We start from the raw sequence: 72,089 nt of genomic DNA on the forward strand, positions 1-72,089 counted from the left end.
GTTTACTTGCAATACACTATTCAGCCACTAATAGAGGTAACATGGGGACGACGATTCCTCCAACGTTTCCATGAAACTGTTATGTCATTTTTTGTTCCACACTGGAATTGTAACATGGCTTATCCCATGGGAGGGAGAGCCTGGGGGTAAACCAGCCTTGATTTCAGGATGGGCTCAGCTGAGAAGAATCCAGTGATTCCTGTATAAAAGAAGCCAGGTGTAAGTGCTGACAAGGCCCAGCTGGGGAAAGTCTGGAAGGAAGACACTGCAGGGAGCAAGAAGACTCCTGCAGAGTGTGAAGGGGCCCGCTCATCACAGGTGAGCCTCCTTGTGGCTGGGTCTGGGAATTATTCTTGCCCTATCTGGCAGCTACTTCTGTTGGTTGCTCACGGTGTGGTCCTTCTCTCTGTCCATGACTTGGGGAGCTGCTTCTTTGTGATTTGGCTCTCTGGGCAGGTCACTATATAGTCCCCCATTCCTCCCTGCCTTCCAAGGTAACAACATACCAATGGACAAGCTGTCCATATGCCATCTAAGTCTTTCTTCCATCTCCAGGTCCTGTGCCACTTTGCTGGAGGGGCCCACGCACTATGCTGGTTTCAGCTATGGGGACCCTATACAACCAGCATCCAGGTCTGCACAGTCCCACTCCTTGCTGCTCTTTGCCTTGCTGCCTTCCCCACAACTTGTTAAACTTTTGAATATCTTATTTTTAATTGTATTTGTAGCCCATTTCATGACTTTGATGTATAATTTGCGAGCATGATTTATCCCTGACACATAAAATGAAAAATTTGCATGCTAGGATCTGTAAATCTGTATTTACTCATGCAATATATAAACAAATAAAAAAAGTTGTTTCCTCTAGCTTATAGAACCTTTTTAATTTTAAGGGTTTTTAATTTTAGGAGGTTAGTGAATAATGAATCCACATACAGAATATCTGAAACGTATTACTTCAAACATTCTATTTTCCCTTTTGTCGCTAACAACAAAAACAGTACCCTGAGCCCGGTCCCCCTCCCAAGCCTGGCACCCCAGGCGGTTGCCTGCCCCTAAATCTGGCCTTAGCAAGGACCAAGTTTATAAAATGGTTAGTACATGATCCTTCTACCCCATATTTCCTACCGCAAAATTCAAACTACTTGTTTTTCAGGCATGTCTCTAGTTTTTAATTAAGATCACCAATATTCTGGCTACAAAAGATTTGGCTTCTGTGCATTGAGGGAGCCAGGAATATTTTTGTCTGAACCTGGTCTTTGGGAAGTAGCCAGAACAATCTAAATACCCCAAATGCAGAGGGATCTGAACTTGTCCAAAGCAGGTTAGATCTCAAAATCTTCTTTCCTACATGATTTATAATATGTCTCATAAACAGCCCATCCATGGCTTCAGGAATAACTCAAAAATTCATTTAAACCTGTAGATTACATATGTTTTAGATTAGTTTCATTTTTGTTTTTGTAAGTTTTATGAGTATTTTCTGAAATAATTTTTCTGTTTTTTTTTCTGAGCAAATTACATGCAACATCTGACTTAAGTTTAATCCATCAGCCTCATGAATGCAAAAGTCAGACTTTTTTATGAGTGATAGTCTAAAAATAGATAATTATCTTGTTTGTTTTAGCAGTTTCTATTCTGGTCTCTGAACAGTATTCTTCCATTAGAAAAATACTATTTTTATATGTTGTTCTAGACTAGTGGAACAGTCAGTAATCACATCAGACATAAATATAATAATGCTCAATTTAATTAGTAATACAGCTTGATTAAAATATGTAGAGTATTTACTATGTAAGCATAAACCTAATTATAAGCCTGTTGCATGCTTGTCTATAATATAACCCTCCGCCCCATAAACTAAAGAATATAATTCATTACCCCTGGATTAGTAATAGTACTTATGAAAGTGCAACCAGAATATATGAAAGTGTGTATAGAGCAATGTATACAAGATGTATTTGTAGTAAAATTCTCCACCACTATCTGCACTGTGTATCTCTGTCTGACAGTCTACTTTCCCTGTATGCACAGCTCTCCCCTTATTGTCAATAGAAGTCCCTTTAAGCAGATGAGAGTATTGGTACTAAGATCCATCAGTGCTTGTTAAGAGCTTAATTTAGTAGAAGAGATCTGTGGCCTAGTTCAGCACTTGAGTCTGCTGAGCCCTTCTGGCACCATGGGGAACAAGGACCATCTGGCCAAAGGCAGGGATTGGTGGGAAAATGGATGTATTGATCCTTACTGAACTTTTGTGCAAGTTACCTACTTTTCCAGGGTCCACCTGCTGCAAGCAGGAAATCCACAACCTCAGTATGGAATCTGGGGCAGTGGATGAGAGTGCTGAAGAAGCCATGCTGTTAGGGAGCCAGAGAGTGCTGGGGGCAGTTAGGAGTCCAAATATATTCCCCAAGATACACTTGTTTTGCAGGCTACGCCCCACCTTCACTGAGTCACTGCCAAATTGAGCCACCATATAATTATTCTAACTAGATAGCAAATATTCTCTAGATTAAAAAAAACCAAACTATTGCTATGTTGTGGAGCTTTAAAAAATATTAAAACAAAAAGGTTTCCTGGGACCTAAACAAGAATCGACCTGGGTATGTAGTAATCACACACCAAACTACAGTCATTAAACAAAAATTTTCCCCTCAGCTCTACTTACTCATATACAAACAACTTATCTTTACTTGTATAGGAAACTCCTTTTATTCATACCTTCTCCTCAAGCTTCCACAGCCCACTTGCTAAGGTAAGGTAAGGTTTCTTTCATTAACTCAGTCATCACTTTTATCATCTCCTCCTGTTGGACCGCCAGTTTTTGGACAGCCTCACTTAAACTTTCCAGAGTTAACTGTGTTTGGGCAGGGCCTTTTCTCCAGCAGCTGTATTCACTAGGCCCCCACTTCATCTTTGTCTTTCAGGATGAAGATGCATTTCCCTGGCAGTGTCTGGCCCATGTAGTCTGTCTGCTGGAAGGCATCCCACCACTGGGATTGCCAGTCCATTAACTGCTGTTAGACGTACAAACTGTGTGCTGTGCCTGGTCAGCTCGTCTTTCAAATATTTTTGAAAATGCGACTCAGTAATGGTGGTGATTTCTGAGCCAGTATCTAACAAACATCTGGTCTTCACCCCTGCTATACATACTTCAGCAGTTAGGCAGTTTTCAAATGCTCGCTTACAGAAGTCACTAGATATGCTGGCATTGCCCACATTCCTTTCAACACTGTATGCAGAGTGATTTTCCACCAAGGAGAGGCCTAGGAATCCTTCTGCCACTGCTTGGCCTTCTACTGCAGATGGACCACTCGCTCCTGGTGCCCCACTGGTTTTCAGTGCCTGGGATTCTGTTCTCCTTCTCAGTGGACATTCCCAGCTAGTATGCCCTGGCTTTTTACAAGTGTAACAGATGTACCTTCCCAGCTCATCCTTTGTGGGGCTCTTTGGGATCCTGGTGCCCTTGGATACTTTTGACATACTAATGGGATTTTTTTCTTTCATTAACGCAGTCATCACTTTTATCATCTCCTCCTCTTGGACCACCAGTTTTTGGACAGCCTCACTTAAACGTTCCAGTGTTAACTGTGTTTGGGGCAAGGCCTTTTCCCCAGCAGCTGTATTCACTAGGCCCCCACTTCGTGTACGGGGGTTAGGCTTGGCTGTGTCTGTCACAGGAACTTCCTCTTCTTCTGACCACATAATGGCAGCCTGCATGAGTTCATGGAACTTCTTACTGGGCTCTTCCTTAAACCTCCTTTTCATTTCACAGCAGAGGGAATCATCCTGAAGCCCCAGCACTAACTGCTCTTTCAGAATTATATGGGTCTGGAACTCGTTGAGGGTCTCGCCGCTCCACTTTGCTCATTCTCTCCTGGAGGTCATATGCATATGCCCGGACAGTTTCACCTGGCTCCTGCTTTCGCTCAAAGAACTCCTTTAGTCGGGTTCCAATATGTACCTTATCTCCGTACACTTCCAGGAGGAGTTCAAACACCTTTTCCACATCTTTCTTGTCTCCCATTGCCATGAACTTTACTGTGGCCTTGGCCTGGCCTTTGAGGTGCTCATCTATGAAGTCCACATGATCTTCTTCAGGTACTCTTAGCACACGCAGAGCTGCCTTCGCAGACTTGATCCACTCCTCTACTGTAATGTCTCCTGGTCTAGTTGGGAAGCCACCAAACTCTGTGACCTTCTGCTCCCATGGGACATAAATAATAGGGGGTTTCTTAGCTTCTGCTGCCTGTTGGTCTATTACCGCCTTAGCCAGTGATAAGGCTTCTCTCTGTTCTGTTCTAGCTTGTTGTAATGCCTCAGCTTGGTCTGACAATCTGCGCTGAAGTTCAGCAAACTGGGCCCGTAGTTCTTCAATTCCAGCCATGGTAGGGTTCTGGACCAGGCCTGGACAGTGCTACCAGAACTCAACCAGTAAACCAGTGGGGTGGACCCTATGGATAGGATCCTGTTCGTGACACCAATTATGTAAGCGGAGGAATAGTCCCGCTCTTGTGGGGAACTTTCCTGGCTTCTGCACTACCCCGATGAAGTGGGCTAGCGAAAGGTTCTGAGTTCTTGCTCCCACTTCCTTTACCCAGTGGCCTCCCTGCCCTTGAGGACTCCCCTTCCACTCTCCTGTCTGGCAGAGTCCTCGTAACCCCAACAAGGCTGGGCCCAGGATTCCTGGGGGGCTCGACCCAAACCCTGCTGTGGTCACCTAGGACAGGGGCTAGGGTGTCCCCACTCCGGGGTGTTCTCTCTGCACTGGGCACTTCTCTGACCCACTGACCATTACATACAAGTTAAAGCAAATGCAAGTTATTTAATCAACAATTACTTTTGAAAAGAATAAGGAAAAATGGGAAAGGTTAAAGGAAACATCACCCCGCTCTGTGGCAGGGAACATCACAAACAGTGTCTCTGGAATGTCAGGGCAGTTCACAGTCTGTTCCTTGTAAGTCCCAGGCCTTCTTCTCAGGCCCTGGTTGTGCTATAGGCTCTAAGTGGTAGGACCCTTCTTCCCAGTGTTGCCCCCGCCCTGTTGGGGTTATGATCCAAGCCTGGCCTGCAGAGCCTCTTGGCTGAGGCATCTCCCTGTGCTGGGCCCGCTGCCCAGGGTCCCCCTCAGTCTCCCCAGCTGCTCACCGCACCCAGCTCTGGACTGCTCCAGCCCCAGCTCCAACACTCTGTCTCCACTGCTCTGCCTCCAGCTCCTTGGGCTGCTTCTTTGGCCCCTCTGCCTCTGGTTGCTGCAGCTCTGCTCCCAGGACAGGTCTGTTCTGCAGGCCGCTTCTGTGACTCTGCTCCCAGCACTGTCCTGCTTCGTGGGCTGCTTTTCTGGCCCCTCTGGCTCTGGTTGCTACAGCTCTGGTCCTAGGGCAAGTCTGCGCTCTCGGGGCTGTGCCTCTGGCTCTGGGGCTGCAGCTCTGCTCCCAGGACAGAGTCTGCTCTCTCTGGGCTGCTTTTCTGGTCCCTCTGGATCTGGCACAGCTCTGCCACCCCAGCTCAGCTTGGGCCCCTGCTTTCTTCTCAGCTCGGCCCCACTCTGTCCCAGGCAAATCCAGCTCACTCAGGACGGGACTCCCTGGCCTCCTGACTCCCTGATTAGCCTGCCCGCCCTGTCATTCAGGCTGACCTGGAGCATTGGCCTCTCCCCATTGTTCCTGGGGACTGTCAGTCTCAGGGTCCTGATTTCCCATAGACCCTTCTCCTTTTAGTACTGGGAGCTAGCCAACCAAAACACCCCCACTGAATGTTAGTAAGGGGGCAACAGTCCCCTTACACATTAACTCTATTGGCAAGGTTTGCTTTGTTTCTCTCCTTAATGCTGCAGTGCAGTGAGGTGTAACGGATTATTTCTTGTCTATGAATCTGATGTGGTTTTGCTTTTATTGTGTAGATAGCATAGTAAATGTAAAATTAGCACCTTGTAATTGTTTGTAATATTAAATAATAAATGCTAGTATTATCTACTATCTGGGAGAGCCAGTAGTTTAACATAGAGACATGGTAAGTGGTCATCCATCGCAATAAAGCTCCAAAAGCAAGAAGTTTCAAGAGTTTTCTTCAAAAGATTGTGTATTAAAAATGTATTTCAAGGGTTCTTTACCTCTGTGTCCTTTTATGGATATCAGAACTAATCTGGTGTTTCAGAGCATATGGAGACTGCAATTTTAGTGCCTGCATAACTTTTTGAGTAACAGCAATGTTTGGATTTACCTGTATTTTAAATATATAACGCACATATTTTCAATGGGCTTCTCTGGGGACTTTGTCATCTGAAAAGGAAAAGGAATGTATTTCTAAGGAAATCTGTATGGTAATGTTTACATGAAATACGATGGGTGGTAGATGGGCCTCTAAGAAAGACTGGATATTTGTTTTGGATAAACATTCAGAAATTTGGATGCAAAGCCATGCTCTTTTAATAGCTTATCGAATGTGACTGAAATCTCACAAGACTAGTGATTTTTATTGTGTTCTGGCATTTCTGGTTCCAGATCTAGACAGAATTTAGAAATGCAGAAGTGTTCAACAAAAAACAAAAAAACAAACCACACCAACCAATCAACCAACCCATAGAAACCTTTGCTGAAAGTCCAGGGAGGGAAATCTTATTTTAGATTAAATGATTTGACCATCTCAACATGATCTGAGAATGAGCATAATATATCAGGAGTTCCTGAGTTCTAATCCCGGTTATGCTACTAACTTGCTATTTGATTTTGGGCAAGTTACTTCACCTTTTTGCATATAATTTACCACCTCTAAAATGGAATATGATTTATGTTCTTCACAGAGGTATTTTGAGGCATACTATATCTACTATGCTTTGAACATATAAAATGTTGTGTTACCTTGGGGATTGAACCAAGAACCACAGGGCTGATACTCTGAGCCTTTTAATGTAAACTAAAGGACTATGGTGTGTTTTAAAAAATGCTTAAATGACTTAAGAGCTGAAATCCAAGTCACATTTTCAAAGGTGACTGAAGATCTTAAATTCCATTTACTTTCAGCTCCCAAGTACTCTGGACTCTTGTGAAAATAGGATTTATGGTCAAATTTCCAAAAACACTTTATTCTGATAGGTGGTAGCCGAGGATTTGGCACAAGGGAAGACACATTATACACACAATGAAGAGCAGATTACATCAGTGCTTGAAGTGTTTTGAATTCAATGGATCTATGACAATATATACCAGCTGAGTATTATAATGCTATATGTTCCTGAATACTATTATATTTCACCTCTCAGTATTATGTGTTACTAAATAGCAAAAGGTGGTAAAAACTAGTAAGGTGAAAGAGAAATATTTCATTGTAATGTGTTTTTGTGAACGTTGTTAACTGCTCATTTAAAGAACAGTGCCTTCTGTTTATTTTAAATCAGCTCCTATTCCTTCCCCATTACAAATGGATGATTGATTGGTGACTATGGGGTTATCACAGCTTGTAGAAGACATCATATTACCTTATAATAATATTTGAATAAACACATTTTCAGTAATACTTCAGTTGGAAATCTTCCATAGCCTCAGATTTCATTAATGTCTTAGATTTAAGCAGAAACCTTTAACTATCACTGATCAAATTACCCAATCAAATCCACTGAAAGTGATCAAAATAAAAATATGATGTTTTCAATACAAACTGGTCTATGAGTTTCTTGATCAGATTAAATGTATAAACAATTTAACAGCAATGCAGTGAAACAGAGGTCCAGGTAGCTGTATGCCATCATTATGGTATGTAAAACCACCAAATTCCTACCCCATAGAGTGTGCAAGTTACCAGCAACATGAATTTAACAGTTTGCAAAGAATGTGGGTCATTTGAAATTAGCTGTAATTAGCAATAAACTTTATTTTTGGAATAATTTTTTACTTTGTCATGATATCTTAGTTCACATTCTCTAATTTTTTTTTTTAACTGTGGTGAGATGATTGAATTTGCATGCAAATGCTACAGGTAAACTGAGTTTTATCAGCTATGTCTGGTCCCTTTGTATGTTACACTAAAGTGTCAATTGAAAGGCATAAATGACTTTGTTTTATGAAGAAAAAAAGCCTAGGATAATTTTGATACTTCTTTATTTATTTTAATTTCAAAATGAAGTTAATAGTTTTCATATTTTAACTAAACTCTGTCGCTTTCTTTCTAGACATAGCTGAGTACCCACATTCAGCTAGACAGTTAAACACATTCTGCATTTCTTTATGCATGGCACTTTCTTCAGGTGGTATAATTGCTGGTACTACCAAGCAATATGGCACAGTACTAAAGTCTAAAAGTGAAAAATCCCAATTGACTATCAGTTCAAAGAAAATTATTCTAGTGAATCATTTTGCTTCCTACTTAAACATGCCCGTGGAAAAATAAGTGTTTCAGAAAAATACTAAAATCTCTAAGGCCCAGTTTATGCCACCCATACTTAAAATGATTAAAATCATACTCCTCAAATATTCCCATTGAAATGACTGGAAGTATGTGAAGAGTAAAATACTATTGTTTAGTGTGAGTAAGATTAGCACAATCTGGCCCTATATCTCCAAATAAATTCTACTGTAGATTTTTTGAAAAAGAGATTTCATTTAATTTAGAATGCCTGATTGTAAAAAAAAAAAAAAAAATCACCCTTACATCATTGTCTATTAAGCTGCTTTAACATCTCAAATGTCCTCTAATCTGTTTTATTTAGAAAAGAGCCTAAAGTGACAGAACCATATGACATTAGACTCAGCAACACATTACTTAGATGAAATTGCACTTCTGAAGTGTAGTGGACTGAACCTCAGTAGTTAGCTGATAAGACCCAAGTTTTCACCTACAGGACAACAGTTCAAGTAATCTTTGAATTTCTTAAGTAAAATTAATTTAGTTATGTCAGCTATGTTGCCATAAAATGATAATCCAAGCTGTAGAGATGCCAAACATACTTTTTCCTTCTTTGGCTAGATTGAAACTGTACCAGAAGCATTGTGGTGTGTAGAATTCATTTCAGGTGCATTCAGTAAAGGTGGTAAATTGGAATTTTATCCAATGTGCGCAACTAACAAAAGAATATAAACAGAACAGGGTTCTAGGATCTGTAAGTGTGTTGCAACTCAATTCTGCAGAGTTACAATGATGTGTACACTTATTCCTCTGTGGATTTCCACTAAATCATTGACATCTTACATTTTAGGAGGAAAAGGTATGGAGTGTAGATACTATAGAATAATATAGCTGCTTCGCGGTAGGTACACCCCATAATGGGGTGTTGGATTATGGGGTTATCAAAATGGCTACTTGGTGGCCCAAATGACCTGGAAGAGGGTGGCAGCCCTGTAGTTCAGGGCAGTGTGCTACAATCACCAGAGTCAGTGGGGCTGTCCTGTGGTTCAGGGCAGCAAGGCCTAGTGGCTCAGTTCTCTATAGTGGCCTCATAATTCAGGACAGTATGGCCCAGTGGCTAGAGTCAGTGGGGCTGTCCTTCTGCTCAGGACAGCATGGCCTAATGGCCCAAGTCTCTATAGCAGCTCTGCAGTTCAGGGCAATATGACCTAATGGCCAGAGTGTGTACGGCTATCCTGCAGTTCAGGGCAGCAAGGCCTAGTGTCCCAAATTCATGTAACAGCTAAATTCACCTCTCTGGGCACTAGCTACCCCAGTGGCAGGGCAGCCAGGCTAGGAGACCCCAAGCCCATCTTTCTCCACCAGGTCCCTGCCCAAGGCCCTAAGGAATCGACGCTTCCATAATCAGACTTGGTCTCCTGATACTATGGTCTCGTTTCCTGGGCCACTTCCTATCCTTCTTTACGGCTCTGGTAGGCTCATGCCTTGGCTGTCTTTTCTCCGTCGGCATCAGTGGTTGGTTTGGGGTCCGCTGGTGTCTCAATCCAGCTGGCTTCTGTGTCCTGGAGCTCCGGAAGACTCTTGGCAGGAGCCTGTAACACGTGTTTGCTCTCATCAGTGGCCAGACCACACTGAGCTGAGCTACTCCATTTTATACTCTGATCCCAGTTGGATCATGCCCAGGATGGGCGAGGAGCCATGGTTTCCTCTGCCTAGAGTGTGGTTAACCCCTGCTGAGCCAGTGTGCGGTAGGTGCAATCCATCACAATAGCATATATGCTTATATATAGAAAACATAAACATTTTTTTTATCAAAAGTGATTCACTGAAAAGATCAGGGATTCATTTTTTTTTAAGTCACCACCAACTGATGTTCATAATTTGAACAAAATACATTTTAGCATTCCTATGACAATTTCTTGTGTATTGAAATACCCTCAAGAGCAGTGGTTCTCAAACTAGGGCTGCCGCTTGTTCAGGGAAAGCCCCCAGTGGGCCGGGCTGGTTTGTTTACCTGCCACGTCTGTAGGTTCGGCCAATCACAGCTCCCACTGGGCGCGGTTTGCCGCTCCAGGCCAATGGGGGCTGCAGGAAAGGCAGCCAGCACATCCCTTGGCTGGGGGCTTTCCCTGAACAAGCAGTGGCCCTAGTTTGAGAACCACTGCTCTAGAGGGTATATATGCAATGTAATAATAGCTAGAAGGTGTGAATATGATTAACAATAATGCAACTAAATATAATAATAATTTATATTACCATAGCACCTAGGAGCCTTATGCTTGGACCAGAATCCCATTGTGCTAGGTACTGTTCAAATAGAACAAAAAGAAGGTCCCTGCTCCAAAATGCTTATAATCTAAGTATAAGACAAGAGACAACAGATGGAGATAGACAGACCAAGGGAGCTTACAAGGAAACAGTGAGACAAAATTGTTCAGCATGAAGCCGTGGTCTATGCACAGCTGCACCCTATATGTTGTAAAGTTTTTTTGTAGACATTATAGCAAAGAAGAGTTTTAAGGAGGCATTTGAAGGTGGATAATGAGGTAACTTTGCAGATATTTATTGGGAGCACATCCCAGGCATGTCAGGAAGAATGGGACAAAGCACAAAAGTGTATGTTTGAAAATGTTAATAAGTGGGCAATGGAGTCTGGAGATGAGCATCGACAGCTCAATACTGAATGAGAGATGATAGGTAGGGTGGGGGAAATAAACTACCTATTTCTGTTTATTTGATTATTTGAATCTGCTAAGGAAGAAAACGAAGAAATAATTTATTACTTTGTTTCTATTGTGCTCATTGAATTCAATCTGTCAGTTCAGTCTTTCACAGGGAAACAGCATAGCTCTGCTAAAAGATGCAAAGTATTAGAAAACTTGCCATTGCACTTTCATCTTTAAGAACCCTGTGACCACAGTAGGAGACAAGTATTGAAATCCTTATTCCCTATTAAAAATAAATGAAACATTAACTTTCTTGAGTAACTTCGGGGCTGGTATTTGGTTGACACAATTCGTATTGCTGGTGGTAGTGCTTCATTTTGGCAATATCCTCAGTGATGATCAAATTTCTCAGGAATGATGGCCAATGGTACTTTAGAGCTTGTAAAGTTTTTATATTTATAATAGAACAAATAATCTGGTGAGCAGCCAAGTCTTCAGTTTCTACTGAAGGATACTAAAAAACAAATATTCAGTTCCTGGAATACAATGTAAATGTGTTTTCTGTGATACAAGCAAAGTTCAGATGAGTACATCAGACAAGTCCTTTGAGTGAAATATTGTGGTTTTTCCCCCTTCGAACTCAACTTAATCTTTCAAGACACATGTGCCCCCTTTAATGACTTGAGATGCTTTTATAATTATTAAACTCAATTTAACTTCAGTATAGACCCTTCCAGACCTTTGAAAGTGAATATAACATATACAGCACTACTGATGATCATCCACAAACATGAGTTTTAGGTCACTGAAAGTACTGCCTGGAAAACTACTTGAGTTGTCCACACCAGCTTTGTTCAACAAATAGTTTGGGTGATAACCACTGCTGAAACTGTATATTAGTAAAGCCATTTGACAGAGTAGTGGTGGGCCATCCAGTACAGCACTCAAATTTTAAAAGTAAAAATTCACCTGTTACACTTCTATAGTATTAAATTCACGTCTGACTTAAGTAAAATATTTTTCTCTGAAATGCAGTATATTACCTATATTACCTGAGATTTTTAAAGTCAGTTCTTTAGTGTTGGAGACGTGAAGGGCTTAGGTAAAAAATACTCTTGAAGGTGTTATATGTAAGGTGAATTCTTCAGTACTATATGGATATATAATTCTATTGCAGATTAAATATATAGACTTCATTGTCTACAAAGGCAGAAAAATTTGTGTGAAGTGTGCTTACTTCTGAAGTATTCAGTAGGTAGCTATGGTTTGCTAATTAGAAAGCAATTACTACAAAGCTTCTGTCAAGAAAATTATTGTTGAGTTTTTGACAAACTTAATGAATACTTGTTTTGTGAATTGTAGCTAAATTAGTAGATAAACAATATCTTGCCAATTATCTGTATCATCTTCTGTGTGAGACAATGAGGTCCATTCATTTGTCCATGCATGCAATTCTTATTAGTAACGGAAGATATACTGTCTAGTGCTGGGTGCTTCTTCAGTTCTCATCCAAGTCATACTCTGTGCCGTATGAAGCAGCAGTTGCTGTTACAACTCTGGGGTGATATCTAATTCTGCAAATCTGACTCTGCGGGCAAGAGAACTCTAGTTGGATTGTAATTACTTAGGAACATAGACCAAATCCTGAGATATTCTTTAGAATATCTAGTAAAGATGGCAAGAACTAAGGAGCTCTCACCCCTGACTCTCAGGCTGTGCAAGCACCAAGAACTTAGCTGCACCCTTGCACCGATATGTGAAGGAGTGGAAAGACCCCTTGTGTACTTATCTCTCTTTCCCCCTTTTTTTCTCACCTACAGAGATACAATTAACTTTTTGCGCACTTTGTAGCTTCTGCAGGCTGAGCGAATAGCTCCTGCCTTTTTCCATTCCATTCCGTGAGCACCCTGTGTGCCATCCTCCTATTCCCCTTTATTTCAGGGAGTTCCTGCAACCCTTCCAGCCCTATCCTCATGTCACAGGTTCTGTGTATCCTCCATACTGCACCCACAATGCCCCATCTGCCACAAGCCAGGGGCTCTGTGTATGTCCCTATTCCCCCATGTTGTTCATCCTTTCCCCTCCATGTCAGGGTGTCCCATTTCTTTCTCCACCACATGCCAGAAACTTGGTGTGCTTTGGGTAACCAGATAGGAAGGGTGAGAAATCAGAACAGAGGGGTAATAGGAGCCTATATAAGACACAGCCCCAAATATCAGGACTGTCCCTCTAAATTCAGGACATCTGATCACTCTAGGTGTGCTCCCTAATTCCTCCCTATGGCAGGATCTCTATATTCCTCCCTATCTCCATTTCACACACCCTGAAGTCCCCATTTTTCCCTTCTCCCCAGAGCCCTGCTTTCTGCTCCCCACCAGGCCCCTACTTTCCTGACCTAGCTCCACTTCCCCTGATTCCCTGCTTCCATGCCTACCTCTACTATAGCTCCTCTCATCACCACCACTTCTCCCCCTTACTCCTTTTGCCCTCTATCCACTTCCTCCACCCCCCATTGCCAAGTCCATTCTCCACACCACTCCCTTCCAGGTCCCTGCTTCCCCCACCCATTCACCCGCAATCCTCTCTTGGTTTCTGCTTCCTCCTGCCCATCTTCCACTCCCCCTCATTTGGGTCCTTGCTTCTGCCACTACTACTGCCTCATCCCTCCAGTCCCTGCTGCGTGCCCCTCTCCATCAGGGTTCCCACTTCTCCCCTTCTCCTCCCAATTTCATTCTTCCTCCCTGCAGGGCTCTTATATATGTTAGGCTCCAGGTAATCTCTCCATGCATCAAATTAAGCTGCTGCCTCTGACATATGTAGGCAGCAGCAGCAAGGAGAAGCAAAGAGATTTTTCTGCCTGCAGCACCAGGCAGTCTGGGCCCCTGACTTTCCTGTAAATCAGACCTTTTCAGTGTGCCCATTGATGCCTAGAATGTTCCCTGAAATTTTGGTATTGATCTGATGCAGTATTCCAAAGTTATTGTGTTACCAGCAGAGAGATGCCATCAAGTCTAGATGAACTCCTGAGGTTTCTTCCAACCCTAATCTTCTATGATGCTAAGTTGAGCGCTTCCCTTAGCCAACTAGAAGCTAGTCCAATGTGATCAGAGATACTGCCTTTGTTGATTAAGTACTACATAAATTCCGTATGGATTGCCTTATGTGGCCAAAAAGAAATATATTTGACATCTATGCTTAAGTATTTGTTTTACCAAACTCTACCCTTATGATGGTGCACCACACTTACTAGTACTTTTGCTGAGTCCTGTTCAGATACATCTTACAGCTTGCACCCAGAAAGAAAAGAACATATGCACTAAAGTACCAAAAAATCAGGACTTAACACTTCATCATAATATTGATAGTACAAGATTTAGTAAATATTGCCTATCATTAAACACTATAGTAACCACCATTACGGGAAGGTACAGCTTTCACTTTGTCATTTTATAGAACTCTGCCAGGTGATCAATGCAGAAGTTTAAACATCCATGTATCTATCCACTGGCTAAAAAAAAGTATTATATTGCAAATGTTATGAGTAAGGTGATTTGAAAGGTGGGAGCGGAGAGGAGGAAGAAAACTACAAGATGTATGGATGGGATTTAGCATATAGGAAACATTACTTGAAAATATCTTGGCTCAAACTGATTGTCCTTTCTTAAGCTGCCTCATTTTAATAGTTTTTGTGAAATTTAACACACTATAGAATGTTATGAGTGGAATGGATACAGATCAGTTGCCAAGGAAACTCATAAAATGGAGATTCTAGCAGGTTTTCTAGAGAGGAAAAAAATCAATTAAGCCACATTGGATCAAAGCTTGGCTGCTGTGGAAGCGAAGTCCAGAACATGTCAGATGTGCAAAGAGAAGTGCATATAGAGCACATAGAACACTTGGCGGCTAAGCTCAGTTGCCCTTTCCAGAAAGCTCAGTTGAGGCCTTGACTGCCATAGCTGCTGAGGGGGAGCATCTCTATTTCTCAGAGATGGGACAAGTGAACTCTAGTAGGACTCTGATAAGAAAAATAGGCCAAATTCTGCAAATTTCTAAGTATCTACAACTCAAGTTGAACTCAACTCCTCAGAAATCTGCACTTCCCATTTATATTTAAAGCTCTTTTCTGTTTGTTTTTCATGTGTACGCAGAACGTTGAATCTTCTAGTAACTTATTGTTCTTTCAGACTAGATTCAGTTCTTTTTCTCCATAACCCATTACTAGTTTTAAACAGCATACATAAATGTAATCTTATTTGTGCACCCCCTTTTTTGTGGAGGCTACCTTGCTTTTTAAATAAAGTAGTAAGGTACTACAAGAAGAATACACTCTCTGTGACTACCTCTGTAGCTACTTAATATCAAAAGTGGATTAAAGGGAACACCCTGAGCTTCAGTTAAACTAAACGTTTAAAATAAGAGTGACAGGAAAACCCCAAGCTATTTTTCCTCTCTAATAAGATCCATCAATTTCCATTGTCTAGCTGGCTGTTTGGTTAGAATTTAAAGAAATCCCTGCTAGGTTCTAAAGTCTAACTTCTAAAAAGAATGAAAGAAGCTTATATCTTTTCCACTTCAGACTGGAGAAAATTGTCTGTAAAATGGGGTAAAAGGGACAAGTGTACATTGATTTAAGGGAAGGCTTTTCAATGGATGGCCATGACTCAGAATTTATTTAGGAAATTTAAATTTTGCAGAAAATAAAGACTGCTGAAGAGCCCTAGAAATGAGATTTGGGAGCTTCTTTGCTCTTAATATTGTCCCTCATTGAAAGAATTTAGCTCAATATGTAAAACTCTGTTCCTTGACCCTTTATGTCTGTTTTGAATAAGAGCAGGTACAGATATAAGATTTGGGTGTCCAACTTAAATAGTTAATTAACTATAGTCTACATCACTAAGCTACTGTGTGTATTTGGTACAAGCTTGAACTAGCTCCAAATATGGATTGGAGAGTGAAGGAGACAGATTTAGATCAATGTTAGAACATGAGAGAAAATCTTTTGTTGCATCTTAATGCAGCAAATCAAATTGGTAGATGCATGGGAAAAGTCATGCATTTTTCTTAACCTGAGAAAATGTATATTTCTCTGTTAGCAGTACATGGGTTTTATAATCACTTTTCTTGATCAGAAAGCCACTGTTTCTTGATCTGACTAATGGTAATAACTTAAAGGACATGTTATGTATTAGGTCAAATTTTCAAAGGTGCTTAAGTCACATTTCAGAAGTGACTTAGGCACTGAAGTCACTTATGCACTTTTGGAAATTTTACATTTTCTCCCAAAGGATTTCAAAACATTTTACAAATTAATTTTTAAATTAAAAACTAAGTATAAGGGATGAATTACTTCACCCACCAATGAACTTCAGTCAGTTCTCCCTCTCAGATGAAATAAAGCAACTATTTTATAGTGTTATCAACATTACATGACCATTCAGGGCAGGAAGGGAAGAGGTGAAGTTGCAGTGTTGCATACCTGATAGAGAGAAAAACAGAGCACTTTCATGTCCTAACTCCACCCTACATGTCCAATTCATCCTTTCTTTGACTTCCCTCATTTTCCAGTGGTCTGCAGGTGCTAAAAAGGATCTTTAATTGTGTTTTTTGGTCCTGTAGGTGATGAGAAAAGTCTGAGAACTACATAGAAGTACATTACAGTGACAGGGTCAGACACGCTCCCAGGTGATAAACAAAGTGCTAAATGCCTGTAACTTCTGGGTAGGGAAAGTCACAGGAACTACATCAGGCCACGTGAAGTGGCTGTCATAAACTGTCAGTGAGGAGTACTTGTGCTAGGGAGGCCTCATGCCTATATTTGTTTTTCATCAGAACACCATCAATTCATTGTATAAGGTTAATAAAAATCAACACATGTTTCAAGGTGTTTCCTTCAAACTTCTTTGGGGTTGTGTTTATAGACCATAATAAGCTGCTCACTGAACATTTCAGACACCCTAGTGTCTGTACTGCATTGAATTTTCACCTAAGCTATCTATCTGAGATGATTATAAAGTAGTTCTGTACTTTTAACTAAGTTTATCTGACCAAAAATGTTGTGTTTATAATATAAATCCCAGGAGTCTATCACAAGAGGAAGATTTGAATCATCTTGGCCATCAGCGCCAACATATTTAATCCATTTTATCATTGCTTGACAAAGACTAACCCCCCAAGTCTGGTTAAAAGGAAAAGGAAGCTCATCTGTCTGATCTTCTTGGCCCAAGATTCATTTTTCTTCAACTTTTTACAAGGATATCTGTGATCCTTGTTCTCATTTTGTCTTCCTGAACATCATTTGGCTGTCTTCAGATTCTAAGACATTTCTCAGCAGTGTGTTTCTGTTGAAAATTCATATTAATAATGAAGTTGAAAGAAGTGAAGACTAATACCTTGGAATTGCAGCAACTATTTATCATGTTTAATTGCCACCAGGTCTACTTAAAAGATAGTTGATTTTACCTACTCTGTATTACACTGTCCAGTAAAGTTACATGGATGGTTTCAGATAAATAAAATTATTATAGTAGGTGCACACTCTAGTTAAGATCGAGCTGAGTTCTGTTATGAACAAATAAATAAGGGGGTTATAACTTTCTGAAGCAAACCTTTTTGGACCAAAGATTTCCATGTTTTTTTATCTCTGAGCAAAGGTTAAAACCGTTGAACATAAGTGGATTGGCTGTTTTAAAATGTATTGAGTTTAAAAATAACCACCTTCTTCTCCATGTGTTCCAATCAAAAATATTATCTATGCATGTCAAAATCAGCCAGACTGATTCTGTTCAAAGTTTGCTTTTTTGGTAGATCCCACTGGAATAAAGTATAGACACTATGGCAGACATCACATAGGCTGGTTGTCAGACATCCTCTTATCATAAGGGTGGGTTCCACACTAATTTATCTCCAAGTCATGTCATTTAAAAGGCTGAATGGCTCTCTTGAGAAAGGATAGCTAAAGAGCAAGGGCAGGAAAGTCCGATGAGCAAAGCCCTTTTATATTTGAAAGAACAGCCTTATCTTAGAGGGTTGTTACTTTATTAAAAATCAAGACAAACCCCCTCAAGGGAGAGAATGGTTGGACAATATCCTCTTGTATATGGGAACAGAATGGGGACCCTGGTGTATTTGTTCCTTGGATAAACAGAGGACTTTGTTTTCTACAATTGTACAATACAGCACATTTTGCAGGCACTAAATTCATTAAAATATTAAGATGTTTTAAAAAAATATTTATCACAAATAGATTTGCCTTTCTGCAACCTAAGGAGTGAGTTTGTGTGGCAGAGAGCGAGTTAATTAAAGGGAAATAAGTACATGACGTTCTGTGAAAGTGTTTGCTATGTATACTCTGCCTCATTGCTGGGATTCAGAAATTATCTTGTTTGAGGGGAAGCTTTCATAACTCAGAACTGATAAGATCGTGAATTATTTAGACCTCCCTTTTATGAGTAGGATTACCCATGTCTCTCAAATAATCATAATATATTTTATTTGTCCTGCAGGAAAATATAAATCTTTCTTGCTCTCATATTCTAGGCAATGCTATTAGTCCCTGATCTTTGTGAGCCCTAAGAATTAACTATATTTCACCACTTAGAGGTATCACTTTTTAGGAGTGGCACTTCTGGGAGAAATGTAAAAAACATGAGAATGTACCAGTATGGGTAGTGAAACATCTCTCATCTGAAGGTTATTGAACATATGCCAACCCTCACACCCTGATTAGGAAGGAGTTACCAGAGCTATGCAAAATGTTGGCAACAAAACCTAAAACCATTTTAAACTCACCTAGTTTCAGATTTTATTACAAATTTGAATTGCAGACAGGGCTAATTGAAAGCTTTTCTAAGTTTTACAAATCTTTCAGCTGAACCTAGGACCACTTAAATTGAACCCAATTTATGATTTTGCAACAAAATCATCTAAAACATGTGGTTTTGCCTGGTTTTAACAAAAGACAGTGTAATTCAGCAGTTGTGAATGAGTTTTGATTTGAGATTTTGTGTTCACTTAAACCTGTAACTTAAAATGAAACTTGGAAGATGTAAACAAATGTGGATCAAAGCTGAAGTAAGAGTGCAAGCTCTCTGTGCAGAACTCCAGTTGAAGACAAGTGGTCTTTAGGATCACATGCAGTGTATGAGTGAAGCCCAAAAACATAACCATTAAGATCTCATTGAGTTGAAAGCTATTTTGACACTGCTTAGTTCATAATGGGGACAAATCTTATCAGCCCAAATAAGTGAGGTGGACACAGAGAAATTATCCAGGGAGCAGAATGGCAGCAGAGCTGTTATCAGATAGTTACACAGCTTAATGACTCGATGAAGTCAAGTTCTCTCTTGCCACAGGGGGCAGGACGAGAGGCAATAGGTTCAAACTACAGCATAGCAGATATAAATTAAATTTCAGGAAAAACATCCTAACTGTAAGAACAGTAGGACAATGGAACAGACTGCTTAGAGATGTTGTGGGAGCTCCTTCATTCGAGTTTTTCAAAAGAAGGCTGGATAGCCATCTGTCTTGGGTGGTTTAGACACAACAAATCCTGAATCTTGGTGGGGGTTAGACTACATGACATTTGTGGTCCCTTCTAATTCTGTAAGTTCTTAAGACACTTTTGCTCCTGTCTTACTTGTCCATGCCACATCTCCAACCTCTCCTGTGAGAAGAATGCAAGTGTCCCTCACAGAGTTGGGTTTTTTGCCACACTGGGGATGCATACTTAGGAAATAGACTTCTGTGTTATGTTCCAGCTGTTAGCTTCCTTTTAACTTCTTATCTATACCTAGGTAGACTGACTTACAGCAGTCCAGCCTGGAAGTAATCAACACATGAACTAATGTGGCCAAGTTATTGTTCAAGTAGTAGGGATGATGTCTTCTTTCTAGCTGGAGCTGGTCCAAGGTGACTGTTTCTCTTTGAGCTTTCATCTGGCTATTATGATTGTGTGGTATCTTAACCTCCTGGTAGACATACACTCTCAAATGAGAGCAAAAATTTTCTTCAAACCATTTCTCTTCTCCAGTTTCTTTAGTAGGAAATAACACTTTCTGTGCTGGATGAGAGGGTGTATAAAGATCTGACACAGAATCATAGAAATGCAGGGCTGGAAAGGACTTAAAGAGGTCACCTAGTTCATCTCTCTGTAAGGAGGCAGGACCAAGTATGCCTAGCCCGTCCCTGCGAGTTTTGTCCAACCTGTTCTTAAAAACCTCCAGTGATGGGGATTTTACGACCTCCCTTGGTAACCTATTTAGGTACTTAGAGTTAGAAAGTATTTCCTAAAATGTAACCATATATCATTGACATATAACTGGTATCACAGACTGGTTTTGTTTTATGGTATCTAATAAGAGTTGTTAATAGAGGTTAAGGAAGACTGGTAATCATACTGAGCCCTTTGGGAATGTGTATAGCAGAAGAAGAGAAGCTAACTATAATGGATCTTTGGGACCTACTGGGAAGGAATGAGCTTAGCCATCTGAGTACAATTCATACTACCACCATTGCTCGTTGCACGGCTATAACTTCTTCCAGTTTGTTATCTACTCCTGACTTCTCATGTCCTGTTAAATTACAACATTGTTCCTCTTTTCTGGTTAATATTTAAGTCTTTTGTTTCAGCATGTCTTCAGCAGAGTTGTTTAAATTATACTATAAATGTTTTGCAAATATTTGCTAACATTTCACAATAAATTATTCTGGCAGTGTTTGCACCCATCTTGTGTTCACTTTCCAAGTATTGCTGACACAAAGCTCACGGAAAGCAAAATTAAAAATACATGTACATGAATAGTCATAGAAACCCAATGTTAGATTTACACTGGAAGGGCTTAAGTGATTATCCAATTGTCACAAAAACAATTTTAGGGGACTTATATTCACCAGTTCAGCTAACCAACACAGCTTTAACAGTCATGAATATTTGTAGAGAACTGTCAATCCACCCACTTAAAGAATTGATCTAATAACCTTAAATAACAAACATCCTAGGAAATATGCCATCATTGCTGGAATATTTCATGAGCAGGAAAATAAACTACATTCATTTAATAAATTATGAATTGCAAGTTGTCATGTTATGGGAGTTCAAACCAGACCAGTGAGGGATTGTGTCACCATCTTCCCTGTAACTGTGGGTGCCTCTCAGTGCTTTGCTCTTGTGTCTCCCAACCTGGGACACTCACAACCAGCCTACCAGCATGCAGATCACACCCTGAATATCCGTGTGCTAGACACCTCTGGGTCAGCAGCTCTGACCCCAGTAGCCTGTCTACACCCCAACTCTGGTTTTCAACCAGCAAGATGACCCCTACACATTTCCAGTCCCAAATTTTCCAAAATTGTGTGCTTTGCAATGTCCAGTCCTTTCCTGGACATTTCAGAGAAATTGTCTAGTTGGTTTGTTCCTCTAAAGACATACTGTAGTGGGGTGGCTGCCCTACTCCTATACTAGATGGGGCTCCAGCAAGCCAGAGAGGCTGTGCAGGTGGGCGGCCAATCAGAGAAGGCCTGCTAGGGAGCCAGTCGGAGGCTGAGTAAGAGGTAGCCAATCAGGGCCAGGCTCAGCACTATATAAAGGCTGCCCAGGAAGGGAGCAGGGAGTCTCTCCCAGGCCTTCAGAGAGTGAAGGTCTGTCTCCTGTGCGAGGGGACTAGCACCAGGGACAGCACGGGGCAGGCGAGGGGAGCAGAAAGGAACTCCAGCCCACTATCTGCCAGGCTGCAGGCCCTTAGGGAAGGGCTAGGCCGGTGCAAAGGGGCCAAAGGGTAAGCGACCCAGGGAGAGAGGCGGACAAGGGGAGAGAAGGAGGGCAGGAAGGCTGCTGTGAAAGGGTCCCTGGGTCAGGACCCAGAATAGAGGGTGGGCCTGGGTCCCCCCTTGAACATATACCTAGCCGTTGGATGTGGCAATAGCAGACTGCACCAGACCCCTGGCACAAGGGGTTAGACTTTGGGGTGTGGTTGGCCACTGTGGCTGGGCGAAGTGAAAGACTGCTGATAAACCACCACCACCACCCCCGGAAGGGGGTGAACAAGAACTAGGGGACACTGCCAGAGGGCAGTGTCTTGAAGAGGATGCTGCAAGAAGGGAGCAACATGGGTCCAGGCGCCAAGAGAGGGCAAGAGATGGACGGGACACCACCAGTGGAGGGTGCGCCACACTGGACTGAGCAATTCCCTGACGAGTCAGCAGGAGGCGCTGAGGTGGTGAGTCCCAACCCTGTCACACATATCCATCATGGTTGTAGGATCCATCTTTTTCAGCTTGCAAGAGCTCTGTTCCCTTGTGTCTGTCTAGTGATGGATGCCAAAGATGACTTCTGTCCTTGCTTATATCATTCATGAGGCAGGAAGCCCTCCTGCGTGTTCAGCTTGCTGTGTCCACCAGAAAGCTGACCTCATGCTGTTCTTCCTTTCCTGTAGATTTCCCATCCCCTATATGTAAATAGGGCTTCCATTATAGGCATAGCCTTCATGCCTCCAGCTTCCATCCCAGACACACCACACGATCCATTGTCTACAGCCAAGTGCTGAGGTATAACCACATTTGCTCCAACACCTACAAGAATTTACCAAGCATTCTCAAAACTACAATACCCACACAAGGAAATAAGGAAATGGGTCAACAGACCCAGACATGTACCAGAAGCCTCCTGCTGCAAGACAAGCCCAAGAAAGAAACCAACAGAACTCCACTAGCCATCACATACAGTCCTCATCTAAAACCTCTCCAATGCATCGTCAGTGATCTACAGCCCATCCTGGACAACAATCCCTCACTTTCACAGGCCTTAGGAGGCAGGCCAGTCCTCGCCCACAGACAACCTGCCAACCTGAAGCATATTCTCACCAGCAACTACACACCACACCATAAAAAGAAAAGGAGTACTTGTGGCACCTTAGAGACTAACAAATTTATTAGAGCATAAGCTTTCGTGAGCTACAGCTCACTTCATAACTCAAGAACCAATCCATGCAACAAACCTCGATGCCAACTCTGCCCACATATCTACACCAGCGACACTATCACAAGACCTAACCAGATCAGCCACACCATCACTGGCTCATTCACCTGCACGTCCACCAATGTAATCTACGCCATCATGTGCCAACAATGCCCCTCTGCTATGTACATCGTCCAAACTGGACAGTCCCTACATAAAAGGATAAATGGACAAAAATCAGATATTAGGAATAGCAATATACAAAAACCTGTAGGAGAACACTTCAACCTCGCTGGACACACAATAGCAGACTTAAAGCCAACCTGCAGCAAAAAAACTTCAGGACCGGACTTCAACAAGAAACTACTGAGCTTCAGTTCATTTGCAAATTTGATACCATCAGCTCAGGATTAAACAGACTGTGAATGGCTAGCCTACTACAAAAGCAGTTTCTCCTCCCTTGGTGTTCACACTTCAACTGCTAGAAGATGGCCTCATCCTCCCTGATTTGAACTAACCTCATTATCCCTAGCCTGATTCTTTCTTGCCTCTGGGAATTTCCACTACATGCATCCGACGAAGTGGGTATTCACCCATGAAAGCTTATGCTTAGTCAATAAGTTGCCACAGGACTCTTTGCCACTTTTACAGATCCAGACTTACATTGCTACCCCTCTGACACTTGACACATTTTTTTGTTTAGGATAGACCTGTTTAATAACTCCATCCTGATGTACCTGGATTACACACACTTTAGTTATAATTCCGGGTATAGTCACAACTCTCAATACCAATCCCATACATACATCATGCAAGAATATTACTGATCAGTGAGTTATTAGTTTTCAAATGATACCTCACAAGGTATGTTTTGTACAAAGATTATTACATTATTATTCTGGGTATGAGTTATTTGAGTTGAGTTATTTCTTCAGAAAAGCCCGTAACTGAAATATTTTGTAGAAATGTGAGACTGGTAACTTTAACTTAAACCAACATCCTTTCAAATTTTACCATCTACAATGGCAAGGAGAACAAGAAGGAAAAGTAGGAGGAATTTCCTCAGCAAGCAACATTCAGCCCTCCAAATGGCAATACCCTTCAAAAATGGCAAGTGAAAGGTATTCTGGATCACTGAAAAGCAATTGCTTTCTCTGTTAGTCTTTTAGCTGAAAAGTGAGACCTTTTTTAGTTCCCCAAAAATATAAATTTAGTTTTTACAAAAGAATGTAAAAATGTCTTTGGTGCCATAGATATTTATAGCTGTGTTTTGAAATATATGGCTGGATTAAAGCTTTAGTTTTATACAGGATTCCTGCTTTCGATAGTAAAATATTTGATCAAATACAAAAGGTCAGATCTTCCCTGCATAGAAATCAGTGGGAGATTTTTCCACTGACTTCAACTGGCTCAGGCTTTGGCCCAATAGATTTAAAACTGGGATTTAGTAAGCCTGTTTGGATAAAACAAAAACAGATCCTGAAACATCACCCAAAACTGAAAACAAACATTGTGGTTTGAAAGAGTTCAGATTTAATACATTTTATTTTTCATTTTCAAGTCTCTGTACTTCCAGAGTTAGGAACAGGGCTAGAAATAAAATGGCAAACTGCCTCAAGAAAAATCTGTTCTTGTGATATTTGCAGGAAATCTTGAAAGGGAGTCTGTGTTCCCATAATTCTTGCAACCCATTTGTGATGACTTCAGTGGGTAAGCTAGTTCACATAAGCATCCAAACTTTTAGGTGCTTATTGGAACTGAATCTCCAATTTAAAAATCCCCTTGGGAGAAGAGATATCCAGCTATAAGCTTTACAAAAGCACACCTGGCAAAATAACATCTGCCTGAGGATGATGTAGTGATCCTTAATAAAAGTTAACATACACATATATATGCATATACAATTGAATTGTATAGCAACATTGCATTTTGCATTAGGACTGTACAATGGGGAATCCTGACTCCTGAAGAATAACCTCATGGCTTTTACACTTGAAATTACAGTGAAGCTTTATCCACAGATGGTGCTAGCAAAACACACGCTGTTACACACACATGGGAGGTAAAGGAGGTTATTTTCATGACTACCTATTTCTAATTTCCAATCATTCAACTTAATGCAGTTGCTGCAATTTGAGAGTAGCTCTTTCAGTGACAGTTAAATCCAGCTGCTGTGGTGTCTGATACTTTTTGTGATCAAAAGTCTGCAAGCTGAGGTATTGATGCAGTGGGTTTTGTTGACACTTCAACATTTATGAAATACCATTCCCTCTCCTTTATTATGGCTTCTCTCTCTCAGGAGGTCTGATGATCAGATTGTTGTGGTTCATTCAGCTAAAACAGATAGACGGTGAGAAAGTTAGATGAGTTACTTTAAGATTAGTCAGCTGGAAAGCCAGCATCACCAGTGGTGATTTATAATGTGGCAAATGGTCCTGTTTTGAAGATATCAATAATGAGGTTAGTCAGTTATTCCTGGAAAAGTAAATCTTAAATGTTCAGGTTCTTGAAAACCAATAAAAAAGCTTGAAATCCAGTGAAAGAAAGGACTAACTCTTGCAAGTGTTTACATAGCTTGTTTTCTTATATTAAACATTGTTTTAAGATTATAATTAAATATTTCATTAAACATTTGCAAATAGCCAAATTCTGACATCAGCACACAGGTCCAAGTAGCCAGTGGGATCTCGGTGTAGGGGCAGGAGGGAAGGAATTGCTTTCCCTTTTCAGGCTATGGAACAGAAGCAGCACCACTTTGTAGTCTCCGCCTCAGAGCTGTAGTAGCCCCCGTAACCAACATATGATCTCTTTTTGTGGAGGAAAGCAGGCGCGTCTATGTAAGCACGGCTCCAGCAGCTTATTCTTGCTCCTCCCGAGCCTGCCTGCAAATACTTTGCATGCTGAGGTTCAGGGCGCCCTCATGTAGCATAGCTCTGCTCATTGGAATGACACAGATTCTGGTTTACCATAGCCATGGAGGGGAAGGCTTAGGCCCATGTTAACTGAATATAATGAATACTGAGGAATGGCAGGGAGGGAGGGCACTTATAGGGGTTACAGAGATCTTTTATGTAGTACTAATGGCCCTAATGTGAATCCATAGTTTCCTCATCTGCCCCCCCCCCCTTTTTTTTTAACTATCCCATTTCCTCCAGCTATTTTTGACAACTACTGCTCATGGACAGTGATGGTTCTATCATGTGGGATTAACAGCTAATTAAAATTTTTATTACCACTCTGAAAGCAACTTCAGATGGCCCAATAATGAAGAAAAATCAATCAGGAATGGAACTCCTGGGAATATGGGGCAGGAGGGACAACCCATATATTGGTCTTTAACTTCTTTTACTCAGTCAGGGTGTAGAATTTAATTGTGTGTGTTGTTGCCAAAGACTTATTTTGACATACTGTGTCATATATTTTGATATACTGTGCACTATAAACTATTCCCATTAATACAGTTATTAAACTTCATATGCTGTGGGAAAAGATTGCATCTCGGTATCTAATTTCAGTACCTCACCTGAGAATATTCAGTTGTTTCCAGATTTATAAGTACCTGGATGTACAAAGGTCTAATGGTGCTGTTGAGAAAGACTCTGCTTTCATTTCTCTAACACAAGTTAGATAATAAGTAATGGAAGTAGAAGGCTCACTTCAGCCTGAGGCTATTTGTAAAGCCTGGAATTAATAAGTTCACCATCTCAAAAATAAGGCTTGGTTTGTGAACTGTAGTCCTGCTGGATCCTCTGATATCCAAATAAAGTGTTAAATAAAATAATATTTACATTTCAGTCGTGCCTAATGAGGCCCAGCTCAGTTGTGGCCTTGGCACTAGGTGCAGTACAAACATATAATAGGACTTTGTCCTCAACAAGATGGCTGAGTTGCTTTTGGAGCCTGTCTAAAATTTCTTTGATGTGGTCTCCTGTTCCTGCCCCTGGCTTGAAGTGGTTCAATTTCTTATGTCCATCTCCCATGTAAGAAATCTGATTTAAAAACTCTCAAGATCTAGGAAAGCCTAGCCTTTAATAATTCTACAAGTAGTGTATTCACTATCCTGACTATTCATCAATTTTTTTAAAAAGTGACAGTCATAACTATATAATAGAATTTGCATAATTTAGGTGTAATACATAGCAAAGTTTTGAGCTGGGGTGGGGTAGCATAGTTTATTTAGAAATCTGGAGGAAGCTGTGGCCAAAATTTTGAAACTTTGGTTTCTCAGTTTAAGCACCTGATGTCATATTCAGTCACTTAATTAAATTATCTGATTTGTAAAGAGGCACTAAGCTTCCAACACTCCCATGGAAGCTGTATCTACTAAGGTGGGATTAAATTTTGCCCATTTCCCCAAATCTTTTCTACTCAAAAGAATTTCTCTGTAAGAGACATAGCATATTTAAGAAATAGAGGTGTGCTTTCTATGTCACCTGTGCAACTACTCATATCAACTACTGCATCCCCTACAAGGATGCCTTTCCTATAAGGTTTTCATCTTTGTGTCTGGGGCAGGGTGAGAGAACAGCACAGGCAACTTCATTTTTTTGGAATTGCCCAGAGTATCCCAGCTCACGCAGAGCATCTGGTTTTAATGAGGATCTCCAAATTTACTCAATTTCCCAAATGTTTGCACTGAAGCACAGGGTGGTCAAGTTTGCATTTGCTCGGAGTCACTAAATGAATCACTAGGTCACCTGTGATTAGAACTAGGGATAGAGAATTGGTTTTAAAAAATAACCCAGCATAAATCTTTGTCAGACTCCCAAACCTTTTAAAAGTTCATACTGGTTTGGATAAACTAATCCTTTCCTAACCAATTTATAGCTCTCTCCAGCCTTCTACCCTTTCAACAGCTCCATGATCCTTCTGCCTCTTTTCAGGAAATGGAGCCCACTGTTGCCCTCATGTAGTTCCAGGTGGGAGGGATGTGAAGACACCAGTGGTGCCCTCAGATCACTCAAAACTCTTGCATAGGCAGCTACTGAGCTCTTCCAAAAGCTTTTGTACTCTGACTGTGGGGGAAAGAAGAAAATACACTATTGGCTCAGCCTCCTGAAAATCATTTCTTTGGCAGAGCTCTGAATCAGAACACAGGGAGTAATAGAAGAGCTCTTTCACATAAATACTATACACAGGGCCAAGAGACTTTCAGCCTCTCTGAGGCCTGGTCCAGTTTCTCCTGTCAGATCATATGCATTCTGGAGCTTGCCCCATCAGAGGTATTTGATGCACTCCAGAGTTCTTCTAATCAGAAAGCCCCAGAGTGCCCAAAATTAAAAAAAGGTACTGGCCCTTTTCCCAGCAGAAATAGAGATTGGCAATCTTTTTGGACCAGGTGAAGGATTATCCAAGGCAGGGTTGGTCAAAGGCCACTTGTTGGAGGGAGTTGCAAAGGGGGATATAGCTGTATTGAGGTATATCATGGTGCTGAAGACCCAGTAAGGGGAACTATAAAAACCAACCAACAAAACAACCTCTTATCTCTGAAACTTGGAAAAGATGCAGCTAAACACCCAAAAGTACAGATTCTTATATGATCTGAACTTCTGAACACATGTATATTGTCTCCATTGTTGGAGAAGTGGAGCTAGCTGACCTTTTCCCCATATTTGTGTTGGAGCAAATGATCCATTAAAGAGCAGAATGAAAGGAAAAGAAAGCTGAAGTTGGAGTTGGATAGATGGGAACAGGCAGACTTCATCAGGGCTTCACTAAGAGTCTGAGGAAAGCAGTGCTGGGAAAGGAAATCCTTATCAGATTGTCCAATGTGAAATAGAAGGAAAGATTGCAGTGCAAATAGGATGGAAAGAATCACAGATCTATCAAGGAGAGGAGGATGTTAGTCGGGGATCAAGGATGAAAATGAGCAAATAGGGAGGAAAGGTTATCGACTAAGGGTAAGGGTGTAAGGGTACAGAATATTAGGAAATGAAAACAAATAGATTAATCAGCTCTGGTCATGCTTGTTGTTTTAAGAATCATCCAATACTTCATTTAAAAATATATTCTATTTAGAAACAATCTCATATGAGCTTTTCCACCTTTCTACTAAGAGCGTTTGCAGGTAAACAGTCTCTTCATTTTAGAGTGTTCATTTGCTGCCACTATATTTTACTACCTGGAATTACATCACCTTTTCCACAGCAACCAATTGCCATTTCATAAACAGGAGATTTTGATTTAACCTTCAGAATTAATCTCCATGAGCCACCAGCAGCTCTTTACAAATCTTTAGGTCAGTAATACTGGCCCAAATTATATTTAGTCTCTTGAAGGTTTTTGCATGCATGTGAATAACAGGAGAAGGAGAACAGTATTAGCAGATCAAACTGAAGGCAGGTTATGTAAAATAAGAGGCGCGCTCTCTCTCGCTCAAGATCTTTGGTAGACAGGACCTAATATTATTCTTCCTGTAGACTGCCAAGGAACAATCTTTCCTCATATTTACTGAAATTTTTATTTCTCCCAGCTTTTCTCAGAAGAACATAAGGACTGCTGTATGGGGTCAGACCAATGGTCCATCTAGCTCAGTATCCTGTTTTCTGACAAAAAGAAAAGGAGGACTTGTGGCACCTTAGAGACTAACAAATTTATTTGAGCATAAGCTTTCATGAGCTACAGCTCACTTCATCGGTTTTGGCTATATGAATTTAATGTACTCCCTTTCGGGCTGCAGAATGCACCTGCCACCTTCCAAAGACTTGTAGATGGTCTCCTAGCAGGATTAGGAGAATATGCAGTAACCTACTTTGACGATGTGGCCATATTTTCGGATTCCTGGGCAGAACACCTGGAACATCTACAAAAAGTCTTCGAATGCATAAGGGAGGCAGAACCTGGCACCACACAAAGCAAAAGTGTTCATTAATAAGACCATTTTAAGGTAGGATTTGGGCTCAAAATTTCTAAAAGTAGGGATGTTGTGCTTGAATTGCAGTACAAAAAAATGTCAAAACACACTACAATACATCAATTTTCATTAATAGCAAAACAAACAAACAAAAAATATTCTGGAGAAATAAGTTTCTTAGTTTAATAAAATTTAGGCAACTTACTAAAAGAGAATCCTGTAAGTCCTGTCACTTTCAGAGGTCACCAGCTACCACTGCTGCTGCATTGCTTGAGGTTTGCACTTTTTCTTTGAGTTTTGGTTGTAAAAGCCCTAATCCAAAACTCTGCATGTTTGTAAAGACATTTAAAAAAATAATTTAGGATCAATGTCCACAAATCAAATACTTATCCACCATACTCTATCTCTTGAAAGAAAGAAATGGAGCCACAACCCCCTGCTCTAGAGACCGCAGATATATGAAACCTCAAATCAACTGTGCTGAAGCCTTGAACTAATTAAAACCTAACATAAAACTTCTGAGTTTGAAGTTGGGTTTTTTCTTTATATTCTATAAATTACACTGTCTTTACATTAATCAATAACCAATATTTTGAATTCAATCTTACTGGTGCTGGTTATGAGATGCATTGTTATAGATATCAACTGGAATAGTTTTTTAAAAGTTAGTCTACTAAGCAAATTATTTTTCTCTAAGGGATTGCTCTTCTCTAGTTTAGTTTTGCCAACTGCAGACATTAAAAAGAAGATATTGGACTTCAAGAGCCTCAGAAATAAGTAAGGGAGGCAACTCAGCAGCACAAAGATGTGGTACACTAGAAACATCAACATGCATTAAATTTCTGGTTTGTGCAGTTTTTTTAGTGTCCACGCATCTGAGCAATGGGTTTCTCATCCTGTGCATCTATTTTCTTCTCTATTTCCTTTCAACATGACTAAAAAGTTTTTTTGTGATACTTCTCTTATGCTGCAGGCTGATGTCCACCTGTCTTGGAAATGCATCGAGATAATATTAACAGTGTTCTTAATTCTCTGTATGTGAAGCATATGATTATTCTGGAAGTTATGCTAGAAATCTTGAAGTTGTGCTAGAAACATTTTTAGTCTTATTCATGATGCCTTAATTTGTTAAAGTATTTTGACACATATGTGAAGGAATTGAGCTGCATGTGGCAAGCTCCAATAGAAAAAAAATCTTTGAAAACTGGATAAGCCAGCCACAGGATGGCAGTAGGTTGAAATTACAGCATAGCACTGGTGCACAAAGCCAAACATTCTCTGGGTATTCTTGTTGAATAATGTATTTAGTGGTACAGAAGGCACAGAAAGACAATCACTTCCCCAAATCAGAGGATACATTACAAAGGTGTATATAAGAACGAATGGTATCTATAAGGTTTATTGGTTGGTAACTACAACAAATTTGAATGTAATTCAAAGGCAGCATGTTTTAAACAGATAAAAGGAAATAAATAGTTTTTCCACCAAATTAGCACTAGCACAATTAACTTTTGGAATTAATGTGCACAACATATCACTGATGCCAGGAGCTTTGCAGGATTCAAAAAAAAGTTGGATATTTGTATGGATAATGAGAACATCCAGAATTATAATAATAAGGATTAAAGTAACAAGAGTTTAGGAAGAGACGTAAACCTTCTGTCTACAGGACATAAACCAACCTCTAATTAATGGTGAGTGGAAAGATCCTTTCCCCACAGGCAGGATATTCCATAATTGTCTACTGCAGGATTTCTTCCATCTTCCTCTTAAGAGATTGGTGCTGGCCACTGTCAGAGATATGGTACTGAACTAAATGGACCACTGATCAGATTCGGTTTGGCAATTCCTATGATGCAAAGAGCTTACAACGTAATGGACCCATTCTTGTGAAAAGAGAGAAGATTGTAGAAGCCAGGAAATCCAGAGGAAGGAATAACTTTAGAGGAAAGAATGTTTGTTATATTTAACTGTTTTGTGTGGTTCGCTTTTTGTGGGCATCTTGAAAAAAGTGAATCTTTAGGAGGCACTTGACAGATTGTAGAGGTCTGACTTGATGAACTATGATGGGGAGTGTACTACAAGGAAAAAGGCATAGATATGGGATATGCTAATAATAGCTTCATAATTAAACCACAACCAGGAGAGATGTTAATGCTTGTAGAGAGAATATCTGTGCTACAAAGCTTGAATTTCACTTGGTTTATTATTTGTTATGACAATGTTTATTGATTTTGATAATAAGAAAAAAAAGTAGCAGAAAGCTATCACTTTAAACCCCTTCCATTCTTCTTTTGTTATGTATTATTAAAGCAACCTCAAAGTGTTGTTCTTGAACATGACCTGGGAGTAGATGAAGGGAGGAAATCATGAGTTATTTTTCTTTTATGTGAAATAAAATGAACTTCCTTTGGAGAAGCGTATATCTCTCTCATGACTAGGGTGACCAGACAGCAAATGTGAAAAATCGGGACGGGGTGGGCGGTAATAGGAGCCTATATAAGAAAAAGACCCCAAAATCGGGGCTGCCCCTATAAAATTGGGACATCTGGTCACCCTACTCATGACTCATTTGTTGTATGTAGCTGTTAACTCTAATGGAGAGCAGTGCTGGTGGAAGGAAATGGGATTTTACAGACTCGCAGTAATATGTAATTATGCCAACTATAAAGGCAAAGTTAAAGTTGGGTGAAACTTTACACATGAGGTGTAACTTGCACATAAATAAATTCCCATCTCCCAACAACTCGCTCTCATCATCTTTATGCTTCCATCAAATAGGGCCTAATACATCCAAACAACTTCCAATCAAGCCCATAGTTTTTTGGGTGGAGAGATTCCTGGCTTCATCTCCCAGGCTGACCTTAGACAGAGAGCTTCTCTCCTGAGATGGCATGAAATCTTTACGGTGTGACAGTTTTAAAATTCTTCACAGACAGGTCTGTCAGACAAAGAATATACTACCATTCTAGGAAATCAGAGGCTCCTCAGTCATAGGCAGTGATGGAGTTAGGCAGAGTCACATATGGAAGAGAGTGGTGCAGAATGCAGCATTCTGTGGAATTCCCATAGGCTAGCAGCCACTGATACATTTTTTTTCTCCCTGAATCAGATCCTTGGTGAAGAGAAAATGATAGAATTTATTTAATTTTGGAAGTATTCCATATTTATGTGCAATAACTGTTCTAGGAAACTCATTTAAAAATTTTTATTAATTTGAAACCTCAATATTTTCTTTTAAATAAAATAAAGGATAAAATATTGTTTTTTACCTATTCTTGTTTCAAAAAATTGCTCCTAATTTATTGGATTATTTTAGTTTTATGTCCTTTCTCACACATGTAAATGAATAAGTAAAAGGTGCAATAAAAGCAAATAACTGTATATTTTCATATCAATTAGAGCAGGGTTCTCAAACACAAATGATCACAAGTGCCACATGAGGACTAGTACATTGGCCAGAGGGGTTTCTGGAGGGAAGATGTGATCTGGGCCTAGCACCAGCCATTCTGCAGAGAGAGAGACAGCCTAGAGGAAGGTAGGATGAATTGAGTCTCTCTGTGTTAGGAAGCAGCCTGTTTTGTCTCTCTCAGTTTCAGGGTTCTTGTATGTTGTCCTGAATTCCAAGAAATAAAGTTGTGTTATGCTGCAAGCACATTGTCTCTCTTTGTCTAAATTCTCTGTGTGTGCTCTGTGAGCATAACTGTGGTCTCCAGGTAAACTGTGATCATCCTGCCCTTCGTATATTGCAAAAAGAGAGGGGTTCTATTACGGAGAAGGGCTGATGGTGCTCAGATAGATCATGCTCATCACCATAGTAAGAACTATATAGAGTACAGTAGAACCACTATTCTGACCTCAAGCTGTTAGACCTACTGTTGTCCAGATGAAAAATAAAATCTTAAAGTCTTGAACACTTGTAATCATTAAAGATACTTGTCGTCCAGGTAAGGGTATTAGCCCTGATGTTCTACTTGTATTCCAGCTCAGGAAACCACAACCTGCTTTTGTAAATCACCTGCAATTTCAATGACAGCTGGGATTCTTTTACACCTCACCTGCTAAACTGTTGTGTAGAACTGGCTGGCTAGGCTGTTGCACTGTTAATCAGCTGCTGCCTTCCATCTCAGAGCTGGCTGCACTGTGGTGGTGGGAGAAGTGTTTTGTGCATATCGCCTGATCCACCTCCCGGATGACTGGCCCCGCCCCAATCCAACCCCTTCCCCAAAAAACCCCTTCCCAACTCCGCCCCCTCCCTGCCCCTAGGAGGGGTGCAGCAGGGAGCTCAGGGCAGGGAGTCAGGGTGTGGCAAGAGGTCAGGGTGCAGGAGGGTTGCGGGGGTCAGGGTCTGGCCCAGTGCGCACCAGCCCAGCGTGCACTGGGGGCAGGTCAGGCTCCCTGCTTGCCAGCCTGCCTGCCCCGCCCATGCCGCTCCGGGAAGCTGAGGGTGTGGGGGCACAGGGATCTGTGTGTTGCCCTGGCCACGCTTCCAGGCATTGCCCCCCACAGCTCCCATTGGCTGGGAATGGGGAACCGCGGCCAGTGGGAGCTTCGGGGGAGTTACCTTGAGGTGCGGCCAGGGCAACACACAGAACCCTGTTTCCCCCCCACACACACACAGGTCCCAGCTGCTTCCCGGAACAGCGCAGGGGCAGGGCAGGCAGGCAGGGACCCTGCCCTGCCCCCAGTACAAGCTAGGTAAACGCGGGGGGGGGGGGCGGGGGAGCTGGCAGTCCGCAGAAAATAACCCCGCAGGCCACGTGTTTGAGACCCCTGAACTAGTGGCATTTCATGAAACAGAAGAGACAGTAAAGGAACAGATTTCCTAGACCACTACTTTCTTAAGTGTACTAATTAGCTTTCAGAGGAGATAATTTCAGTACACAGGGGTGCTCTTTTAAGTTTTTCTGGGAAATTTGGATTTTCCATTGGTAATCATTTTAACATGTCACACTGGAGCCACAGTGAATTAAAGTGAAGAGCTACACAGTCTAAACAAACAATCTTTCCCATTATCAGAAGCCTGACAACGTAACAAAAAAATGATAGTCACATGGTCACATTCACAAGTGGTGCAGTAACAATTAAAAAGCAAAGTGTTACGTTCCATAAAAATGATTGTTTTGTGGAGCTTGCATAATACTCCCAGCCCTATTTTTCAGTTTCACATGCTATCTTTTTACAAAGTCTTAAAAAAAATTATTAAGCAGAAGTATTTTGACTGGCTTAATATTCCTTTTGACTGTGAGTTGATATGTTTGTATTATGAAAGCACTGTAGCCGACCACAGTAATATTAGGAAATAAGTTTAGATATTTGAATCCTCACTAACCTGATCCAGAAACTCTCACTGACTAGAAAAATCTTTACTCACATGAGTTCTAATAATAAGATTATTATTTAAGACATCATCTTTATAGCACAGTGTGACAATGTTTTTTTTCTACTATGTATATTTGTGTCTCTACATGCTAAAATAACTGTATTGGCAAAAGGATGAATTATGTGACCTAAATAGATCTTCATTATCTGATTTCTACAGTTCTATTATGCTTTGAAGTCCAGCCTTTGCTAAACAAGACTTTCACAATGGGAAAAAAAATTCAAATACTAGATTTAAATTAAATCCTTTTTCGCTTTGTGTAATTTATCTTTCCTTGTTTACTAAATCTTAAAAGAAAACTAAGTTTTAACTTTTCTAATGTGTCGGGATGTGATATGCGACAAAACATACACCAGATGGAAGTCATTAACATTGGATAGGTTGTACTGCGATGCAGGATCAAGTAGTAAGAAACTTCTAAAAGTAACCACTGACATTGTTTCCATGCTGTTTACTCCATAGTACTATAAAAAGTTCTCATGTAAAGGCTTTGAGTATGCAAAAAACTCAGTGAAATTGTTCATATAAACTCCTCTGCTATCTACTTGGGAAAAAATCATATTGTAATCAGTAATTTCCCACTGAAACAATGGACCAAATCCTCACTTGATTTTAACAAGGAATTAAGGACTCTGGGATTTGTCCCAGGGGAGTGTGTTTATGTGTTTTCTTTTAAGCAACCAATTTTGACTCATTAATAGTCTCTACATTAATCAGTAGGGTAAATCTCCTTATGACTTTCCATTCATTCTAGTATTTGTCAAGACAGAGCAAGATAGAGTCAGAAGCTATTGAAGCCTTTTTTGTTGTATACAGAACATTTTCTGATACGACAAGTAATTTATTTTTTAATCTACCAGATCTTCCAAAGCATCCAAACCTAAACTATTGTTCACCTCTTCATTCTGAGGTGCTATCATTCGCATTTGTTCCTTCCCTGTCTTGTGGGCTATCCTACCGCTCCTAAAGTCGCTCTTTTTCTCCACCCAGGAGGCTGAGTATGGGTTCGCTCTTTAGACTATCAGCAACACATTGTGAATCACTAGGCAGGCATGGATCACAAGAGCAATGAGGCGATAAGTCTTCCTGCAGTTTAACATATCAACATTAGTTGTCTTTTTTTTTTCTTCTTTTTTTAACGTGAGAAGCGGGAGTCTGAGAGAGCTGCTGAAAATAAGCTGATTCTTGGCATCTGTCAGTATACAGAGAGACAAGGTAGGTGAGGTAATATCTTGTATTAGACCAACTTCTGTTGGTGGGAGAGACAAGCTTTCAAACTTACTCAGAGCTCTTCTTCAGGTCTGAGAAATTATTCTTTCCTTTTTCTCCTCAGGTGCAGAGAATGCAAGGGGCAGGGAGAGAGAGAGGGTCCCCTGAAGTGTTTGCTTCTCCTTTTTACAGTTTCTGTCTCCCTCTTGAAAAACATTTCCATCTGAGAGCTAGGAAACAAAGAGTCTATGTGGAAGGATGTTCCTTGTTGTTTTTTTCACCTGTTTGAGCTTCCTTTGTTTTCTCTTCCTGCTTGATAACTCTGTTTACTGCTTAAATGCAAATTAAGGCAAGCACACATTCTTTTGTGTTGGACCTGTTTGCCAACTTCTGCCTGGGTAGGGCTTTGGGTTTTGGAACATCTGTTAATAACATCATACAGGGGAATCTTATAACTTCTCATGAACAAACATTTTATCAGGATATTACTGGTCAGCAAGTTCTGAGCTTTCAAATGATACGTTACAAGGCATATCTTATACAAAGATTATTTCAGTAGTGTGGAGAGTCTAAATGCAGGGATGTATTCTGTCACAGTCACTTGTCCAACTTGTTCTGTAAGCAGATCCTCCTGTCGCTAATTTTTTTCACCTTTCTTTTGAAATATTTGCCACCTGTTAATTGACATGTTCATTCTTTTCCCCCTCTAACTGTAAAGGCAATTTGTAAAAACGTAAACATTGACAGCACCTCCTATAAGCTCTGAAGTTTTGTCTTTGTAATAGTGTAATGAATGTGCAAAGCAGTAATAAGTCAGCAGAGGGTAGTGTAATGAATCTGCTGAAGGTGGAGCAGCAGCTTCTCTTCTGAAACTGGTTATAGCTCATCCAGGTGAGAAAGAATCTATTTCAATGTAGAGGACAATTAGAAATGGTGAAGAACATAATAAAAGTAGCTGTGCTTGGTGGCTTTGCTGGTGTTTCCAGATACCTGTATATGCAGCTGTGTCTATCTGAGTTTAAGATCTTCACAACTCGTGTACACATAACACCATACCTGAGGCCACGACAACAATTTCTCTCAACAGAAAATGATCTGGTCAAAGCCTCAAAAATGACCACTGCTCACATGAGGGGCAACAATATTTATCATATATAGAAACATAGATACTAAGGTCAGAATGGACCATTCTCATCATCTAGTCTGACCTCCTGCACAACGCAGGCCACAGAATCTCACCCACCCACTCCTGCGAAAAACCTCACCTATGTCTGTGCTATTGAAGTCCTCAAATCGTGGTTTAAAGACTTCAAGGAGCAGAGAATCCTCCATCAAGTGACCCGCGCCCCATGCTACAGAGGAAGGCAAAATACCTCCAGGGCTTTTTCCAATCTGCCCTGGAGGAAAATTCCTTCCCGACCCCAAATATGGCGATCAGCTAAACCCTGAGCATATGGGCAAGATTCACCAGCAAGATACTACAGAAAATTCTTTCCTGGGTTTGGCATGCTGGATTTGGCATGCAGAAATTGGCTTCTTTATGTCTAAGATGAGACTGTACATCAGATACAGTAGTATTTCATATGTAAATAGAGCTAAATTAATAAAAAATAATTAGTGTGTTTACAGATAAGATATGCTAAATTTAGCAATTTCAATGGCCCTCTAGGAGAGGGATCTGATTAGCTCTAACTGTCTGGTTAAATTTAACCATTTTAAAAATGGCTAACCTACTACATGTTGTAGACAAGTTTGCAGGTATTATATCATAGAATATCAGGGTTGGAAGGGACCTCAGAAGGTCATCTAGTCCAACCCCCTGCTCAAAGCAGGATGAATCCCCAAATTTGGCCCAGATCCCTAAATGGCCCCCTCAAGGATTGAGCTCACAACCCTGGGTTTAGCAGGCCAATGCTCAAACCACTGAGCTATCCATCCCCCTGGCAGCTTAGAGAATGCAGGTATCAATCCCACTACCTCTCACATGCTAAGCGAGCGCACCATTTGAGCTAATTCCCCCTTTAACCCCACATATTTCTGATGTCTTTTTTTTTTCTTGGTTGCATATTTTTTTACATGCGAAAGAAACATTTTAGATGAAATGTTGTCTGTCTTATTATAAAGGTGCTAACTGATTAATCCATTATTGCATTGATTGGAAAACATTACAAGAAACTCATAAAATTGTAGCCTTATCACCTTTCAGATATGATGGAGGCATTTTATCACTAAGATATACAGACTTTTCATTACAGTCAATGGGAATGAACAAGTAGAAAGTTAACTGGGTATTGTGCAAGGAATGTAATAAAATCATCTTGAGTTAAAAGAAGAAAAATAACCAATTGAATATATATTAGCTGAAGAGTTATAATGAAGCCTGTTACCTATTTGCATCAAACTCTACCTGTAAATGCAAATTGATGAAAATTTCACTCTGTTCTTGGCTAGAATTTGAGCACTAGGATTATTCCCTCTTTGGCTGTAAATTTCTCCATAAATAGGAAGCCACTTTAAAGGATTTTTGAATATGAGGATGATTAGATTAGAAAATCTTGGTCCTACCCTGTTGCATGACACAGAGCCAGCAGAACTATTTAGTCTTACTTGGACCTTTTAAAAGGAAGACTCTATGAGGATAACTCTGTAGCATGTTTGCATTTCCCAGACCCCTCGGCTAGTACGGATTCCAAGTCTCCACCCGGCATTTTTTTTTCTCTTGCCACTATGGCCATCGAACACCACTGGCCTCCTTCAGTCCCTTTGCTGGCTCTTCATTGACTTCTGCCTCAAATCCAGGCTCTTCATCCTCAGCTTCAGCTCTGCCTATCTATAGTTTGTGTCTCCAGCTTATATCCTGTGCTCTGACATTTCTGCTAAACCCTGTGCTCCCTTTGTGTTCTTCTCCCACAGAAGAGAATCTAGTTTTATCTAGATTAGCTACTTATCTAATCCCAAAAAGAAAAGGAGTACTTGTGGCACCTTAGAGACTAACAAATTTATTAGAGCATAAGCTTTCGTGAGCTACAGCTCACTTCATCGGATGCATTTGGTGGAAAAAATTTTTTTTCCACCAAATGCATCCGATGAAGTGAGCTGTAGCTCACGAAAGCTTATGCTCTAATAAATTTGTTAGTCTCTAAGGTGCCACAAGTACTCCTTTTCTTTTTGCGAATACAGACTAACACGGCTGCTACTCTGAAACCTCTTATCTAATCCCAGTTACTGTCATATCTGAGCACCTCACAATATTTAATGTAGAAATCCTCACAACAGGAAGGAAGGGGAGTCCTCTTATTCTCATTTTATTGATGAAAATTTGTGGCACAAAGAGGCTAAGTGACTTGCCTAAATTCATATAGGAATCCTGGGTGCACCAGGGAGCCACAATCTGGTCTTCTGAGTCCCAGGCTAGCTTGCTAACCCCTGAACTGTTATTCCTATCTCTAGAGTGACTCCCTTGAACCTTTTTGCCATGCTCCTCCTCCTTCAATCCCTCCTCAAAACTTCAGTCAACTCTCCTACATAGACCTCACCTTTGTCTCAATATTTTAAAAAATGGAGAAAGCTCACAACTTCACCTTAAAAATAAATTAAGTATGTTACCACAAATTACCTCCCAATCTTATACTGTTTAAATCTTGCTCTTTTCTGAGCCCTTTCGTCTGACATCACCTCTCTAATAATGTTTAACTTAGACTGTGAACTCTTCAGGGCAAGACCTGTCTTTTGCTTGTTTGCAAAACACTATTGATAGCAATGGTTCTGTTTTAAGAATAAATAATTATAACTGGCAGTCAGGACACTGGGTAATGAAGCCAGGGAAGGTAGTGCCTCTAGGGATATCCTAATAAGGGGGTATTAGAGGGGGAGCAGTTTCCTCCTGGATGAGTGATGGGTAGGGAGAAAAAAAGTGACAGCTCACTGAACAGCGGCGGAATTATCAGAGCAAAGTACACTAGCATGACAGTTGTGGGTAGGGAGGAGCATTCAGTGCCCCGCCCCACCCTACCTTTCCTAAAACCTCCATGCTCCAGTAGTAAAATATTTTCTTTTTATCCATGTTAAGTTAGAGAGCCCACCCTAATCTGGTCCCCATCTCCACCCTCGGAGCTCCATGGAGATTACTTCAGACCCAGGGCTACAGAAACCTCAGTGGGAACTATACGTTCCAAGAGGGAAACCAGAATATGTGACTATGTTGCTCAAAGGTCTTGGAGGTTCTGTCCTCTACTCTCTAAGCATGTCTGTATCACTTACTGACACACCTTCTCCCCAGGTAAGCTCAGTCATCCTCAAAATTGGATGCCCTGGTGCAGAGCCTGCTAACATTACTGCTTGGGGCTTACACATCCATTATGACTGTACAAACAGGCCTCAGAATCTGGTACTGCTCTATGTTTAAGAATCTCTTTTTCTAGGAAATGCTAGGTCAGAAGCATTTAGTTCAGTGTGTTCCTTATTTTTACCCAGGTTTTTTTTATATCCTGCAAAAAGTGAAAAATTGCTGCTTTTCTGTTTTTGCTGTCTTCATGCCATAAGAGTTAACAGGGGAAAACACAACACAATTTTAAGCAGCATTAACCTGGAAATAACATTTTTAACAGTTTACCAAGGGATATGGGGTAAAAAAATGTATGCCTAAGTGATTTAGGTTTCTAAGTCCAATTTTTTAAGGGGACTTAGGCACTTAGGAGTGAAAATTTTATGTGGAATCTTTAAATTGAGACCAGATGACATTCTAAAGTTTATCCTGTAATTCAACCACATTTTTGTTGAATACAGTGCAGGAATTACTGGTTGAAATTCTCTAATCTATGCAGGACATCAGACTAGATAGTGATATAGTCTCTTCTGTTACTAAAATATTTGAATTCTCTTCCTTCTTAATTGCTCAGATTTCATTTTCTTGGTTCTTGCGGCTCTAATCCTACTAGTTGTCCAGGCATCACAGAAACTTCCAGGAAAAACAGAAGAGACCAAATTTAAATTTCCATTGTAATAAATTAATCGGGAAAACAAACCCTTCAAAATGGTTCACGAAGCCCTACCACCACCTTTGAGGCCTTCTTTATACTTCATAACTACACAAACAATGCTAACCTATTTTCCCCTTTTGTGGGGTTATTTAATTTATTATCTACAGGCAATCTATTGAGTAATCTATTCTGGGAGGAGGGGTTATTGATCTCTCAAGTGTCATCTACTTGTGCAAAACTCAGCATTTGGCTGAGAAGAAATGCTGATAATGCTGGATATTAATAAGGAACAGTAATATGAACAATAATTTTCCATGGGTGGTTTCTGAAACAGAACTTTCTATAAATTCACAAATGCCAGCTAATGAAAAGAAGTACCTTTTCTCAAATCTACAAGAGATAGTGTTCTGAAATCTGAGTTTCCCATTCACTTCAACAGAGATCCCAAGTGATTCACAAATCTTGTGTTGAAACTTGAGACTCTGCTTCTTTTCTCTAGTTGACATTCTAGTAGCACATTATCCCAAAGAGTCCAAGTATCATTATTAGCCCATCTTTTTGTTCTTAAAGGGACAAGCTTCTTCAAAAATACATTTTACAATTTATATGGGTGAATACTTTGGACCAATCCTGGCCACTGTAATATGAGACTTTAAAAAAAAAATCATTTCCACTACGAGATTTAAAAAAACAGGTACATTTGGACCTTACAATTGTTTTGCTCTTGAGTTGAAAAGTCATTAGAAAACTCTAGTACCCTCTGCTGGCCAACCAACAAATCTCCAGTTTCTGACCTACGCTGACTTCATTCGTGATGCTTATACACAAACAAGTCAGCAGCAAGTAGGGCAGAGCCATGCTGACTTGTGCCCTGTTAATAAAAATCACAAGAGAACATACAAAAAACGAATAGGGGAAAAGTTTCAAGTTTCTAGAAGGGTATTCCAAACCGTAAAGTAATAAATAATATACTTGACACTGTATCTTTCAAAGGGGCATTTTTATATTAGGCCTCTGTTTAAGGAAGCAAGCTTGTCATAGTATATTGTTACAACATTTTAAAATGATTTCATTTATGCTAATGACACCCCCTCATGTAGGTTTAAATTCTGACTCACTGCTGATATCCTGGAAGCTATGTGATATAGAACATTTAGATGAACCCCCTTTTATGTTATAAAACATATGGCATTCTTAAAATCAGATATTAACCTTGTGTTTCAGTGTTGCATTAGATCACTTTGAGGTAGAAGCCACAACTTTGTTCTCTATATTCAAAATAAGAGTACATAGTGCATCTAAGGTTCACAAGGTTAAAGAGGTAAATGGTTTCACATATACTATAGGCCCCTTCTAAAAAGAGGACAATAATGATGAGCCAGCCACTTTTTCCAGAGGAGGAAAGTAACTAGTTAGAATACTTAATCTTCTGAGACACATCCCTGGCATTAAGTGGATCCGTCTAACTCAGCTGAAGGCCCAGCCTGAAATCCAACAGCTGGATTCTGTCATCCCTGACTGGGGCAGTCTTGTTAGTATAGTGTGACCTCTGGAGCACTAACACAGATAATACTGGCACCTCTCTCTACTCTAATCTACTACCAGTCTGAGCAATTCAGCAGGAGATGGGGGCATTAAGGCCATATTATTCCAAACAAAATTCAGCAGTGGTAGCAGAGTATTGTGACAGCATAAGAATGATTCTACCTTCCTTTCCCACCAAAGGTTTTTAATGATAAATTTAGAGAATGATCTGTAAAAACACCATGGCTATATTATTTTTTAAGTTATGCTTAGCAAAAGGCAGTTTGTGTCAGGAATGCTATCAATGACCATGCTAAAGCTCTCAATTTTATTTCCATGTACATTATTGTCATTCCAAAAACACATGGTTAATATGTGCGCACATGCACTCTCTCTCTCTCGCTCTTCCCCCTTTCCATATACAATACATAATACTTGCACATGCAAAACAAACAATCCTGTTTTCGAGGAACATTAAGGTCACAAAATCAAGCACCCAATAGTTAGGAAATGCCAGAATTAAGGTTGCCTGTTCAACCTTAATTTGGCTCCCTTGTGCAAATGCATTATGATTGTTTTTAATTACAGTGATCTGTTTTTGCAGAACCATTGCCTCATTCAATGCACAGGATGGAAAGTGTTCTCTGAATGGGTAGCTATTATTTCTTTCTATACTTGTCATTCAGTCTGTGGTGCCAGGTATTATTTACTCTCTACCATGAACACAATATAGAATTATTGCTTTTCTATGGTGCTTTCGAAGTAGTATCTTTGTTCTTTACAAATGCTAAGGAATAGATCTTCACAACACCCCTGTAAGAGGAGGTGGTGGTGTTATCCTTATTTTACACATGGGGAACTGATGCACAGACATGAAAGCCAAAAATATCAACTAATATTGGGTGTCCAATTTGAGATGCTTATGCCTTGATTTTTCCACAATACTTAACATTTTATATCACTTCATCTTCAAAATATCGCTCCCTTTGATTTCAGTTGTTGTGAATGCTCAGCACTTCTTCTAATCAGACCTCTCACTTTGGGCACCAAGAAAACGAGGAAAATACAGTTGCCAATTGTGAAAATGTTAGTGTTTTGACTTGCTTAGCACATAGGAACTCTGTGGCAGAGGCAGGGGTAAAATCCAATTTTCCAGAGTGGCATTCATCTATCTTTGCCACAAGTCCATTCTCTGTTTTCCTGCAATCCCCTGCCTCATTCACTACGTCTTCCAATTTCTTCAACAAATGAGGAAGAGGTCCTGCAACAGAACCTGAGTCAACCCCAGCAGTGTTAATGTTCTTTTAATGTGGGGGCAGGGTAGTATGTGTAACTTCCCATGCTTTTTAAAAACAAGAAAACTGAAAAAATAAAAACGTAAGCATAGATTCATAGATTCCAAGGCCAGAAGGAACCATTGTGATAATCTAGTCTGACCTCCTGTATAGCACAGGCCCTGGAACTTCCTCAAAATAATTCCTAGAGCAGACCTTCCAGAAAAAAAAACAATCTTGATTTAAAATTTGTCAGTGACAGAGAATTGACCATGACCCTTGATAAATTAATCCAAAGGTTAATTGTTTTTTCTGTTAAAAATTAGAGTTTATTTCCTGTCTGAATTTATCTAGCTTTAACTTCCAGTCACTGGATCATGGTGTCCCATTCTGTGCTAGGGTGAAGAGCCCATTGTTAAATAGTTGTAACTGCAATCAAGTCACCCTTTAACCTCTTTGTTAAACTAAACAGATTGAGCTTCTTGAGTCTATCACTGTTAGGTGCGTTTTCTAATTCTTTAATGATTCTCAGGGTTCTTCTTTGAACCTACTCCAATTTATCGGCATCCTTCCTGAACTGTGGGCAACAGAACTGGACACAGCATTTCACTAGCTGTCACAGCAGTGACAAATACAGAATTAAAATAACCACTGTACTCTACTCCTACTTGAGATTCCCCTGTTTATGCATCAAGGATTGCATTAGCCCTTTTGGCCATAGCATTGCACTGGGAGTTCATGTTCAGCTGATTATCCACCATGATTCCAAAATCTTTTTCAGAGTCACTGCTTCCCAGGATAGTCTCCCTCTCCCATAAGTATGCCCCACATTCTTTGTTCCTAGAGGTATGAATTTATATTTAGCCATGTTAAAACACATTGTTTGCTTGAGCCCAGTTTATCAAGTGGTCCAAATCACATTGCATCAGTGACCTGTCCTCTTCATTATTTACTGCTCCCACAATTTTTGTATCATCTGCAAACTTTATCAGTGATAATTTTACGTTTTCTTCCAGGTCATTGATAAAAATGTTAAATAGTATAAGGCCAAGACCCAGTCCTTGCGGGACTCCATTAAAAATGTACCTATCAATGATAATCCCCTGTTTACATTTACATTTTGAGACCTATCTGTTAGCCAGCCTTTAATCCTTTTAATGCATGCCATGTTTATTTTATATCATTCTAGTTTTTTACTCAAAGTGCCATGTGGTACCCAGTCAAATGGCTTTCAGAAGTCTAAATATATTACATCAACACGATTATCTTTATCAACCAAACTTGTAATCTTATTAAAAAAGATATCAAGTTAGTTTGATGGGATCTATTTTCCATAAACCCATGTTAATTGGCATTAATTATATTACTTTCCTTTAATTCTTTATTAATCAAGTCTCATTTCAGCTGCTCCATTATCTTGCTCTGGACTGATGTCAGACTGACAGGCCTAGAATTACCTGGGTCATCCCATTTACCCTTTCTAAATATTGGCACAACATTAGCTTTTTTGTAGTCTTCTGGAAATTCCACAGTGTTCCAAGACTTACTCAAAAACAACATTAACAGTCCAGTGACCTTTTCAGCCAGTTCTTTTAAAACTCTTGGATGCAAGTTACCTGGCACTGCTGATTTTAAAATGTCTAATTTTAATAGCTGCTGTTAAACATCCTCCTGAGATACTAGTGGAATGGAAAAAATATTGTTATATTATATGACTACATCAGTTATACTCAATTAGATCTATCCGCAGGCTGATTTGAGAAATTTAGGATAAAAGGCAGACTATTTGTGCAGAAGGCTGACAAAATAATAATTAAAAAAAGTTACCTGCCAATAAATAAAAGACCTTGATGGCAACATAACTATTCGTGTTTCTATCTTTTAACCGAGTTTGGAAATCAGCATTATCACCTGCATAGGCACTGACTCCATGGGTGATCCAGAGCTGGGGTACCCACGGGAAAAAAATAGTGGGTGCTCAGCATCCACGGGCAGCCAGCTCCTCCCCCTCTTCCCCAGCACCTCCTCCTCACTGTTCAGCGGTGTGCAGGAGGCGCTGGTGGGAGGGGGATGAGTGGGGGCAGGAAGAGGCAGGGGAGGGGATGGAACGGGATGGGAAGAGGCAGGGCAGGGGCAGAGTGGGGGCAGGAAGAGGCGGGCGGGAGTGGGGGCTTGGAGGAAGTGGTGGAGTGGAGCAGGGTCTGGGGCGGGGGGGGGGAGTCGAGCACCCTCCGGGAACTCTCAAAGTTGGTGCCTCTGATGACCTGTGGCATTCTCCAATGGGAGAGGTGACATTAATGATCTCTGCCAAGCTTTGTGAAGAGTGGTGTGTAGGGGGTCAGGGCCAGATGAATGCACTGGTGAAGATGCTTATCTGTCAGGTGATTGCAGTGTTTGTTTTTTATACTGTTCATGGTAGAAAATCCAGATTCACAGAGGTATGTTGATCTGAACATAATTAAATGGCTAGATTCTGGCTATTCTGAAACTGGTCAGCATATTGAATCCAGAAATCACAAAGTCCCACTTATCTGAATTTTGCCTTCAAGACATATGAGCTCTTGAGCCTTACAATTTCTAATTGAAAGGTACTTTTATCAATTGAATCTATAACAGTCTTTGCTTCAGAAGGGCAAGGTCCATTGACAGAGAGAACAAACAGATCACGGACAAATAAAGGCAAATCCTTTGGAATTTTAACATTTTCAAATGGCTTTTTAAAACTTTTGATCAGATTGTTTAAGAATTTTTGAATCATTGTCACTGAAGTTTCATCTGTAGCAACAACACAGAGCAAAGCTACCTGTGACATAGCAGGAACATCATTCATAAACTCCAGGAACTCGCAAACCTTGTTGGTTTTGAGGTTTGAAATAAATTCATTATTTCTTTTTGAAGTGCACAAAACCTCTCTAACACACATCCCGTACTTAACCAATGAACATCGTTGTGCTGCACCAGGTCACAGTATTCTGTTGAAACATATTGTAAAACAGCTTTAAAAAGACAATGTTGCAAGCTAGAAGTTGAGCGTCTGTAGTTCTCATCACAATACCCACTGTTTTTTTTTAAGACCCCAGACAACTTACCACACAGGACAGTCTGGTGACTGATGCAGAGAAGTATATTTAAGAAGGGTGTCTCACTGCTAAATATGAAGCAATGCTTTTCTCTTTCCTTGTCATGGAGGAACCTCCATCTGTAACAAACAAATTGACTTTCTGTGGAGCTAAACCATTTTTTTTTCAAAAAAGGCTTTTACCTGTTCAAAAATATTCTCTCCTATGGTTAGGTTAATGGTATTAAACATACAAATTCTTCCTTGAAAATTTCACCACCATAAAATCTAACAAAGAGCAATAGCTGGGCAGCATCACTTAAATCACTTGATTCATCCACTACAAGAGACATGTATTTGGCATTTTTTAAATTGGAAAGCAGTGCTGATGAAATCCTCATAAATTACCTCCAATCTTTGCATTGCCTTGGAATTCAAACAGGGGAACTTGCTTCACATGGTTCACAATGTCATCTTTGTTTTTATCTCCGGCAAAAAGCTCCTCCAGCATTTCCAGTGTGCACTCCTTTACAACAGTGGCATCCAGAAACACTTTTTCTTCTTAATGACAAGTTTCAGAGTAGCAGCAGTGCTAGTCTGTATTCGCAAAAAGAAAAGGAGTACTTGTGGCACCTTAGAGACTAACAAATTTATTTGAGCATAAGCTTTCGTGAGCTACAGCTCACTTCATCGGATGCATTTGGTGGAAAATCTCCCCACTGTATTTTCCACCAAATGCATCTGATGAAGTGAGCTGTAGCTCACGAAAGCTTATGCTCAAATAAATTTGTTAGTCTCTAAGGTGCCACAAGTACTCCTTTTCTTTTTTCTTCTTAGCTAGTACCAACATTATCTAAGGAAAATCAGCTGTTGCTTTTTCCTGTAGTCTCTGATGTTATGAGAACAACATTTGAAATGTGGTACAAAGACTTCAAATTTTCAGTACTGTCAGGTCCTGCAATACTGTCAGGAGCATAGGCCACGTAGAAGCTACTGTGCTTTGATTCAAAGTGGCGCCTCATGTTGACGACCTTACAGGCAGATACAATGCTTTGGCATATTAAACGCAAAGGTTTTGCGTTTAAATGAGGTGGCATAATAAAAAGAAAATCCACTCTCCAGTTTGGGTTAAAGCTCAGTTTTCGCTGTCGACTTTGCTACATTTACTCCCACTTGCATTCATTTTTGGATCCATTTCTATCAATAATGAAAAAATGGTTGGCATCCTAGCTCAAATGTAGCTGATGCTATTGTAAGAACTTAAGATCCAGTAAGCAGTGTTTAATTTTGTACCAGGGCTTGCTGGGGCTGAGCCCTGGCACCTCTTTCATTACAAATTAAGCACTGTCAGTAAATTACTTACTAAGGAGGTCATAGGCAAATGATAGGTCGTGCATTATTGTTAATTAATTTAATTATAAACATTTTTTAAGGTGAGCTGGCAGGCCGCAGAGGAAGCCTTGATGGGCCACATTTGGCCCACAGGCTGCCTACTGAGGATCACTGGACTACATCATCTGTTTTTTTTCCCCAAATACAGAACAGAAATATTTGTTGAACACTCTGCCTTTTCTTTATTATTGATAATTCTACCATTTCCATCTAGTAATGTACCAACACCATTGTTAGGATTCTTTTTGTTCCCAATATACTTTAAAAACTCCTTATTGTCCTTAACTCTGCTGGCCATAGATTTCTCCTTGTGTCCCTTTGCTTTTCCTATCAACTTTCTACAATTCCTAACTTCTGATTTATATTTATTACTATCAGCTTTTTCTCTTTCTTCTGTTTGTTATGTATTATATTTTTACATTTCATAGGTGCCTTCTCTCCCCTCTAAAATAGGGCAATTATTTAACCAATATGGCTTTCTTCTTTGATTGTAGGATTGTGGCTTTTTGGGCACTTGGCAAAGTTTTCTTAAATAATTCCCAATTATCATTCACATTTTTTGATTAAATTCTTCCTTCCAGTTGATTTGGCTCATATTGTTTTAATCTTTGTGAAATAGGCCTTTGTAAAGCACCAACTAAGATATATTTATCATTGGTGTGGACTTTATTCTGTTTGCATATTATAAATGTAAACAAGTCATGATCACTTGTACCTAAGTTACGATTAATTTTTAGATCTGTGATCACTTCTTTATCTGTCAAGATGAAGTCTAATATAGAATCACAGAAAACTAGAGCTGGAAAAGACCTTGAGAGGTCTCCAAATCCAGTCCACTGTGCTGAGGCACAAGCAAGTAAACCTGGACCATCCCTGACAGGTATTTGTTAAATCTGTTCCTAAAACCTCCAATGATGGTGATTCCACACCCTCCCTTGAAGGCCTACTTTAGAGCTTAACTATCCTTGTAGCTGGACAGGTTTTCCTAATATTTAACCTAAATATCCCTTGCTGCAGATTAAGCCCATTACTTCATGTCCTACCTTCAGTGGACATGGAGAAGAGTAGACCACAGTCCTCTTTATAACAGCCCTTAACATATTTGAAGACTATCATCAGGTTTCACCCTCAGTCTTCTTTTCTCAAGACTAAACATTCCACATATGTTCCTTAAATCTTTCATCACTTCTTTTTTGCTTTTCTTCAGACTCTCGCCAGTTTGCACACATCTTTCCATGTGTGGCACCAGTATTCCATTTGAGGCCTCACCAGTGCTAAGTAGAAAGGACAATTACCTCCCGTGTCTTACATACAGCACTCCTGATAATACAATATTAGCCTTTGTTTTTAAACTGCATCATGTTGTAGACTCATACTCAGTTTGTGATCCACTATAACTCCCAGAGCCTTTTCAGTAGTACCATCACCTGATCAGTTATTCCCCATTTAGTAGTTGTGCATTTGATTTTTCCTTCCTAAGTTAAATACTTTGCACTTGTCTTTATTTAATTTCATCTTGTTGATTTCAGAACAATTCTCAATTGTTTGTAGGCTGTTTTGAACTCTAATCCTGTCCTCCAAAGTGCTTGTGACCCCTCCCAGTGTTGTCATTTACAAATTTTATAACATGCTCTCCACTCCATTATCCAAGTCATTAATGAAATTATTGAATAGTGCCAGATCCAGCATTAACCCCTGCAGGATCTCACTAAACACGCCCTTCTAGTTGGACAGTAAACCATTGATAACTACTCTTTGAGTATGGTTTTCAACCACTTGTGCACCCATTTTATAGTAATTTCATATAGAATGCATTTCCCTAGTTTGCTTATGAAAATGACATCTGGAACTGTTTCAAAAGCCTTACTAAAATCAAGATATATCACAGCTACTGCTTCTCCCCCTACCCACTAGGCCAGTAATCCTCTGTCAAAGAAGGAGATTATTCTGATTTGGCATGATTTGTTCTTGATAAATCCATGCTGTCTATTGTTTATATTCTTCTTATCCTCTATGTGCTTACAAATTGATTATTTAATAATTTATTTTAGAGTTTTCCATGTATTGAGTATATAGAATTGGATGCAAGGCTTTTTGAGTTAAGAAATTATCTATAATATATAGTACTTCCAAGGATGTTGTAGTATTGGCAGCATGAGGCATCCAGCATATGTCATTCAGACTGAAGTCTCCCATGATCATGCAGCTTTTTCCCCTACACGTTATAGATAAGTGTGTAAGGAGCTGGTCGTCCTGTTCCCTAGTGTGACTTGGTGGTCTGTAGCAAACACCAACTACTACCCTATCTTGTGCTTTATCTGTTAGGACATTGATCCATAGGTATTCAAGAACATTTCCTTCTGAGTTACCAGTCAGTCAGAAACAGCTAATGCTATTGTTGACATAGAATGCCACTTCTCCTCCCCTTTTGCCCACTTGATCCTTACTAAATAGGTTATAACCATTGATTGGAACATTCCAATTATGGAATCAGTAACACCAGAATCAGGTTTCTGTAATACCGACTAGATCAAATTTGTGCTCATAAATGGGCAATTCCAGTTCCTCTTGTTTGTTCCCAGATTCCATATCTCCCCCCCGCTTTTCCCCCCCCCACACACACACTAGGGTCATCAGTGTGGTTGGAACCTTTTGATCCACAACACAGTTCTCTACCACTTATGCTAAGGGAGTAAATGGTAGCAGCAGAAGGCTGTAACCTTTGTATGCACCTGCCACTAGAGGGGGATGAAGATGCGCAATTGACCAATGGGTTTCACAGCTATTTGCTAAACAGCAAAGCAATATTGAAACTTGTGAATAATGAGTTCTAGTCCAGGTTCTGTAGGAGAATGTTCTCTAGTAGTTATAGACCCTTCTGACCCAGCCCCCTGCTGCTATACTCCATCCCCATTTTATTTTCCCCCTATTCCTGGCTTCTGCCCCTGCGTTCCCCCTCCTGGCTGCTGCTCCTATCCCCAGTTACCTCTGCCCCTTTCCTCACCACCTGCACCCAAGTCAGACTGTTTCCTCCCTCTTTTTTGTGGTAACCCGACACCAGGAGAGGGAGCTGTGAGAGCACAAGACAGACAGAAAAGGAGTACTTGTGGCACCTTAGAGACTAACACATTTATTAGAGCATAAGCTTTCGTGAGCTACAGCTCACTTCATCGGATGCATTTGGTTTTTTTTCCACCAAATGCATCTGATGAAGTGAGCTGTAGCTCACGAAAGCTTATGCTCTAATAAATTTGTTAGTCTCTAAGGTGCCACAATTACTCCTTTTCTTTTTGCGAATACAGACTAACAGGGCTGCTACTCTGAAACAAGACAGACAGTTGCTCTTCCCTATGCCTAGTACCACAATGCCCCCTGGAGGCTGGTAGACTCAGTTGCAGGGGAAGTTTTGCTCTTCCCCAATGGTGTAGTTTGGCAAAATTACAAGCAACTAAAAGCAGTTTTTATGATGGAAAGTGATGGGCAATCTGAGCTATAAGTGTAGCTACCTGCACTACCTATAATGAGAGAGAGAGAGAGGTATCTACCTAAACATATAGACAAACACACACAAATGAATGTTAGGGTTCTAGTATAAATATTGTAAGGATATGTAAGTTTGTGCTTGAGCCATTTCCAGATGTATGCTTTAATCTTCCTTATATTATTCACTGTTAAATAGCTTTTTATAAAGCCATTTAGTACATTGATGACAACTTTTGAAGGATGGTCAGAAGTTATAATGCAATTAACCATCTTCCTAATTAGTCCTTGTCCTGATTAATATCAATTTCTTTTTTTCTATAAAACTGATCAAGAAACATGATTTTTTATTGTTTCTAATAAATCAGTTTTTGATTTGAACATGCTGGCATTTATAAGAAACTAACTGTTCACTGGGTAATCTGCAATGTCTGGTATTCTAAAATAAAGACATGCTGTATCCCTGGCTCATTCTTTCCTGTGGTGAGTCAATGTTTTCTGGGAAATGTTGATTACTATTCTACTTATGTTAGAATGAAGCAGAGTTCAGCTAGTATTTTATGGTTATAATTGGTGTAATATTCAGGATATTTAAAATATATTACTGTGGGAAAATGTACATCATGGACTTTACCTTGAGAACACAGATACTGTTAAATGTGAATGATGCAATATATTCATATTTCTACAAAGTTAGCTTACACAGTTTTCACATACAAAACAAGGAACCCAGCAAGGCCATGGGCAGAATATGGCAAAAAAAATTCATTATAAACTTTGTAATCCATATTGTCAAGAATAATTTGAACTATTCACACAGAGTATAATGTAGAGGTAAAATGAATTATAACTAACCAAGAAAAGGACTAAATAACCTCCTTCTGAAAGGGATGGCTTGATTTTGTACGGTTTGTCAGAGCAAGTTTTTAAGCACGTGCCTAACTTTAAGCATGTGAGTAGTCTCATTGACTTCAATAGGAACATTTTTGTATTTAAACAAGGTGTGTATTTAGGTACCTTGCTGAATCCTGGCCTAAATGGTAGGAGCTACCCTGCTTGTTCAGGTTGTGAAATGAGTTCTGATGCTTGAGCAAACATTGCTAGGATAACCTTATATTTCCTTATATATACTTATATATATAAGTATGTCCTGGCTTTTGAGTGCCTGATTTTTATTACTTTAGTATTGCTTTTTTGCTATTTTATTTGCACTTAATTTCCATGGGCTTTTTCACAAGGAAAAGAGGGATCAGAATTAACTGGTTTGTGAATTGCTTTCTCTGAAGCTGTTTTGTTTTACCCTTGGAGCTTGAAAGTTCTTGTTTTTATTTTTTCCAGTGCTGTTCACCTTCTACAACATATATGTTCAAGAAAATAAATTGTGTATTGTCTTTGTACCAGCAAGTCAACATATAGTGCTTGGACATATAGTGCTTCTAATGCTTTAGTGTGCACTTGGGGCCTTGTCCAAAGCCCACTGAAATCAACAGGTAACTCTGCTTTCATTTCAGTGGGCTTTAGCTTAGGTTCTTGTAATGCAGACTCAAAGAAAAAGCTGATACAACCTAAGGCCCTGAATGCTGCAGTGTGCAGGTGCACCCTTGCTGGAGTAAGGCCTAAAGGCACAAGGAACTATTTTCTGGTTAGGAACTTATATCTGAGCACAGTTCTTGCATGTACACTTATAATGGTTCTTTATAGCACCATTTCACAAGTTTTGGTTGTGATCCCTCATTTCAAAACATTGGTAATTTTTACGTGCTGGCTGTCTCCCCAAAGGTAATTTTTTTAAACTGAACAAAATCCCTTCAATGCTTTGAGTTCAATAAGATTGGGGTAAAATATATATCTCATCCATTGAAAAAAAATTAGCCACACCTTAAGACAAGTTATAGTGAAAATAACTGAAGTACTGAGTTTGACATAGATATAGTTGTTTATCAGGCATAGTCCCTCTAGTTGGTTGGGAAAAGATTTGTTTCAATTTTAGCAAGTTATAAACTTTTGAAAAAATGTCCTTAAATCTACAGAGCCGATATGTACATAAACATAGGAGCACTATGCACCATCAAGCAAACAGAAAGGTTCGCAGACATTAAAGATGGAAAGTTTGGGGAATTAGGTAGATTATGAAGGAGGAAAGGAAAGGGAGCACACTACTACTCCCTTTCCTTTCAAAAATCTGTTTCAAATGAAATTTCAAAATTCAGTTCTTTGTTTCAATTTGGAATGAAAACAAATTTTGAAATAATGGAGTTTCCCGCTAAATGGAAATTCTGGTACTTCACAACTCTAGCTGTAGCAATATTTATTATTTGCTAAGCCCTGCTTGTGGACCATGCAGAAGGAGTGGGTTTTTTTAGGAAGGGTTTGCAAGGAGACATTGGGGAGGGGAGAGCAGACTAGAATATGGAAGCATATGGGTACATGGAAAAAAACCAAGAAGATGAGAGTACGACAAAGAAACTAAAGAAATGGTGAGGAGACGGGTGGCATTGGTGGAATGAAGAGGGGTGAGATGAAAACAAGAGAAGAGATATAGATGGGATGGACTTGTGCAGGGCTTTTAAAGCAGTAGACAAGAAGTTTAGTAGGAAAGAGGGGAGCCAATGACAGAATTAGAAGAGGTGAGAAATGAATTGAGCATAGAGAGAAGGGGATTATTTTAACTGCACTGTTTTAAGAGAGTTGGAGGAAAGTGTGACAACACTTTACAACACAGCAAACAAAAAACTAATTGGGGATGACAGAAAGAAAGAGACTACTGTAACCAAGGAGGGAATAAATGGGAGGGTATGGATAAATGTTTTAACCAAAGACACATAAAGGAATTGGGTCAGATTCTTGAATGTTGCGGAGGAAGAAATTGCAAGAGACACTAGCTAGCATATGTAGTGAGATGGATAAAAAAAGTAAAAAATGATCCCACAGTAATCAGTAACCTGGGTGACAGGGAAAAATTATGTTGCTACAAAAATAGAGAAAGGATAGTTACTTCCTCTTCCAACCCTGAGGATAAACCCCTAGCATCTCCATTAACATGGTGTGTTTGTTGGCAAATGATGACTTTTTCATAGTTTTCAATGTGAAAATTATCTCAATAAAGCTTTTCTTTTTCAGCAAATATCACTTACTATGTATGAGGAGGTTTGTTTCTTTATGCTGATAGGACAGAAAATGTCAGATATGATTGCGTTGTAGTTTTGTATTCTCGTGAAATATGTTAATGTTGGAAATGAACATACATGGATGAAAAAAATCTAATTAGAATAGTCACAATTTCATAATCTACCACTGATAGATCTAAGGTGCTCTTCAGTTTGATATCTAAGTACTGTGCAAAATAAAGGAGTGATAGAGGATGGGATTTTCAAAAACACCTACATGATTTGAGCACAAATCTCACGGAAATTCAATGCAACTTGTGTTCCGAAATTGCTTAGGCACTTTTTGAAAATCCCACCCAGAGTCTGAAACAAAAATGTCTCTCCGTTCATCTGTGGACAAGTAGGTAGGTATGAACTGAAGCCTTCTTGGGATTTTTTGTGTGGCATTGTTGATAGGGAAGATCCTCCAGAAAGCACTTCTTAAAAAGGTATATTTTTATAACTGCAAAATTCATGTTTTCAGGACTGATCAGAGGAAAATTTCAATCCTATTTCTCAATCACAATTTACCCTATTCAGCAACAGTGTTCCTCTGCTTTCTTTTCGGAAGAGTCCAAGGGCTTCTTTCATCAAGGTAGTCAGTTCATGCAGCTGACAAAGGAGGCAGCATACAAATCCAGATCTGAATTAGCTTTAGGTTAAGGTTTGGCCAAATCAGGGCTAGATTTTAGATTCAATAGCACCAAGCTGTTACCAGATGGTCTCATGAGATTTCCACCCCAAATTTGGGAAACTCAAAGTTGAACAAAAAGGAGGACTTGTGGCACCTTAGAGACTAACACATTTATTTGAGCATAAGCTTTCATGAGCTACAGCTCACTTCATTGGATGCATTTAGTGGAAAATACAGTGGGGAGATTTATATACACAGAGAACATGAAACAATGGGTGTTACCATACACACTGTAACCAGAGTGATCACTTAAGGTGAGCTATTACTAGCAGGAGAGTGGGGGGAAAAAAACCCTTTTGTAGTGATAATCAAGGTGGGCCATTTCCAGCAGTTGACAAGAACCTCTGAGAAACAGTAGGGGGAGGGGGAGATAAACATAGGGAAACAGTTTTACTTTGTGTAATGACCCATCCACTCCTAGTCTCTATTCAAGCCTAAGTTAATTGTATCCAGTTTGAAAATTAATTCCAATTCAGCAGTCTCTCGTTGGAGTCTGGTTTTGAAGTTTTTTTGTTGAAGTATTGCCACTTTTAGGTCTGTAATCAAGTGACCAGAGAGATTGAAGTGTTCTCCAACTGGTTTTTGAATGTTATAATTCTTGACGTCTGATTTGTGTCCATTTATTCTTTTATGTAGAGACTGTCCAGTTTGACCAATGTACATGGCAGAGGGGCATTGCTGGCACATGATGGCATATATCACATTGGTAGATGTGCAGGTGAACGAGCCTCTGATAGTGTGGCTGATGTAATTAGCCCCTATAATGGTGTCCCCTGAATAGATATGTGGACACAGTAGGCAACGGGCTTTGTTGCAAGGATAGGTTCCTGGGTTAGTGGTTCTGTTGTGTGGTGTGTGGTTGCTGGTGAGTATTTGCTTCAGGTGTGGGGGCTGTCTGTAAGCAAGGACTGGCCTGTCTCCCAAGATCTGTGAGAGTGATGGGTCCGTCCTTCAGGATAGGTTGTAGATCCTGGATGATGCATTGGAGAGGTTTTAGTTGGGGGCTGAAGGTGATGGCTAGTGGCGTTCTGTTATTTTCTTTGTTGGGCCTGTCCTGTAGTAGGTGACTTCTGGCTCTGTCAATCTGTTTCTTCACTTCAGCAGGTGGGTATTGTAGTTGTAAGAATGCATGATAGAGATCTTGTAGGTGTTTGTCTCTGTCTGAGGGGTTGGAGCAAATGCGGTTGTACCGTAGATCTTGGCTGTAGACAATGGATCGTGTGGTGTGGTCTGGATGAAAGCTAGAGGCATGTAGGTAGGAGTAGCGGTTATCCAGACCACACCACACGATCCATTGTCTACAGCCAAGCTCTATGATACAACCCATCATGGGACAGGAAAGGATGGTTCAACTGAATGATACATTTGGCAGTGGAGTGAAACTAGAGAAACAGCTTTGCCTGCTCATAGACAAGAGACACTTTTGAATCTGGGCTAGACATCTGCTGCTAAGATGTAGTTACACAGAATTATGTTTTTCCCCTCTAACTAGCCTTCAAAGAACTAAATTCTGCTCCTATTTACATCAGTATAAATAAAGAATAATTCCATTGGTGCTAGTGGTATTACTCAAGATTTACGTTTCTTTACATTAGAGTATCATTTGGCTGTACGGTTGCATATGAAAAAGCAGAAGTTGTTGCAAACTGAAATAATTTTGTCTTACTTGCTGGTAAGAATAGATCTGTTCTCATGAGATTTCTAGACCAAAGCAGTCTGGATTATCTTCAGATAAACACCCAGATAGCCACCAACCCTTTTGAAGGTCACTCATCACTACTTACTTATTTACCTACTAGTCTCAGCCTCAACCTTTCCCTGCTGAAAACTCACACTCCCCATTTCATAATGTATTCCTTTTCTGTACCATATAAGCTCTCTTCGTCAGGAATATTAGGAAGTGTATTTCAGTGAATTCTTTTATAAAGAATAATACTTTAAAACAGCTACTTTAAACTGAGGTTGTATCTTTAATGGCTTTTTTCTGGTTTTAATCAAATGTTATTTTTCTCACTCACTACATATGGATGTATAACATATGTCCAGGGAAATGGGTGCATACCACATGGCTAGAAAGGATGAATTCAATATAAACCATAGACAGACAAAGTGATGAGAAAAAATAAAGTAGTATCATAGATGATGCACCCCCTCCTAAAATGTACTACACAATGAATGTGCATTTTAAACCCAGGTGATTGAATTCTTTCTTCAACATTTATTAAAGCTACTTTCTTGTTGAAGCTACAGTTCCTCAAGTGGTCTTGTACTTACAGAATCACAGGGTAGGAGGGATTTAATTCTGATTTCACACTGGTTTTACTGCATTGACTTCAGTGGAGTTGCTTATGATTTACATCAGTGTATATGAGATCAGAATCAGGCCCTAAATTAGGGCTGTGTTGTGTGGGGGTTATTTTTGTTTGTTTTCACTCTGTTAAAAAATGAGAAATTGAACCTATTTAGAAAGAGAGAGTGATTTGTTAATTCCCATAGAGTATACATCCTGGCTTCTACTCAAAAGAGGTCATGGACCTGATCCCAAATCCAACTGAATTATTTCTTTAAAACTTAGCTAGACTAGGGAAAGCTATTTTTCCCATTGCTCTGTCTTGATCTCTCATACCTGGTACACAGGGTCCCAGGAGCCATTATGATTTACCAAATGAATACCAGGGTTTTCAAAGAGTTGTCTTGATATAGGCTTGCCTGATAGATGATGATGTGAAATATACAAGGGATATGTTAAATTTCAGACCATTGTTTTGCGTGGTTGTTACCTGAGAATAATCCCTTCATATTCTCCTGTGTCTTAGAGCATGTTCTTGGATGAGTCTGACCATAACAGGAAAAAGTCCAAATATTGTGTGATTCCACAGCCTGGATATTTGTTGGGGAATCCACCTTTTGCTGTGGAATGGTGCACCAGATTCTGAGCTTTCATTTTAGAATAAAAATTGTTTCTAACCCACAAGTTATATTCATAACCCATGAAATCGTGAAATGAGCATAAACTGGTTCAATGTTGTCTTCCTGGGTCCACAGACAACCTGATACATAGCTCTGATAATATCACATCTCACTGGGGTGCTAATTCTGAAACTTAAAGATGATGACTTTAGTGTCAGCACAATTAATTCTCTCACGACCATTCCTTTTAACATCAGCATCCAGCAAATGTGTTTATTCTGATTCAAAACTGTCTCACGCCTCTCCAGCTGGAGAGCTTAAAACCAAAATAAATAACACATGGACTAATGTGCTGATTGTATTATTTATTTATTTTTACTGACTTAATTAAAAACTGGGGTTATAATTTGATTTAAATGGATCTATTTCAAAATTTGTAGTCTCCAGCACCAGAATGCCCCAAGTCTCAGGGGACTTTAGGTTCAGACCTTATTGGGAGAAATTGTGTGGAAACATGTATACAAAAATCCTTGTCTGTTCTGCTTCCCAACTTTTGGCTCAAACTCCCCGGAAGATTTATTGCTTGATTTCACGTCAGTAATCTGACTTGCTGTGTGATTTCCAAAAGTCTGCAGGAAGGAATCAGCACTTATTGCTGCAAAAGATTATGACATCATAGAAGTTCAAAAGAGAATAAATGGTGTGGTTAGCCAAGCATTCAATATTACTGGAGGAGGGGGTTATATGGAAACATGGCCTTTCTGTCAGACAGAATGAATGAGAGATATAATTTGTTTTGTCCTGTTCTTAAAAGGACAAGGGAAAGGAGACAATCTGTCTTAATAAGGGCATGCCTTGAGCATCAACCAAGCAGAATGTAATATTTTTTGAACATTCATATGTGATCTGATTATTAAATTAGGATATTGAACTAAATTTAACGTATCAATTTATAAATCAGTCAGTTAAATTAGCCAATTTTATACTGATAAATGGGAGTTAATAGCAATTACTACTTTCTGAGCCATAAGGCACTGATTCCCAAATCAGTTGTATGACTTATTACAGACATAATTTACAAGTTTTCATTTACATGACTTATATCCCTAATGTCTCAGGAATTAGTCCTATATTTTATGAAAGAAACCATGTTTAATGTAGTGGCATAACAACAAAACCAATTGAATTCACAATTCATGGTGACACTACATTTTTAACCCCTGCTGCTGCTGTTCATAAAGTTCAGCGAGGAGAGCTAAAGACAGAATTGTCACCTTAATATTGAATCTCATGACTTTTGACTGTGTATGACCTAACCTATGTGTTGTACCTGTGGATTTCTTTTAAGCCACACTTCAGTGGCAGGCAGTTGTGAACCAGGCCATTTGCAATGGAAAAGGTGAGAGTTTGCTCTTGTGGAAATGTCACATTGTTCCTTGCACTAGACACACTCAAATATATTTTGAGGTAAATAAACATCACAGTACTTAAATTAATTAGTACACTGCTACATAAACTTTTAATTCTCTATTTCTTTGAGATCCAAGTTCACATTCAGTAATGTCAATGAGGTTTTGCCACAGACTACAAAGAAAGCAAGGCCGATCAATGAAGAATGTGTTGCAAATTAATATTTGTTTTAATTTTTATTTAAACATTTCTCCTTTTACTGCTTACTTCCTGGAATCTATTTGATTATTCTGTTCAGCACAAAATAATAATCTCTTGTACTATTCAAACCATGAAGAACTATTGAGGCCAGACTAATTCAACTGTGGTTGTTATGAGGCTCAATTCATTAATTATAAAGCACTCTCAGATCCTGGGATAAAAGGTGGTCTAGAAATGCAAAATACTATTATGATTATTAATGATTAGGATCTGGCTAGTAGCAAAAGCACAGTTATATATCATGGGTAAGGCCAGGGTCCTGTGCACTCTGCAGCACACTGGACCTAGATAGTGCAGTAAGGCCTTCAGATTTCTGTAGCACATTGGAAATTCTATGGTAATAAGAGATGTAGAGAAAACAATTCAGAAAATGAGTTCATTATTGAATTATAGAAAACAGTATTGAAAGCATTATTTGTTTGAATATGTAATTGAATAAAAACGTATGTTTCCATTTTGCCTCTGGCTCTAACATTGGGATGTCATAAAATTTCAAGGATGTGGGGGAGCCTTGCTGCAGAATTTAGGATCAGCCTTTTCTTCTTGCTATGGGTGGGGATGAGTGATCTCTACCTCATTTCTTTCTACCTGCTGGGAAATAGACTCTGTCTGATGTCAGTGCGGTGAGAGCAAGAAGAAAGATGGAGGGACACTCAGGGGGAAACAAGTGAGCAGGCAGCAGCAGGTGAGAGTGGGAAGGGAAGGATCAGATAATCAAGGATTATTTAGAATGGCTGTGTGTTGGTAGCACTTGTCAGCTTCAGTTTGCAGACTGATTTAAAAAACAAAACCAACAAAATAACCTCCTGGTGGCAGGGATTTGGGGCAGATAGCCTGCAGCCTTGTTCAGCATCCTTGTCAAAATCCTAGCTGACTGAAAGGCAATGTCTCCTAGCTCAGGAAGCAAACTACCTCTGTACAGTAGAGAATATGTCCAATTAAACTTTCTCGGGAAAGGAAAAATAGAATAATATATGATTTTCTGTGGCCAGGAGGAAGATTGCTATACAGCTGGCACAAAAGGCAGATTCTGTGCTGCCCAGATATGGCAGAATTAACCAGGGTCAGGTTAAAGCTAACGTTATGCTCTTTATTTACCTTGCTTTGCCTAGTTATTACAGAAACCCCAGAAAGTAGGAAATCTTCGGCACCTATTCAAATGGGATAGGGTGAAGTGAAAAACATTTGAGAGACTGACTTTTAACTCTTTCTCAAATACAACTTCTGCCATCAAATGTCAACAGCTAATAGATGTACAGACCACCCTGCTCCTGTCTTTCCCACTGATGTGACTGGATGGCTGCTATAAGAGAAGCCAGTCACATAAACATGAAGTGAACAGTGAAGGAATTTTTTTTTCACAAAACGAATTCTCTCTAGCTGGAATATAACTGGAATTGCAGTTTGCCCATTGAAATAAGCTAGGACTTTCATTTTATGTCACTATGCACTAGGGCTGTGTACATTGAACCATTTTGTCAGATAAAAATATTAATGACCATAACCAGGCTTATAATGGTGATTATCACACAGTTGTGAGCATGTGAAATGTCTGAGGCCCAGCCTGTTTTTCAGCAGTCAGACTGTACGAAAAGAACTCTAAAAAAATTGTCAGAATTGTGGATGATTTAGTTTTGGTTCATGAATTAGTTTTATACATATAACATGCATAATTAATTATATCAGAGTTTACTCCACCAGCAGTGGTCTGCCAAATATCACTTGATGAAAGCTCTCATGGCAAATAGCCTTAACCATGGTAATTTGGCTGTGCTACTAATAATATATTTGTGCTACTATTAGCACCATCACAAGACAATCAGTGAGTCTGTCAGAATCATGTCAATGGTACAAACTATATGAATCACAACCTACTTAAATATAAGATAATAGATGTAAGTGAAATGTAAACTAACTAAAAACTATAAATATAATTCTAGTAAACCTTAAAACCCTCAATAAACCTAATGAAAAAATTCCAATGTTTAACAGACCTAACAGAAACTAGGAAAACTAGCTTAAATATTCCTGTGTAACAGCTGGGGCAGCCAAACCGTTGTCATTTGCTCACCTTTATTTTGGCCCCAAATCTGAAATTTGAATTTATTAATCATTTAAGTGAAATGGAAGCTTGGCAGAACTTCAGTTGTTGGGGTTTTTTTTCACCCCTCTATAATTTTATGGAATTCTAGATAATAGTTTCCCTTAATACACCTTCCAGGAAGCTAAAGAAAGGATTTGTATTTATGAGCTCTGGTCAGTCTGGAGTAAGGATGTTTCAAGAACTCTGGTCACCAGATCCTGTTTTCAGGAATTTAAGAATCCATTTTAAAAAATAGAACTTTGGCCTACAGGGTCTTGAATGTTTGCTTTTGATAGTCCTAATTGTTGGGGCAGGGAGAAAACTCTCCTCAGCTTTGGTTCTCTTGTGCTCAGTCCCCTTCGGCCTTCAACTGGAAGAGGAATAAAGACTCCAGGTAGTCTTCTCCACACCAGCTCCCTGCATGCCTCTTCCTGTTCCCCTCAAGAGGACACCCTTCATCATTCACACATACACCTACCTTTCTTGAGTAGTGTTCTTGGGAGGACGCAGGGGGTATCCCAGTGTGCTGCACATTAGCATTCTGGGTGGCTTGATAGAATTATTAGTCTATGCCTTAAAAAATTATGTGATGGTCATATTAGGTCTGTGTGCTCTGTGGAAAATGAAAGTACTATGTTGCAGACCATCATCCTGACTGTTGGGGGTCAGTTTTGTGCCATCAGAGTGAATCTGTCTCTGACGGTTTTATCTGGAAAGGAGTAAGACAATATGACAGGAATGCATGCAGAATGGTGAATAGCATGGAACGCCATATGAGCTCACTCCTCACAAGTGTGAGGGAACATCTAATAAATTCAAAAGACATCAAGTTTAAGACAGAAAAAAGAAAACACATCTAGTCTATGTATTCAACTTGTGGATATCATTGCCACATTGTATTAATTGAGGCAAATAGCTTAGTATATGTATATAAATATGTTTATGTGAGTATAAATAGTGAGGGATAAAATTACAGAAACCTTTCAGAATATTTTCCTCTATGCTAGAATAATGTACAAATACAGTCGATGAATTAATGTGTTTGTGTTGTTGGCATCTATGAGAGAGAATAACAGACTGTTGGCAATTTCTAGGAGAAGGCTCTACATGGCTTTCAAAGATATTATGGACGTCTAGGTCTATAAGATACAATTAGATCACCAGGAAACAATGTTAGTTTGAGTGCTGTAGAAGAACCAAGAAAAGAGGAAATCAGAGGAGGGAATGACCATTGTCCAGATCCCTTGGACTTTTATTTTTAATCTGGAGGTGGGGCAGGGCCTAGATCTCCAAGGCACAGACAGACTTCAGTGACTTGCCCAAGATCACATAGGAAATCTATGGTAAAGCAGGGATTCAACCTAGGTCTTCCATGGCTTAAGCTAGGGTCCTTATTACTGGACCATCATTCTTGTTGATATTTGATCTGTTCATTCTGCTGCATTTGTCACAATATTTCCAATTAGAAGAATTAAGATTAGGATTTTCAGAGGCACCACAGGCAATGAGAGTTGGCCACCTGACTCCCGTGAACTCCAAGTTGTTATTTTTTATTCATTTTTATAAGTGTTTTAGAGATTGTAGTCTTATATTTTCTGCACAAAACTAGAAAAACTATAGGAAAGCTTCCTGGACTATAGAGTGATCATGGAAAATAACTCTTTTACTTATTCATTTATTGTTTGGCTTAACATGAGACATTTTGTGATGGACCAGTTTCAAAACTTCAGTCATGCTAAGGGAGAGGAAAACTCAGTGTATTCTCACATATCAGTATGTGTGGAGGCCAATGGATTGTTTTACAATCTGTCACCCCTTTTGAACAGCATGGGTCTCCACATGGTTTTGGCACTATTCCCAAAAGTGTTGCACCAAGAAAGTGGAATTTTCACCTTCTGGAATGCTGATTGGTAGATGCTGGAAGATGTCATTCCCTTCTGGAGGCAACACTTCTGGGAATGATATCAAGCAGCATGATTGTTGGGAAGACACAGAAATTAAAGGATATTTTTCTCTCATTTGTTGATAGCAGATAATTTAATTATCTTCTCATCACATCTGTTTAATATCCAGCTCCTGTGGAAGATTTATATTTTCTTGAAATATAAAGAGTTATATAAGAGTTGAAATATATAGAGTTAAAGGAGGGAAAAGTTTTACAGAATACTGTAAATGGCATGTTTTGCTGGCAAACAGGAGCAAACTTGCTAGGATTTCTTCATTAGAGCCTTGCCATTTAAGCCATCAGCGGCATTTTGTGAAGACATCAAACATGTGTATACCAGATGCCGGCAAGCAGAGCAGCACTAAGGACCTGACTCAATTTAACAATAATCTATGGACGGCGGGTGTGAAGCTGAGCTGGGCCAACACCTCATCAGACTGCATGGCTAATTGATTTCAAAATTAGACTTGGTATTTCTGAACAATAATCTTAAAAGGCAGCAATAAAATACATCAGAATCCTTTGAGCTAGCCAAGCTTTCATCCAAATGGCTTATTACAAAAAGCTGGCACACCTGAACTTTGGCATAGACAAATAAATCCCAAAACAGCAAATGGAAACCACATTTGGCACTGGAGGTTTGTCAAGAGAAGTTTGTAGTCATCAGGAAACAAGATTTTGGATTTTTTTCCTTTCGTGGCAGGAAATAATTCACTGAACGTGTTTCACTGTGACTGCTGTGATTTATGCAATAAAAATATATATAATGGTTATTAGGGGGCTTTTTTGTGTATCAAACAATTTTAGGATACCAGAAGCCCAAAAAGCACAGCAAGGGTTACAGTTGCCCCAACAGTGATAACTTCATCGCATGTGTAGGCCTTCCCCCTTTGAACTCTAAATGTCTGCTTTGTGGCATCTGAGCCCAAAAGGATTTAGATCTGACTTTTGTGTGGCTACAATAAATTATACCCAACTATCTGAGAAATGCTTGGAATCTTATCTCAAAGAGAGGATGGGGGCAAACTGAGATTACAGTTTCTCATTTAAGGGATGACATAAATTCTGAGTACAAATCTTTCCTGGAGTTAACATTTCAGAACAGGTACATTTGTTTTTCCTCTTTCTATATTATTATACAAGAGGCTCTTTTTTATAGTGATTTAAGGTATTGGAGATGTGGGAACAGACAAACCAACTCATTAAATGATTATTAATTTATCAGTGCAATAATGATTGAAAAAATGGCTTCTTCACTTACTAATATGATTGAGGAAGGCACAGAAACGATCTCTGATAGCAGCAGCTGATATATGGGGTACCTTAAAACTGCTTGGATAGTCTAGGGAAATTTGTTATTTTTAGTTATGTTTAACTTTTGAAACTGATTTAAAAAAAATTGAGACAGGTAAGAAGCAACTGAGACTTACAACAATTAAATGGTCTAGGTGGTTCTTAATTATTGCCATTGTGATTAAAATGCAAATAAATGCTCAGTTTTACCATGCTGACAGTTGGGTGCCTATGGGCATCGAACCCAGGAGAGAGTTGTGCACCAAGCTGCTGGGCTTTTGAATTCTTAATTTGGTGATTCTAAATTACTTTAATATTTGTAAGCTCTCTCTAAGATCACACCAAACTTCAGTGAGTTAACTGCATCTGAGCTGCAAGGGGGGGTACATTTTTGAACTGCCTGCATTTTTTTGCATTCATACAGATTGTCTATCTGATTTTTAATTTTAAGACATGGACAGATTCTAATATTATTTACAATGATGACAATCCAGATTTAGTCTGGCTTTACACTGATTTAAGTGAAATCAGAATTTATAGTCTGACATTGCAACTAATTAGTTATAACAAAGGCCTGATTCAGTTACACCAGTTTAAAACAGATATAACTCTATTGACTTAATAGAGCTACTCTGAATTTGCACTGCTGTGAGAGGACAATCAGACCCTGAAGATGCATCTTTCCTTCCTTGCAAAGTTTCTGGGCTGTCTTCTTAATTACCTTACCAATGTTCCTGTATTATTTGATCCCACCAAAATGTAATTTTGGCTCCAGTTGACTAGATGTTTTAGAGCCCTTTCCGTTAGTGTGCTGTATTTCAGTGCAGGTTAATTTTAAGATGTTGGTGTTCCCTAACACATTTCCCCTGAACTCTATAAGTATGTGAGTAATAAATACCAGTAATATTCATATTTTGGGGTAATTTTAATGATCCTTTAATTATTTGCAAAGGCAGTTCTTTAGTACCCCAATCTACTATGAGAGTCAATTTGTGATTTTCTTCCTGAAATACCTTTCTTTGTATTAAGTGAAACTTTCTCCTACCCCCATTTTAACATCTAATTATGTACGTGTTAATGTTCATCTTCTTGAATGTCTTCAAAATCAAATATAAACAAACCTAAATGAGTAACAGATGTACAAATAAGGACATTATGGGCCAAATTCTGACCTTAGTTACATCTATGAAACCCCGCTGACTTCAGCAGGGGTTGCGTAGGTGTAAATGAGGGTAGATTTGACTCTAAATTGTTTCACTGCTCATAATGATACTTTCATCTCCTCAAGAAGTACAAAAATCTATGGCAAAATCCCAGCTGCTAAGGGAGAATGACAGTTCCAAAAGTTGTCTTGAGTCTCTTGTTTCCTCATATGGACTCTTCAAGTTTTCCTCCTAATTTTATATGGTTTCTACGTTTATGTATATGCAAAACAAAGAAACACATCAAAGTAGCACAATCAGCATAACAAAACCCATATACAAAGTCTTGAGCCAGCTGGTATTCTTACATGTTTTAGATTAGAGTCCAGAGTGTACTAAGACTAGACCACCACAGGAGAAAGGGCTATGTGACACTGTGAATGTTCCCATGCGCCGTATTACAGAAACACCTGTGGCAAATTAATCTGTGAAAATCCACTGTGAAAATTCACAAGGGTTAATGGCTTTTTCTTACCTCTGAAAGGGGGGTGGTCTTCTTATAGGGCTGCTGTAAAAAATCATATAGAGACACAGACTTCATTTTTTTTTGTTTTTTAATGTTCAAGGTCAAAAATAAAAAAATAGAAAAATAGAGACACAATGTAGAGCAAATATAAAAATATTTATATTTTTGGCTGCTCTTTTTGGCTCTTGGCTGCTCACTGAGGGATTATTTTGTTCTAGAAAAGGGAATCAAGCCACATAAAATCACTAGTATGTATTTTTCCCCCTTATCTGGGAGCCTTTACCTATGTGTACCTAGAACCTTCTATACCTCTATAGCATAAGAGGGCTCTTTTTTTTATTTGGTGTTTGGTCAGTGTATACCTTGCTACAATGAGAGAGATTAAATTAGTCTAGAATTCATTATTAAGTAGGCTTCATCCTCTCGGAGTTATAACGGTACCCAACAAATTGAGAGGTAATATGGACTCACTGATTGAGAAAATTAAAGCCCTAATCTACCAAAGAATTTGAACATGTCCATTAATTTCAGTGTGACTACTCACACACTTGAGAATGGGCTGCCAAAATGTTGCCAAATTTCCTAGCTTTAATACTGTAGTTAAACTAGCTTTGCATTAGTTTTAAATGTTTTCCTGCATTAGTCTTTCCTACCAATTCCACAAACAAGACTGCAGTTGTCTGCTAGGTGGAGATGAACAAACTGACTGCTTTTAGAGTGAAGCCAGGAATTCAAAGAGATAACATGACAGAAGTCAGAGTGATTATCTCAAGTTTTTACAGACTATTTGTATCTTGTTAGTTCCTTACATGCAAGTTCTGGAGGCTAGGATTATTGGACTATCAGTTAGTCTAACTACCTGACCTGGTGCCTAAACTGGTAGAAGATAATTGTTCAAAATGTGCAATATTCAGAACTTTTCTGAAACAGACCTACCTCCACCAGCAACAGAACTTTGCTGTTTTGCTAATATGTCTGATGTGTATGGATAAAGAAAAAGGCTTGGCAATAAAGGTTGGTGTGTAGTAATTATCATCCCTTATGTTCACTTCTTGTGTGCACGCACTTACTCTGTGTGTCTGTTGCATCTTACATCTTTTTTAATGTGAGATTTGTATTTATTTTTTTTGTTTCAGATTTGAATTTAGGTGATCATCAGGATATCAATCCAAAAATTAGAAAAAGAAGAGAAAGAATTCCAGTAAAACCAACTCCTCATATAAAATCCAAATTAAATCTGAAGGGGCAGGAAGAAAGTGTAAGTAGTATATATTTAGGAACAATAAATAAACAAGATTTGAAGAAACAGCATAGTTAAATCTCAGTACAACTTGATCAAACAAAAACCCTTGATTTAATTTTATTTTTGAGTAATATGGAGATTGCACCTTCTATTTTAGCTCATAATGTAGCAATATTACTATTATGGTATTGAATAAAAAGAATACTAAAGGACAAATCCTGCCTCGGTATATTGGTCTCTAAAGGCAGTACTAACCATATAAGTCTGGTGCATGGATGTAGACAATATTTGGGAGTCTGGAGGTGTACCTCTACATTCAGTGCTTATTTCTGTGAGCTTTTTGTGCAGTGGCTGAAGTAGTGAAGGGCTAAGGTGGTGGCTAAGTGATCCAAAGAGTGAGAATCATTGTCCTTCACATAGTGAGAGTGCAGGGCTCACAGCCACAGCCTCTTGGGAAGTGCGCTGGTTTTTAGGAATTGGCCCTTTATAAAATACCATAGAAAAGGGATTAAGGTGACATGACAGTGGTTATGAAGAGAATAATTCATAATATGTAATATTTTAAATCACTTTAGAGAGATGTGATATATAAGCACAAAGTAGGAACAGGGTTCTTTGTCCAGATGTTGCTATTTTAAATCACATGGGTAGTTTCATAATACATAAGCCACATCATTTAAAGGAAAAAGTGATAGAATGAGTAAATCCTTTTGATACTGTCCTCCACTATATCTGCCTGGCTCTTCTTGTCTATTAGAATCCCATCAACACTAAGCTGAGACAAGGACATCATCATGGAAAGTTAAGACAGCATAGCTGTAAGTCACAAATGAGAGCTATGCTATACCCAAAAGGAGTACAGACAGCTGTGGGTCTAGAGCAGTGGTTCCCAAACTTTAATAACACATGAACCCCTTTCACTAAAATGTCAAGTCTTGTGAACCCCCTCCTAAAAATGAATATTTCCAGGGATTTTCTCCCTTACCTCAGCATAAATTATAAAAGCAGTGATCTTGGAAATATAACATTTGTTTTTATGACTTATTACACACTATTTATTAATTATTATTTCTCATTACAGTATTTTTATTACATTATGAAAATGGCAACACTCTTCTAAAATCTCACTTTTGATTAAGCCTGTTATAAGACAAGGTTCCTATCAGAGGCACAAGTAGAAAAAGGGGTGAGGGGGCAAAGCCCCTGCACACCCCGGGACCTGGGGGGGCACAGCTGGAAAAGTGGAGGGGTTTGCAGTGGCCGCCAGAAAAAAGGGGAAGGACCCACGGGGGGGGGTGCGACGCAGGGGTGGCACGTGACCCTCGTGCCCCCCCCATTGGCACCTCTGGCTCCTACATTTCATCAAGGAGTATCAAATGTGAAACAGTATGAAGGTATTTAAGAAGCCAACTCAAAGAGTTCCTCTTGTACAAGCATTCTGGTCTTGAGCCGTTCAGGCAAACAATGCATGTTACAACAAAGCTTAAACTTGTTCTTCATAATCATTTAAAAACAACACTAGCAGCCTATTTAATTTTAAAAACAGAAAAAATCCCCCCCACATTTTGTAAAAGGAGTCTTGATGTTTAAATCTCCTCAGTGTGATAGATATGCTTGCTTTGATTTGCTTAGCTCTTGGAAGTCCCCAAGGGTCCGGGCTGCTGGCCTCATGCTTCCCAGGATCCCTATGGACAGTTCTGTCCACCATTAGGAATTTTTTTCTTGAGAACCCCCAGTGACATTACGTGAACCCACCACAGTTTGGGAACTATTGGTCTAGAGTGCTGGATATGCCTTAGTGAAGGACAGTATAGTGTGCAGCCCAGCAGATGTGTTTTTCATGGACATAGAGCCTCAGCTGGAACAAGCTGGTAAGTAGAATTCAACCTATTAAAAATTAATTGCTTGAGTGCTTTCAAATATTCCTGGCACTTGGGGCCAGATCCTCAGCTGGTGTAAAAAGGCAACAGATAAAAAGACTTCAGTGGAGTGATGCTAACTCACACCATCTGAAGATGATGATCATGATGGTGATGAAGCTGAACAAAGAAAAGATGCTGTAGTTTGAAAGTACAGTGACAAAATAAGTTGTACCAATAAGAACATTAAGATTTCTGATGTGCATCAACAATGTCAAGATTAACCAATGTGATTAAGCTGCCTAATTCTAAACATATTATTTTCAGATTTGACTTAAAAGTTCTCGTTATCACTTGATCTTTTTCACTGTGCAAATCAATCTATGACATATAGCCTCATTTTTTCAACATTATCAAACCAAGGCACAAATCCAATTAAGTAGTTGTGATGCCAAAACCTGTGCTCCTGGCGAAATGCATCATGTAGCACGTCAAGGTAAGTGAATTAAAAAAGCATCTGAGCAGGTATCTGGTGTGTGTCAGAGTTCATTCTTCCATAATAAACTATGTTCTCCCTCTCATTCATTTGTCAATCATAGTAACTAAAGATTATTATTTGCTGTATGTACGTGACACCAGCAATTTGCAACGTCTGTTGGCAAGAAAATCAGGTTAGAATGACAGAGTGAGAAATTAAGCAGAAGTCTGATGTAATTAGCTACAACAATCAGTGCTCTAATTTCTGATTTATTGTTTCCTGTTTTCCTGCTGCACTCAGCCCATGCATACTGTATGCACTTCATATAGGTCAAACAATTGCCTTATCAGTCCTGGCAAACCAAGAGGTCAGAGTTAACAATATTTATTTAAACATGCAGGATGCTTCCCACTGCAATTAGGAAATAACTATTACTAATAGGCCTTTGGTGCTATTTCCTCATTTATACAATTTTGTAAAGACTAGAGGAACAGAAGCAATAGGGAATATAGATTTCAGACTTTTCTTTTTAAAATATCTCTTGAAGATAGATTTACTTGACTTGTAGCATTTTGTTTTGTCAAACTGTCTGGATCAGAATTTGGCTTTTCTTAAAAACAATGAGCCAAGTCTTGGTCTCATCGAAATCAACGAGAGTTTTCCCCCTGATTTCAGTGAGATTAGGATTTGGCTCTATGTATCTGTTTTGGCTGCCATTTTCACATTATACAGAGTTCACATTTTTTGGATGAGAGATTCCTCTTCATAATCAAGGACTATGCATAAATTACTATTGTACAATTGTTGTAGATCCACTATAACAGTAAGTGAAGGTTCACTTCAATTTGATATCTTTATAGCATTTTAGATTAAAAGTTTCACAACAAATATATTTGAGCATTTATTTTATTAGATTACATCCACATTATTTAAAAATGTGATTATTAGGGGAGCACCACAAGCTCGGAATAATTGGGAAAGTCCCATCCAA

This window comes from Dermochelys coriacea, chromosome 4, assembly GCF_009764565.3.
Source record: "Dermochelys coriacea isolate rDerCor1 chromosome 4, rDerCor1.pri.v4, whole genome shotgun sequence".
In the NCBI taxonomy this organism is placed as follows: domain Eukaryota; kingdom Metazoa; phylum Chordata; order Testudines; family Dermochelyidae; genus Dermochelys; species Dermochelys coriacea.